Source organism: Homo sapiens, chromosome 21 (genome assembly GCF_000001405.40).
Source record: "Homo sapiens chromosome 21, GRCh38.p14 Primary Assembly".
Classification (NCBI taxonomy): domain Eukaryota; kingdom Metazoa; phylum Chordata; class Mammalia; order Primates; family Hominidae; genus Homo; species Homo sapiens.
Window position 1 is genome coordinate 6851984 of NC_000021.9, and position 72089 is coordinate 6924072.

At 40.9% G+C, this 72089-nt stretch overlaps 1 long non-coding RNA gene, 1 other non-coding gene and 2 pseudogenes across 4 annotated transcripts, besides 1 other annotated feature; all 4 read left to right on the plus strand.

Annotated features, from left to right (window-relative positions):
• Positions 1–72089: part of a sequence alteration artifact (region identified as an assembly artifact by the Genome Reference Consortium. This region falsely duplicates sequence located at GRCh38 chr21:13654079-13799312) that runs on past both edges of the window.
• On the plus strand, positions 6467–49506 carry LOC110091777 (uncharacterized). Of its 3 annotated transcripts, NR_146656.1 has the most exons (5): positions 6467–6718; positions 7055–7233; positions 8023–8117; positions 31147–31240; positions 32495–37357. It is a non-coding gene; the product is annotated as an uncharacterized LOC110091777 (long non-coding RNA). The 3 variants fall into 3 exon arrangements; NR_146655.1 differs by lacking the exon at positions 8023–8117; NR_146657.1 differs by lacking the exons at positions 8023–8117; positions 31147–31240; positions 32495–37357 and adding an exon at positions 45012–49506 and having other exon boundaries at positions 6467–6660.
• Positions 7188–7273, plus strand: MIR8069-1 (microRNA 8069-1). Its single transcript, NR_107036.1, has one exon. It is a non-coding gene; the product is annotated as a microRNA 8069-1 (primary transcript).
• On the plus strand, positions 45184–49011 carry LOC100289085 (fem-1 homolog A pseudogene; annotated as a pseudogene).
• LOC100289185 (telomeric repeat-binding factor 1-like) lies at positions 59049–60530 on the plus strand (annotated as a pseudogene).

The following is a 72089-nucleotide window of genomic DNA, read 5'->3' on the forward strand; positions in this document are numbered from 1 at the left end:
ATCCTGGATGAGGAGCCCACAGTGGCCATTGCCCCTCAGTCAGAATAAAATCAAGACAAAAGCAATCAGAAGACCCATACACCATGAGGCTGAGCCATTTTTCAAAGATGTCAAAATAGGAAAATACTAAAATGGAAGAAAACCCAGAATCCCATCCCCTGACTTGCTCCAGAGGCCTCCCCAACTCCAGGCCACCAGGAGCAGGGGCCCTGCAGAGGAACTCTCCCTGGGTAGAAATTCGCTGGTTTTTGCCTTCCACCAGATGTTGGCAACTTCAATTTCATCTTTTTTGGCATTAGAGCTAATGTTAAAATGACTCAGGTCAAAAAAGAGTGATGTGCTGCAGCCCTGACAATGCTCCCAGTGAGAATTTGTGCAAAACTCTTCCCTGGATCTACAAAACCAGGTCCAGGCAGGGTGTTGGGGCTGTGACGACTGCATCTCTGCCTCCTCCTCTCTGCAGTGCGGCCTCTTCACAGGCAGAGCATTCATTCCTCTTTAGCTTCTCACCAGCCCAGGATGCAGGGAAGAAGTAGCTTATCAGCACAGTCTTGGAATATTTTTACCTTACCAGCTGGGCTCCTATGAACAATGTGTCCAGCTATAGGTAAACAATGTGTGCAAATAATGTGAGAGTGACAGCACCATGTCAGAACCATGCAAGAAGCTGGCCAGAGGCACAAGCAGCAGATGGGATGCTGATGGGGGTGACCAAAATACAGTATGGGGCAGCTGCATGCCATGATCAATCTGCAGGGGTAGGGAAAAAAATAACTCTCGGCCTGGCTAACATTTGCGTGGGGGAACAGTGACCCAAGTCCCCAGGAGAACGTTGAAGAGAACCACGGTTTATTGTGAAAGGGAAAAGTAACCGCAGAGGCAGAGTTTTCTTTCTGGTTCTAAGCAGATGGGAGGGGTGTAGCCTGCAGAACCAAGGGTGTGGGGATCCTAGAATGTTGTTGGTGGTTGTTCAGCAGAGGGCTTCGCTTCTCGGCCTGCAGAACTTTCCGCCTGTGAGTGTGGGTTACATCTATACATACACAGGAAATCATATACTCTCACTCAGCCGCCCACATCTAAACATGGTAGTATTAGGAAAAATAGGAAAGCAACATCCTACTAGATTACATTGCTTGCAGTGAAACCATTTAAACCCCTGAGCCTCTGTGTCACCAATTAACACTGTGTGTAAGGAGAATGCCTGCCCCGTGGGGGTTTGTAAAGACAAAATGTAAAAATAAAATGTAGGCTGGGTGCGATGGCTCATGCCTGTAATCCCAGCACTTTGGGAGGCCGAGGGGCACGGATCACGAGATCAGGAGATCGAGACCATCTTGGCTAACATGGTGAAACCCTGTCTCTACTAAAAAAATAAATAAATAAATAAATAATAAATTATAAAATAAAATGTAGTGTGCTTGGTAAACTAAAGTTCTAAATAAATATTAGTTGTTACTATTACTATGTCAGAAGTACTAGTCACAAGACTGGAATACTTCACTTGAATAAGAACTCAGTGCAAAGAAGTTGGACAAATCGGTGAGTTTGAAACTGCAACAGGACTAAAAATATGCCAATTAATTTATTAATGTATTCATATTTATTAACTTATTTATATTCAAATGAATTAAATATTTAGTGCATGCTTGGACCTGGGAACACACAGCCATCAGTGCCACACGAACTCTGTCCTCACTGCAGTTGTTTTCAGATGACCTCAGAGGAAAATAAGAGGGAAACCACTGGCAATTTCCTTCCGTTGATACCTTAGCTGACTACATAGCTCATGTTAGGTCGGTCTTAATGAGGAAATCAGAATATTCGGGGCTTCAGTATTAAAACTACAAATCTCTATAGCAAGCATTCAGAGCTCTTTGGATTAGACATCAGTGGCTGCAGTAATGTTACCTGAGAAACCCACACACTTTCTGAACACTGGCATGAGTATCCTTTCCTTTCGGTCCACTATATATGGAAAAACACTTTCACCCATCACCCTAAGTGTCCCAAACTGCAGAAGAGGCAGATAGTAGCCAGCTAGTCCCTGTCAAAGGCCCATTGCCTTTTTCTGGGTCAGCCTGGTCCACCCAGCCTGAGGTGCTCTCTGAGACAGCCTAGCCACCACGCCACATGCCCTTCAGCCTAATCAGAGCATCAGGATGCTGTGCACGGCCATTAGCTGGGGTGACTCAGAATTATCTGCTGTAGAACAGGGCTCTGAGTGAAGGATGTGGTCACTCAGACCACGTAGATGGTTCAAGCTCTTACTCCTCTGTCAGCTCAGAGCCTGCACAGTGGAAAGGAAGTGCATCTATTGATTTCTTGGCCAAAAGAACTAGTTAATACATTTTTAAAAACTTTGACATTTTGTTTTAAAGCAACAGTGGGCCTTGTTTAACTAAAATCTCATTTCTCCAGCCTAATTTTGCTGGAAAGGCCCCAAACCAAGGCAAGCCCCTGGAGGAGAGAGAGCAGCTAGGATGCTGGCACCAGATGGCTTTGTTCCCCAGCCTTCAATATACTCAGTTAGAAAATAACCACATCAGAGGTTTGATAAGATTATCCCCCAGGCCATTTTTCAGGTCTAAATGTTACCATATTTTATACGAGAATACGGTATTTGAATCAACTCTCAGGGGACCCAGCCTTCAGGAGACACTGAAGGAATACAGACATTTTTTCTAGCTTCAAAAGCATGGTTTGCAAACTGGCTTGTTCTTTGCCGGAGAAAACCACACACGTGGCCATTGATGCCCTTGATTGGCAGAGTTGATGGGATTTTCTCTGGCTGTCACCTTGAGGGCATCATCAGCATCCTGAAGTCACTTGCAGGCCTCTGTGCAGATGTCCTTTCGAGGGGCTTCAGGCTGTGGAAGTGACCAGTGAACACAGGACCTGCCTGGACTCCCAGCCTCACAGCACAGCACCACAGCCTGGACTGCCCTCTGCCTGATACTTGCTTGGTTTGGAACTTTACTCCATCAAAGCATCCAAATAAAAATATGTAGACTCCCCACCCTATCCCATCTGCTATAGGGTTCTAATTCCCCCACAGCCATCCCATCACAGTGCTTTCCCCCATGACGGGGGACCCCTGCCCTGGACTCCATCCCTCCCCTACTGGAAAAGCACAGGTGCTGTGGCATGAGTTCAACCGACTGAAATTCCCTGATCTTCACAGTAATAATTCTAAAATAGGGCAACAATACCCCTGTCAGTGTTCTTGGAAGAACCTCTCATTACTTGAGGCCCCAGAAATGCAAACACCCTCCTGTTTTCCAGTGTGCTGTCAACCCTGGCATCAGAGCTGTTCCTGCCATGGACACTGGTAATTGACTTACTGGAGAAAGTCAAGCTTTTAAGTCCCAGGAATAAAGGGTTCCTATTTCCTTAAGCTGTGTTTATTTTTACACCATTGCTGGTAGAGTCAATGTGTACTGAGTGAAGATGAGGCAAAAGTGTCAAAGAGTGATTTCCAATAAGATGAAAAGTGATCTGCAGTTTCCACTTCCTTAACCAGCAGGAAACGTCTCTCCTGTAGCAACGGACAGTGGAGGCAGTGGCGCTCAGTGTGGGGCCTCCTGGCTGAAGGAGGGGACAATATGGTGTCCCATCTCCCGAGATGCTGTATGCACCTCACCTGGCTGGTGATTTACTTGAAAGAAACCCATGTGTGGAGTAGGGAGTGCTGCCTTTGGCATCTACCCATGTCCTGCTCTGGACTCTGCCTCTTAGCAAGGGTGACTTGTGGGCCCAACTCACCTGGTGGCTGTGAGCCACTGCACTCCAGCCTGGGCAACAGAGTGAGGCCTTGTGTGAAAATAAAATAAAATAAAATATAAAAATAAAAATGAGCCAGGAATGGTGGCTCACGGCTGTAATCCCAGCACTTTGGGAAGCCGAGACAGGCGGATCACATGTGGTCAGGAGTTGGCGACTAGCCTGATCAACATGGAGAAACGCTGTCTCTACTAAAAATACAAAAAATTAACCTGGTGTTGTGGCTCATGCCTGTAATCCCAGCTACTCAGGAGGCTGAGGCAGGAGAGTCGCTTGAACCCAGGAGGTGGAGGTTGCAGTGAGCCAAGTTCCCGCCATTACACTCCAGCCTGGGCAACAAAAGCGAAACTCCGTCTCAAAAAATAAAATAAAAGACTTTAAGTCATTCATCAATTTTATGTATCTACTATTTCTTCTCCCATTCCATAAAGCCTACAGTCATACAACAGAAAGGGAAAATCAGGACAGCCACATATAAATAAAGGTGCAAAGTTGAGGCAGGAGTGGACCTTAAGGGCCAAGCAGAGGTCATTGCTGAGCCCTGGTCATTTAGCCCTGGGCTTTCTGGAAGCCAGAGTGAAAAGAGAGACACAATCAGCTGCATAAGAGTTATCAAAAAGCAGGAAGCGCGCTGGTTTTCCTGGTAGTAAAGCAAGGGCTTTCCAAGAATTTACCTCTAAAGTAATTTCTTTTGTTCTTTCTTTTTTCTCGCTCTGACACCCAGTTGGAGTGCAGTGGCACAATCAGGGCTCACTACAACGTCTGCCTCCCAGGCTCAAGCCATCCTCCCACCTCAGCCTCTCAAATAGCTGGGACTACAGGCACGCACCACCATGCCTGGCCAGTTTTTTGGTATTTTTTGTAGAGGTGGGATTTTGCCATGTTGCGTAGGCTGGTCTGGAACTCCTGAGTTCAAGCAATCCACCCACCTTGGCCTCCTAAAGTGCTGGGATTTCAGGCATGAGACACTGCGCCCAGCCTAAAGTAATTTCTTACTTGAGATTTTATTTCAGGCTACTGTGTCATGCACTGGGCAGTACAGCCTGGTGGGTGAGAGCACAGTGGTTTTTTTTGTTTTGTTTTGTTTTGTTTGTCTTCTGGGTTTGGGTTTGAATTTTAATACGTGCAATTTATTCTGTGCTTCACTTTCTTCATCTGTAACATGGAGATAACGGCGTCTACCTATTAAAGTTGTGAAGATTCAATTAGATGAGTTGTATGAATAAGTGTTAGCTGTTATTTTATTTTATTTATTTTTTTGAGACAGAGTCTCGCTCTGCGCCCAGGCTGGAGTGCAGTGACGCAATCTTGGCCCATGGCAACCTCCGCCTCCCGGGTTCAAGCTATTCTCCTGCCTCAGCCTCCCAATTAGCTGGGATTACAGGCGCCTGCCATCATGCCCGGCTAATTTTTGCATTTTTAGTAGATCCGGGTTTTCACCATATTGGCCAGGCTGGTCTCGAACACCTGACCTCTGGTGATCCACCCGCCTCAGCCTCTCAAAGTGCTGGGATTACAGCCGTGGGTCACTGCGCCCAGCCAGCTATCAAGAAATCCGACTGCCTACTACTTAGCCTGCACAGTTTCAGGTGCTGGGGAAATAGTGATGAACAAGACAAACAAGATCCTCATCTTCAAGTAGCTTTTACATTCTAAGTGGAGTGAAAAAACAATAAACATTGAAAATAAATTTCAGAAAGTGCTGTGGAAAAACTTTACAACAGATGCAGGAATAGATTTCATTTGACTAGTTCTCCCAGTTTCCAGAAAAATCAAGGGTAGAATGTTAAAAGGCAACTCAGAGGTGAATCTGTTAGGGCCTACGGTAATGCAATCCTGGTTTGTGGAATTCCGCAGGCTAGTGTGGGTAGGTTACAATTTTGGGGGGAGGGCTTTATTTTGTTTGAAAATTCACTTCTTCCCGCTAAGCTTTTGATTAGGAGCTGAAGTTGAATCAGTTTGAAATTGTATTCTGGATCGAGTGCGGTGCTTCATGCCTGTAATCCCAGTGCTTTGGGAGGCCGAGGTGGGTGGATTGCTTGAGCCCAGGAGTTCGAGACCAGCCTGGACAAAATGGCAGAAACTCCATGTCTACAAAAAATACAAAAATTAGCCGGGCATGATGTTCTGCGCCTGTAGTCCCAGCTACTCAGGAGGCTGAGGTGGGAGGATCGCTTGAGCCCAGGAGGCGGAGTTTGCAGTGAGCTGAGATGTCACTGCATTCCAGCCTGGGAGACAGAGCCAGACTCTGTCTCAAAAGAAAAAAAGAAAAAAAAAAAAGAAAAGAAAAAACGAAATTGTATTCTGAATACATCTTCTAAAACACTACATTTACTTGCACTATATTAAACTGGTTTTATCCTGACCACAATTGCAGGTGAAAGATACCACTGTTGTTCTATTTTTCTGGTAAGTAGAGTGAGCCATGTCTTCCCCAGGGAAAGACGCCTCCTAAAAATTTGTAGGACCACCTTTGGTTTTCTTCCAGATATTTTTTTTGTCATCGCTTTTCCTGCGCCCAATTCCCATCTGTCTAGCCCTTCTGCCTCCGCTCGTCTTTTTCGCGAGCCTCTCCCCAGCCGCAGGTATTCGTCTGGGCTGCAGCCCCTCCCATCTCCTGGGGCGTGACCACCTGTCCAGGCCCCGCCCCCGTCCAACCCGCGGAGACCCGCCCCCTTCCCCGGACACCGGGTTCAGCGCCCGAGCGTGCGAGCGCGTCCCCGCTCGTCGCCCGGCTCGGCGTCGGGAGCGCGCTCTGTGTGGTCGCTGCTGCAGTGTTGTTGTGGCTGTGAGAAGGCGGCGGCGGCGGCGGAGCAGCAGCCGGACCAGACTCCCTAGTAGCTCAGGCGCTGCCCTGCGCCGGCCCTGGCAGGGAGCCTGGTGAGATGGTGGAGGAGGAGGCTGTGCCGTGGCTGGCCTTGCTGTGTCCTGCTGCCTGGTTAGAACCCCATCCCCGTCCCCCGTCTCCTCCGGGGGGTGAGGAGGAGCTGGAAGAGGGGCCGGCCTCTGTCCGGCCCGGCCAGGCGGCCGTCACCCTCTGAGGAGGCAGCGCCCGGGGAGGGGCCTCCCAGGCGGCCGCCGCCGCCAGGGGGAGGCGCTGGGAGTGGGAGTGGGAGCGGGACCTCAGCTGCCAAGCTCGGCCCGGACCCTAGGTGCGGGGGAGGCGGGGTCCCGGGCTCGGGCTGCCTGCCCGGACCTGGCGGGGATGGGCCCGTGCGGCTCCGGGTGTGGGACGTACCCTCAGAGCGCCCGGGGTTATTCCCACTGACTCCAGGGAGGTGAGTGTGCGCCCTTCGCTCCCTGCCGTGTCTGTGAGGGTCCATCGTTGCCGGAGACTGGAGGTCGGGGGCCATGGGAGCCCCGGGGCGAACGGTGCGGACATGGGCCTTGTGGAAAGGAGGAGTGACCGCCTGAGCGTGCAGCAGGACATCTTCCTGACCTGGTAATAATTAGGTGAGAAGGATGGTTGGGGGCGGTCGGCGTAACTCAGGGAACACTGGTCAGGCTGCTCCCCAAACGATTACGGTGTTATTTCTCCGGTAGAAATTTTGCTTGGTGTATGGCACTTCCGGACCCATAAGATGATGTCAGTTGTATTTTGGGCTGGAAAAATTATGTCAAAATTATGGGGTAGATTTTATGGCCACATTAATAGACTCCCCTGGAGTTTGATAATCTCACTTGTGAGTTTTGGACATGAACTACTATTACATATTGATGTTCGAATGTCGTTTCCAGACCCAGACCTAAATTCTTACTGTTCTAGTATCTTGATATCCACTTTGTTTTCTGACATCTATTTTTCCACAACCCAAACAAACAAAACCCCAAAACCATATACTTTTCCAGTTGAGGTTCAACTTTCTCACAGTAAATCCCTTCCCATCTGGGATTACAGGAGTAATAGCAACACAGTGTGTGTTTATAGATAGCAGCAATAATACATTTATTATATATAATATAATAAATGTATTAATATTATATATTTGTATATATACAAATATATATAATTACATATATTTATTAAATATATAAGTAAAAATTTATTATATATAAATTTTAATTTATATATAAAATTACATATATAGTAATATGTATTGAAATACATATTACTATAAATGTAATATGTATTTCATTTGTGTATATGTCAATATACACAAATGGAAGCAATGACTACGTAATAAGTGCTAAGTCTTTTTTGTTCTTGTTGTTTTGAGATCAAGTGTCACTCTTGTTTCCCAGGCTGGAGTGCAATGGTGCAATCTCGGCTACTGCAACCACTGCTGCCCGAGTTCAATCGATTCTCCCCTCAGCCTCCCAAGTAGCTGGGATTACAGGTGTGTGCCACCACACCCGGCTAATTTTTGTATTTTTAGTAATTTTCCCCAGTGTGTGGCTTGGCTTTTCACTCTCTAAATGGTGTCTTTTGATGAACAGAAATTGTTAATTTTATGAAAGTTTAATTTATCAATTATGGTTAGTTATAGTTATGTACAATTTGGAAAATCATTGCCTATCCCAACATTATAAAAATAATGTCCTACATTCTTTTTTAAGAGGTTACATTATTTTACATTTCTCAGCAGGGTCTCAGATCTAGTTGATGTGATTTTTTCAAATCACAAACTCACTTTTGTATAGGGTTTGAGGAGGGGTCAAAATAAATTTTTCCTCATAGATATCCAGTTGATCCAGCACCTTTTATTGAAAAGGCCATTCCTCACACTAAATTGTAGTAGTGCTTTTGTCAAAAATCAGGTGACTGTATATAGAAAGGTCTGTTTCTGATCTGTTTTCTGTTTTATTATTCTAGGTGTCCATGCTTGTTCTAATACCTTACTATTTGATTTACTTTAGCTTTATACCAAGTTTTGATGTTTAATCATGTAAATCCTCAACCTTTGTTCTTTTTCAAAGTTATCTTGGCTATTAAATTCTTGGTATTTCTAAATATAGTTTTAAAACAGTGTCAGACAATGCTTTTTTATTATTTAAAGATGAGATACTAAGTACCTGAACACAATGACAAATTCTATGATCTTCTGAAACTAACCTCCGGGTGTGAGAATTTGAAGGTTAGTGGATAGAAGATGGCCGAATAGGAACAGCTCCGATCTGCAGCTCCCAGTGAGACCAACACAGAAAACAGGTGATTTCTGCATTTCCAAATGAGGTACCTGGTTCATCATCATTGGCACTGGTTGGACAGTGGGTGCAGCCCACAGAGGGTGAGTTGAAGCAGGGCAGTGTGTCACCTCATCCGGGAAATGCAAGGGGTCAGGAGATTTCCTTTACCTATCCAAGGGAAGCTGTGACAGACTGTACTTGGAAAAATGGTACACTTCTGCCTAAATACTGTGCTTTTCCCATGGTCTTAGCAACCAGCAGACCAGGAGATTCCCTCCCATGTCTGGCTCAGTGGATCCCACGCCCATGGAGCCTTGCTCACTGCTAGCACAGCAATCTGAGATTGACCTGAGAGGCTGCAGCCGGGTGGAGGGAGGGGGGTCTGCTATTGCTGAGGCTTCAGTAGGTAAAGAAAGCAGCCAGAAAGCTCAAACTGGGTGGAGCCCACCACAGCTCAACAATGCCTACTGCCTCTATAGGCTCCACCTCTTTGGACAGGGCATAGCTGAACAAAAGGCAGCAGACAACTTCTTCAGACTTAAACATCCCTGTCTGACAGCTCTGAGAGAGAAGTGGTTCTTCCAGCATGGTGTTGGAACTCTGAGAATGGACAGACTGCCTCCTTAAGGGGGCCCCTGATCCCCGTATAGCCTGACTGGGAGACATCTCCCAGTAGGGGCCGACAGATACCTCATACAGGTGGGTGCCCCTCTGCGATGAAGCTTCCAGAGGAAGGATCAGGCAGCAATACTTGCTCTTCTGCAGCCTCTGCTGGTGATGCCCAGGCAAACAGGGTCTGGAGTGGACCTCCAGCAAACTCCAACAGACATGCAGCTGAGAGGCCTGTTAGAAGGAAAACTAACAAACAGAAAGGAATAGCATCAATATCAACAAAAAGGACATCCACATTAAAACCCCATCTGTAGGTCACCAACATCAAAGACCAAAGGTAGATAAAATCACAAAGATGGGGAGAAACCAGAGCAGAAAAGATGAAAATTCCAAAAACCTAAGCACTTCTTCTTGTCCAAAGGATCGCAGCTCCTCACCAGCAACAGAACAAAACTGGACAGAGAATGACTTTGATGAATTGACAGAAGTAGGCTTCAGAAGGTCGGTAATAACAAACTTCTCTGAGCTAAAGGAGCATGTTCTAACCCACTGGAAGGAAGCTAAAACTCTTGAAAACAGGTTAGATGAATGGCTAACTAGAATAAATAGTGTAAAGAAGACCTTAAATGACCTGATGGAGATGAAAACCACAGCATGAGAACTTCGTGACGCATGCACAAGCATCAATAGCTGATTCAATCAAGTGGAAGAAAGGATATCAGTGATTGAAGATCAAATTAATGAAATAAAGTGAGAAGACAAGATTAGAGAAAAAAGAGTAGAAAGAAATGAACAAAGCCTCCAAAAAATATGGGACTATGTGAATAGACCAAATCTACATTTGATTGGTGTACCTGAAAGTGACAGGGAGAATGGAACCAAGTTAGAAAATATTCTTCAGGATATTATCCAGGAGAATTTCCCCAACCTGGCAAGGCAGGCCAACATGCAAATTCAGGAAATACAGAGAATACAACAAAGATACTCCACGAGAAGAGCAACTCCAAGACACATAATTGTCAGATTCACCAAGGTTGAAATGAAGGAAAAAATGTTAAGGGCAGCCAGAGAGAAAGGTCGGGTTACCCACAAAGAGAAAACCATCAGACTAACAGCGGATGTCTCAGCAGAAACCCTACAGGCCAGAAGAGTGGGGGCCAATATCCAACATTCTTAAAGAAAAGAATTTTCAACCCAGAATTTCATATCCAGCCAAACTACGCATCATAAGTGAAGGATAAATAAAATCCTTTACATACAAGCAAATGCTGAGAGATTTTGTCACCATCAGGCCTGCCTTACAAGAGGTCCTGAAGGAAGCAATAAACATGGAAATGAACAATCAGTACCAGCCACTGCAAAAACATGCCAAATTGCAAAGGCCATCTACACTATGAAGAAATTACATCAACTAAGGGGTAAAGTAACCAGCAAACATAATAATGACAGGATCAAATTCACACATAACACTATTAAATGTAAATGGGCAAAATGCCCCAATTAAAAGACACAGACTTGCAAATTGGATAAACAGTCAAAACCATCAGTGTGCTGTATTCAGGAGGCCCATTTCACATGCAGAGACACACATAGGCTCAAAATAAAGGGATGGAGGAAGATCTACCAAGCAAATGGAAAGCAAAAAAAGCAGGGGTTGCCATCCTAATCTCTGATAAAACAGACTAAACCAACAAAGATCGAAAGAGACAAGGTCATTACATAATGGTAAAGGGATCAATTGAACAAGAAGAGCTAACTATTCTAAATATATATGCACCTAATACAGGAGCACCCAGATTCATAAAGCAAGTCCTTAGAGACCTACAAAGAGACTTAGACTCCGATGCAATAATAATGGGAGACTTCAACACCCCAATCTCAATAGTAGATCAATGAGACAGAAGTTTAGCAAGGATATCCAGGATGTGAACTCAGCTCTGCACCACATGGACCTAAATAGATATCTACAGAATTCTCCACCCCAACTCAATAGAATATATATTCTTCTCAGCACCACATCACACTTATTCTAAAATTGACCACATAATTGGAGGTGAAACATTCCTCAGCAAATGTAAAAGTACAGAAATCACAACAAACTGTCTGTCAGACCACAGTGCCATCAAATTAGAACTCAGGATTAAGAAACTCACTCAAAACTACACAATGACATGGTAACTGAAGAACCTGTTCCTGAGTGACTACTGGATAAAAAATGAAATGAAGGCAGAAATAAATATGTTCTTTGAAACAACATACCAGAATCTCTGGGACACATGTAAAGCAGTATGTAGAGGGAAATTTATCGTACTAAATGCCCACAAGAGAAAGCAGGAAAGATCTAAAATCAACAGCCTAACATCAAAATTAAAAGAACTGGAGAAGCCAGAGTAAACAAATTCAAAAGCTAGCAGAAGGCAAGAAATAACTAAGATCAGAGCAGAACTGAAGGAGATGGAGATACAAAAAACCGTTCCAAAAATCAATGAATCCAGGAGGTGGTTTTTTGAAAAGATCAACAATAGATAGACTGCTAGCAAGACTAATAAAGAAGAAAAGAGAGAAGAATCAAATATGCTCAATAAAAATGATAAAGGGGATATCACCACCAATCTCACAGAAATATGAACTACCATCAGAGAATACTATAAACACCTCTATGCAAATAAACTAGAAAATCTAGAAGAAATGGATAAATTCCTGGACATACACACCCTCCCAAGACAGAACTAGGAAGAAGTTGAATCTCTGAATACACCAATAACAGGTTCTGAAATTGAGGCAATAATTAATAGCATACCAACCAAAAAAAGTCCAAGACCAGATGGATTCACAGCTGAATTCTACCAGAGGTACAAAGAGGAGCTGGTACCATGCCTTCTGAAACTATTCCAATCAATAGAAAAAGAGGGAATCCTCCCTAACTCATTTTATGAGGCCAACATCATCCTGATACCAAAGCCTGGCAGAGACACAACAAAAAAAGAGAAATTTAGACCAATATCCCTGATGAACATCAGTGCCAAAATCCTCAATAAAATACTGGCAAACCAAATCCAGCAGCACATCAAAAAGCTTATCCACCATGATCAAGTGGGCTTCATCCCTGGGATGCAAGGCTGGTTCAACGTACACAAATTAATAAATGTAATCCATCACTTAAACAGAACCAATGACAAAAACCACATGATTATCTCAATAGATGCAGAAAAGGCCTTCGACAAAATTCAACAGCCCTTCATGCTAAAAACTCTCAATAAACTAGGTATTGATGGAATGTATCTCAAAATAATAAGAGATATTTAAAACCCACAGCCAACACCATATCGAATGGGCAAAAGCTGGAAGCATTCCCTTTGAAAACCACCACAAGACAAGGATGCCCTCTCTCACCACTCATGTTCAACATAGTGTTGGAAGTCCTGGCCAGGGCAATCAGGCAAGAGAAAGAAATAAAGGGTATTCAATTAGGAAATTAGGAAGTCCAATTGTCCCTATTTGCAGATGACATGATTGTATATTTAGAAAACCCCACCGTCTCAGCCGAAAATCTCCTTAAGCTGATAAGCAACTTCAGCAAAGTCTCAGGATACAAAATCAATGTGCAAAAATCATAAGCATTCCTATAATGTTGCCGGAAGTCAGGGACCCCAAACAGAGGGACCGGCTGGAGCCGCAGCAGAGGAACATAAATTGTGAAGATTTCATGGACATTTATCTGTTCCCAAAATTAATACGTTTATAATTTCTAACACCTGTCTATACTGCAATCTCTGAACATAAATTGTGACGATTTCAGGGACATTTATCAGTTCCCAAATAGTACTCTTTGAATTTCTTATGCCAGTCTTTACTTTAATCTCTTAATTCTGTTATCTTCCTAAGCTGAAAATGTACATCACCTCAGGACCACTATTGTACAAATTGATTGTAGAATATGTGTGTTTGAACAATATGAAATCTGATTGTAAAACATGGGCGTTTGAACAATATGAAATCAGTGCACCTTGAAAACGAACAGAATAACAGCGATTTTAGGGAAGAAGGGAAGACAACCAAAGGTCTGACTGCCTGCGGGGTCAGGCAGAATAGAGCCATATTTTTCTTCTTGCAGAGAGCCTATAAACAGATGTGCAAGTAGGAGAGATATCGCTGAATTCTTTTCCCAGCAAAGAATATTAATAATTGATACCCTGGGGAAGGAATGGATTCCTGGGGGGAGGTCTATAAACAGCTGCTCTGGGAGTGTCTGTCTTATGCGGTTGAGATAAGGACTGAAATACGCCCTGGTCTCCTGCAGTACCCTCAGGCTTATTAGGGTGGGGAAAAGATCCCGCCCTGGTAAGTTTGAGGTCAGACCAGTTCTCTGCTCTCAAACCCTGTTTTCTGTTGTTTAAGATGTTTATCAAGACAATATGTGCACAGCTGAACATAGACCCTCATCAGTAACTCTAATTTTGCCCTTTGCCTTGTGATCTTTATTGCCCTTTAAAGCATGTGATCTTCGTGATATACTCCCTGTTCATACATGCTCTCCCCTTTTAAAGTCCTTAATAAAAACCGGCTGGTTTTGTGGCTCAGGGGGACATCACGGACCTATTGTTATGTGATGTCACCCCCAGAGGCCCAGCTGTAAAATTCCTGTCTTTGTACTCTTTTTCTTTATTTCTCAGGCCAGCCGACACTTAGGGAAAATAGAACCTACATTGAAATATTGGGGGCTGGTTCCCCCGATACTATAAACCAGTAACAGACAAACAGAGAGCCAAATCATGAGTGAACTCCCATTCACAATTGTTACAAAGAGAATAAAATACCTAGGAATCCAACTTACAAGGGATGTGAAGGACCTCTTCAAGGAGAACTACAAACCACTGCTCAATGAAATAAAAGAGGACAAAAACAAATGGAAGAACATTCCATGGTCATGGATAGGAAGAATCAATATCATGAAAATGGCCATACTGCCCAAGGTAATTTACAGATTCAATGCCATCCCCATCAAGCTACCAATGACTTTTTTCACAGCATTGGAAAAACTATTTTAAAGTTCATATGGAACCAAAAAAGAGCCCACCTAGCCAAGACAATCCTAAGCAAACAGAGCAAAGCTGGAGGCCTCACGCTACCTGACTTCAAACAATACTGCAAGGCTACCGTAACCAAAACAGCATGGTACTGTTACCAAAACAGGTTATATAGACCAATGGAACAGAAAAGAGGCCTCAGAAGTAACACCACACATCTACAACCATCTGATCATGGCAAACCTGACAAAAACAAGCAACAGGGAAAAAATTCCCTATTTAATAAATGGTGTTAGGAAAACTGGCTAGCCATATATAGAAAGCTGAAACTGGGTCCCTTTCTTACACCTTATACAAAAATTAACTCAAGATGGATTAAAAACTTAAACGTTAGACCTAAAAACTATAAAAACCCTAGAAGAAAACCTAGACAATACCATTCAGGACATAGGCAAGGGCAAAGACTTCATGACTAAAACACCAAAAGCAATGGCAACAAAAGCCAAAATAGACAAATGGGATCTAATTAAACTAAAGAGCTTCTGCACAGCAAAAGAAATATCATCAGAGTGAACAGGCAACCTACATATTGGGTGAAAATTTTGCAATCTACCTATCTGACGAAGGGCTAATATCCGGAATCTACAAAGAACTCAAACAAATTTACAAGAAAAAAAACAACCCCATCAAAAAGTGGGCAAAGGATATGAACAGACAGTTCTCAAAAGAGACATTTATGCAGCCAACAGACACATGAAAAAATGCTCATCATTACTGGTCATCAGAGAAATGCAAATCAAAACAACAATGAGATACCATCTCATGCCAGTTAGAATGGCAACCATTAAAAAGTTAGGAAACAACAGATGCTGGAGAGGATGTGGAGAAATAGGAAAGCTTTTACACTGTTGGTGGGAGTGTAAATGAGTTTAACCATTGGGGAAGACAGTGTGGTGATTGGTGATTCCTCAAGGATCCAGAACTAGAAATAACATTTGATCCAGCAATCCCATTACCGGGTATATACCCAAAGGATTATAAATCATGCTACTGTAAAGACACATACACACGTATGTTTATTGCGGCACTCTTCACAATAGCAAAGACTTGGAACCAACCCAAATGTCCATCAGTGATAGCCTGGGTTAAGAAAATGTGGCACATATACACCATGGAATACTATGTAGTCATAAAAAAGGATGAGTTCATGTTCTTTGTAGAGACATGGATGAAGCTGGAAACCATCATTCTCAGCAAACTATCACAAGGACAGAAAACCAAACACTGCATGTTCTCACTCATAGGTGGGAATTGAACAATGAGAACACATGGACATAGGAAGGGGAACATCACACACCGGGGCCTATTGGGGGGTGGGCAGCTGGGAGAGGGATAGCATTAGGAGAAATACCTAATGTAAATGATGAGTTGATGGGTGCAGCAAACCAACGTGGCACATGTATACCTATTTAACAAACCTGCACTTTGTGCAAATGTACCGTAGAACTTAAAGTCTAATAATAAAAAAAACAAATTTAGTGGACAAAGTGAGTAGCTATCTTTTCTGCTTTCATCTCACTAAATCTAGTTTAATAATCAGATTGCAATAACATAATAAATTTTATAGTAAGATTGTATATAATTACCTATATATTGGAAGACAAGGGAAAATTTATAACTGTGAGTGCTGATGAAGCTAACATATTACCTGCATTTTGAAGTGTGAATGAACATTCAACAGGAATGCACTTATTTCATGGAATAAGATGTAAGATGTAAGAGATATGAAAGAAAAATATGAGTAATGTAATAAGTAATGCTTTAAAAAAAAGTAGGGAAGCCATTAATGTACTGTGACTGTTACATTATGTTCAAAATGAGAACTAAAGCCATATTCAACAGATGCCTCCCACACTTTTATCATACTCTTCTTATATCTGTACTTTTTTTTTTTTTTTTGAGACAGAGTCTCTCTCTGTCACCAAGGCTGGAGTGCGATGGCGTGATCTCAGCTCACTGCAACCTCCGCCTCCTGGGGTCAAGTGATTCTCCTTCCTCAGCCTCTCGAGTAGCTGGGATTACATGCATGTGCCACCATGCCCAGCTAATTTTTTGTATTTTTAGTAGAGATGGGGTTTCACCATGCTGGCCAGGCTGGTCTCAAATTCCTGACCTCATGAACCGCCCGTCTCAGCCTCCTAAAGTGCTGGGATTACAGGCATGAGCCACCATGCCCGGTCTTAGATCTGTACTTTCTAACAGAGCAACACAACCAGCATTTCTAACAAATGCTGCAAATCTTAAAGACGATGGTGTTCAGCATAATCTAAGAATACAGAGCATAAAAACCTATTTTGGAAAAAATATTAAAAGCATAATGGTAAAATTCAACACTTATTTTTAGAACCTACTGTGTGCCAGGCACTTTAAAAAATGTTTTTAATACAAGGATGAGCAAAATTGGTGAAATCTCTGCCCCTGTGGAGTGTCCAGTCTAATGAAAAAAACAGCAAGTTAAGAAGCAAATGCATAATATAGTGTTAGGTTGTGATAAGGGCTATGTGGAAAAAATAAAGTGTGGTTGAATATAGAATGACACAATGTGTGTGTGTAGAGAGTATTGTTGGAGAGAAGGCTCAGAAGTGAAAGAAATGATGAAAGAACCACACCAATATCTGATGCAAGAGGGAATAGCCAATCAGAAGCCTTAAGGCTGCAAGAGCTGGGAGGTTTAATAAACAGCAAGAAAAATAGTGCCAAAGTGATATAGAGTGGCAGAGGGAAAAGTAGTAAGTAACAGATACAAAAGATAAGCAGGGCCTAGATTCCCTGTGGCCTGGGAGATAATGGTGAAGACTTATGGATTTGTTTCATGTGGTGAAAATCTGTTGTAGAATTTGAGCAGGAAATGATGTGATCTGATCTACGTTTTTGAAAGAATCATTCTGGCTCCTGTTTGGAAAATAGCTGGGATTGGGTTGGAAAAAAAAAAAGTAATGGAAATAGAGGGAACAATCAGAAATGACTGCTGTAATTTAGAAGAGAGATAACGGAAACATGGCCTCGGGTAGTATCTACAAAAAAGGTGAGAACTCGATTTAGGATGTGTTGTGAAGGTAAAGTTGACAGGCTTTGCCAATAGAATGGATTTGGAGTGTGTAAAACATAGGGAATCCAGGCTGATTTTTAAATTGAGGGCCAGAGCCACTGGATAGTTAGAGATGATATTTCCACTAAGACTGGAAGTGAGGGGGAGCATCATATTTGGGGCAGGGAGGAATCAAAGTTTCTGTTTTGAGTGGTTAAATTCAGAATGCTTCTCAGATATCCCAGAGGAGGTGTTAATTTGGCAGTCAAGTATCTGAATCTGGACACAGAGGGGAGGTCAAGGCTGGATGTGTTAGTTTAGAAATAACCAGCATTTGGGTAAGATTAAAACCTATGATATAGGATAAAATTATCTAGAGAGAGCATTTACTCAGAGAACTCTCAATATTCAGGAACACAAGCCTATCCAGACTGGCTCAGGATAAATAAAGTTTTATGTAGAAGACAAATAGTTGCCCATGTAGAACCAAAGAAAAGGCGCAAATAAATACAAGCCCATCATCTCTCTTGGTTACATAGAATACATGAGGCAGTAAAGGATAAGGATTAAACTTTCAAGATGTGAATGTCTTGAATTCAGATGTCAAACAGAAATGAATTTGAATCTGTTTCCCACCAGCCAAATGAGTGTTTGATGAAGATGACCATGATGATGATAATGACTTACATTTCTTAATGTTTCCCGTATGTATGTAGGACTTTTAAACTTGTTCCAGTACAGGTAGGGAAAGAAAATTCACATTAGTTTATTCACACACATATAGAGAGAGTTGGGGTATCTGCGTGCTGCCCAGGCTGGGCATTTGAGCCCATTCCTGGGCTCAAATAATCCTCCTGCCTAGGTCTCCCAAAGTGCTGGGATTACAGGCATGATCCACTGTGCCCTGCCCTAAATATATTTTATATATAGCAGGTAATAAAACAAGAACATGAGGATTACAATTTTTAATCACAGAGGGAAAGATTTTGTGAGAATAACATAATTTCATATTCAAACAGCAAGTCTTTAGCTAATTCTTTGATTAAAGTATTGACAAAACCATTTTGAAAAATGTTTCTGAGGCACTTTTACCTGTGAAGTTTTGAAAGATCTACACTTTTTTTTTTTTTAATGTTTTTTTTTTTTATTATACTCTTAAGTTTTAGGGAACATGTGCACATTGTGCAGGTTAGTTACATATGTATACATGTGCCATGCTGGTGCGCTGCACCCACTAACATGTCATCTAGCATTAGGTATATCTCCCAATGCTATCCCTCCCCCCTCCCCCGACCCCACCACAGTCCCCAGAGTGTGATATTCCCCTTCCTGTGTCCATGTGATCTCATTGTTCAATTCCCACCTATGAGTGAGAATATGCGGTGTTTGGTTTTTTGTTCTTGCGATAGTTTACTGAGAATGATGGTTTCCAATTTCATCCATGTCCCTACAAAGGACATGAACTCATCATCATTTTTTATGGCTGCATAGTATTCCATGGTGTATATGTGCCACATTTTCTTAATCCAGTCTATCATTGTTGGACATTTGGGTTGGTTCCAAGTCTTTGCTATTGTGAATAGTGCCACAATAAACATACGTGTGCATGTGTCTTTATAGCAGCATGATTTATAGTCCTTTGGGTATATACCCAGTAATGGGATGGCTGGGTCAAATGGTATTTCTAGTTCTAGATCCCTGAGGAAAAAAAAAAAAAAAAAAAAAAAAAAAAAAGAGAATAGGCACAGAAGTGAATTTGCCTTGTAAACTTGACTTCTGAGCTGCATAAATATTTTACGTAATTACAAAACAAAAAATAAAAAAGCAATTTTTACAAATCTTGTGTGTTCAGTTAGGAGCACACCTTCACAGAGAGGAACTCTTCCCAATGGCTTTAAGGCACAATTGTTGTTGTTTTTAAAAATATCTTAAATAAATTTTTATTTTTATAGATTTAGAGGGTACAAGTGCAGGATTGTTACATGGATAAATTGTGTGGTAGTGAAATCTGGGGCTTTTAGAAGACACAGTAATTTGACTCTCCATCCCTAGTGCACAAAAAAGAATTAAACAATTTCCAGTATTCAGGATCCAAATGAAGTTCATACAGTGATTGTTTGAAATAACTTTTAAGTCTCTTATAATCCATATTTCCACATTTCTTTCTTTCTTTTTTTAATTTATACATTTTTCTGCTTATTGAAGAAAACTAGTTATCCTGTAGTTTTTCCTACAGTCTGAATTTTGCTGTTGCATCACCATAATATAGAAATAAAAATGATGTATGATATTTATGAGCTAATTGGAAATGTGAACATAGACTGGTTATTTAATGATATTAAGAAATTATTGTTTATTTTGTCAGGTGAGACTATACTGTGGTCTTATTAAAATGAGATATATACTGAAGAAAAAAAAAAAAAAAAGAAAGATCTACACTTGGTAAATTTAGCATCTTTTAATTTTTCTTCCCCTACAGTAATTACAAAATTCTGGAGGGGGAAAAATGTAATATTCTCCAGGAGTGAGAATGGAAGACAATACTTTGAGCTATACTAGACATAATCATTTTTGTACATGCACTTTCAGAAGAGGTCCCATGCTGTGGACTGAACTTGAAACGAAATACAGTAATTGTCTCTGGCATTAAATACCCATAGGCATATTTTTACAAGAACATACATTAGTATATGCCTGCTAGATACATAACAATGTGTGAGTATATTTTAAGAGAATCTTAATGTGACTAACAAATAGCAATCAAATTGTTCACAATTTCAGGCTCAAAATTGAAAAGAAGAGGAATTTTTTTTACTAAAAAATTATATACACAGAAAGAGTGATTCAAAGTTGAGCATTAATGCAAATTAGGATGAAATACGAGAAGTAATCCTTGCCAACCATCTGCCTAGCTTCTCCCCACTTCTACCCTTCCCTAGCAGGGGTGAGCTATTTTACCTCCTGGGGAGATGGGAAATGACAGAGAGTGAGAGGCTAATCAGAAGTTTCAAGCACCCCCTTCTCTAAAAGCAGGAGGCTGTTGGTGAGTACTGGAATTTTGTTTTTCTAATTTGGTCTTGAGGTTTCTCTCTGGAAAATGGCTGTGAATTCTAACCCTGCACTGAAAGGGCTCCAGTATTTGGGTCATGGATGTCTACAGTGACTTCTTTATCCTAGTGGATGGCCTAATGCCTAAGTGTTGCCTAGTGCCTAAGCGTCCAACCCATGACCAGGTGTCCCACTCACAGGAAACATGCTTATACCAGCAGGCACCCTCGTGGCTCTTGTCTGACCTATGTCCAGTTTATTTCTACCAAGATATCCATTGTCTAGGAGAGCTTTCCCTTGGAAAGAAACTAGGTTCAGGTGTGTCAGTCAGGTGAGATGCAGAGGAGGCGATGCAACAAAAACCACACAATAATAGGAGGAGTTTATTACTTACAGATTAGAGAAAAGGGCAGCACTCCTTGCAGAGCTGATGGGAAAGCAGAGCCATTCCAGATATACATGCTCTACCAGAACCACAAAGTGCAGAGCAAAAGAGAGAGTGAGGGACCTGTGTGCTAAAGCTTTTATTGGAGTCCAGGGTATTATTAGGTGGGTTTCCATGGGAGTTCTAATTTGCGAGTTTAAAGCAAGCTGTTCCAAGTCCTATGTGGCCACGCTGTTACTGAGAGGTTGTCGCTGCAGCATATCTGTACAGTCTATGGGGGATGGAGGAGTCAGTGGGGTAAGCCAATAGGTGGTACCTAACTGTCCCTTAGGGAAGGTGGTCAACAGCAGACAATTGTATAAGGGAGATATCTGGATTGACCATATTAAGGAACTGGGATGAAATAGAGAACTGGAAATTGTGCCAAGGGTGACTAAACCATGTTTCTTGTATGAGAAAGTCCAACTTATATTCAAAATGAATGCCAAGGCAATATAAAATTACAGGAATTCACTACCATGCACCCCCATGCTCCTGAATTTTCAAGTCCAGACTCCCTATATGTAGCTGATAATATGGGTGCCAAGTAATCTGGAAATTCCTGGAATTTCTGCTGCTAATTGGAAATCCCAGCCCATTTCTTTCAAGGTAATCTGTCTTTGGGTCCAAAGTCAGCATTTTATGACACTTAGGTGCTCTCATCAAAGGTGTGTGTATGAAATGGCTTAAGGAAAAAATAGACACAGAACAGCTTGCCTTTGCCCTGTAGAGCTCTCAGGTAGGTTCAACCCATCCTGGGAATTGGAGTGATTTCAGATACTCTGAATGCCTTTGGTTCCCAAACTGCCATGGGCTTGCTGGTGGAACAAAAACAGACCTTGATACCCTTACTATGAATTATATATATGATTGGCTAACTGAAAGCAAAACCATAATGGAACATGACTGCAGACACGTATATATTCTCCAGGGGTTCCATGTTTTGTTGGGGAAAACATATCTCACCAGGTGAATGGCCTCAATGGCTGAAGGCAGCATGAACCCTAAACTCTTAGATACTTGGATAATTCATTGGGAACAACAACAGACAGAGTTGAAGCTAGTCTTTAAGAATATTCCCTACAAGCCAGCACAGGCAAAAATCTTTCAGGTATAAAATTCTCTTCTTTCTTACTGTAGTGTATCTTTGGCAACATGGGTATACAGACTATGGAAAGCTTAAGAATGTAAGTTACATTTTAGTAGCTCTGTTGGTGGAATATATATGTGTCCAAAGAGCTTTCTTAATTGGATGTGGGCTTACCCTGTTCTACTTTAGTCCAGATTCCTTGTTATTAAGCTTTTTATTGCTGCAGCATATTCTCTAAATATAATTTACTCCTGATAATAATTAATCAACATTACAGAAGAAAGCTATAAATATAAGGTGATAATATAAAATATATATTTATATGTCATATATTACATAGTAAATAAAATACATGTTAAATCAAAATAAAATAGTATTATAGGCTAAAATATATATGTACACATAAACATTTAGTGTAAATGTGCATATAAAAGGAGAAAAAAGGAAATACATTAAGATGATAATACTGTAGGTAGGTAGGGAGATTTTGGTAGTTTACTTTTTCACATATTCCAAAATATTTAATTACTATTTTATAACTTACATAAATTGTAGAATAACTTATCTTGTTTAGTAACAGCATAGAGAGGGGTAAAACTGGCAGAAATGGATATGTTTGATCAATGTTGATCCTTCAAACTACAGTGATCCACTTCTGAGAACAGGGACTCATATTTAATGAGGGAGTAAGCCAGGTTCTTACAGAGCGTGAGATTCAGCTTCTCCTGTCATGAGATGGGGTCAGGCTCTGGGCCAGGAGAGCAATGGCCAGCTTTGGAAGCTATATCTCAGGTCACATTCAAAAGCACACATTTCCAACTCTTTTCCCAACGCTGCTTTTGTCACATTAGAATGAAATTTGCCCTCTGTGTTGAAATATTCTATAAAAAACACAATCTTGCTTAAGTTAAAATTTAAAGTTAGCTTGTCTGACAGCTGGGATGTAAAGAGACAGTGAAAGGATTCTGACTTTTGGCATTGTCAGCAGTTTCCCTTGAGAGTGGAGCCCTGTCTTTCTGCAACCTGCAGCTCTCGCTTTCCTGCTGTGACTGAGCCAGTGGGATCGTCGGCCAGGAGAGGGCGCCTCACTCAGTGAGACATAAATCCAACGCACCCTATGAGGGCACTAGGAAGGTGAAACGCAATCCTCACCTACACTTGCTCTGCTCTCTGCCGTTTCAGCATTCCACCTTAGGGCGTCAGGCTTAACTTTGCAGGTGTTAAATCTCCGTGTGTCCATGAAACACTTCAAGTACTATTTCAGCAGCTTGGAGAAATGCCAAACACAAGTCAGGAAGTTATCTCCGTCAGAGGCTTGCCGCCTCACCCCTGCATGGCTCTCAGAGAAAGCTTCCTTTCTGTAAGACACATTCCAATCATCACACTGTGGCTAAAAGGCTAAATATAGGAGAGACATTTGCCAAGATATAGCAAAGCCGATGTTGGTTTGCCTAGGCAATTTGATAAATGATGATTGTGTGCAGGTGGTGCCTAAATAGACCATAGACTACATATTAAGATAACTTATGAGGTCTGCTGGAGAGAATGGGAAAGTGGGTGTGTGTGGATGTTTGGCACAGCCTGGGGCTATGGCTATAAGAACCTGAGTCTAGGATTTGCCATAGAATATTCTGTGAGCAAAAAAGACACCTACTTCTCAGTTATAATCCTCATAAGAATTTTTATAATATTTTTTAAGCTGTGCAATCCACAGCTGTGTAACTGAGAAAAATCACTTAACCTGTCTGAACCTAGGTTTCCTCAAATATATTCAGTCTGCACTCCCAGGACCTCACTTTAAGAGAAACCTGAATCTCTTGAGCACGAGCATGTGGATGGGTGTTATTCCCTTCCTGCACACCTTCTGTGCTTCAAAGAGAGAACTTATGTAACCTTTTTCCTCATGTATCCCTGCTTTGAAACCTGTAAATTTCTATCTTTCTCTGCCCCTTTCTGACTTCTTTTATTATTATTTTCAACCTCATCGATTTCTTCAAATTACTTTCCATCCACTAAATATTTCTAATGAGCCCTGTACATTTTTCTGTACCACTGTGGAAAAAAAGTAAAATAATTTCTGTCTTAACAAAGGATTGCCGCACCCATCTGGCATTAAAAGGAAGAAGAAAAAGCGGGACACATTAAAAACAATAAGCGTTGATTTCTCTGGCTGTACCTACAGACCTGTTACTGTGAGGCCTTTAATCCATCTTCACCGCCGCTTTCTTCCCTTGCTTTGTCTTTTAAAGTTTCAGGGGACTGTCACAAACAGGGTCTTACTCAGGGCCTCCTGCTGCTGCTCTGTGGCCTTGTTGAGCCCGTGGGGCTGGTTCCTGTGGCTCCTCCTGGCCAGTTGTCCACCGCAGGTGCCATGGATCCAAGAATTACCTCTGCTGGGCACCTCCCTCCCACACAATGGCACCCTGCTTCCAGGACATGCTGAGTCCTATCTCAAGGCATTCTTGGTCTTCCCTCAATGTTGCAGAGTAATATTATTTTATCTAGAACATTCCTGTGTTGAAGCTCAGTAAATGTCAGCACAAGTAGGCAAAAGTGTATTGCTTTGGGTGGTAAACTTTCTCCATGCTCTCCCCGGACCCCTTCTTATCCACTTTACCAGCCATGTGAATGCATCCTATAGCTTCTCTGTGCTTTGTTCCAAATGGCCTGCCCCTGTGACCTTCTTCAGAGGCTGACCATGGGCCAGTCCCTCCCTCCCAGAGAGAGCCTGGAATGCCTGGTAGTGTAGTTCTAGGGAAGCCTATAGCCAATGACTGTGCAAGATTCTGAAAGCCTGACTCCCTTTCCTCAAAATGGGGCAAATTCTGACATAATTTATGGTCTAGAGCTCCCCAAAGATCTGGCTAAGGCCAGGGAGTTGGCTAAAATTGTGCCTTTCTCTGTTCTTCATTTCCTTTTCTCTTGTGTTCTTCTCCTGGCCCTTAATAAATACCCTGTTCATGATCTGTGTCTCAGAGTTGGCTTCTGGAGGTCCAGCCTTAGGTATTTGGTTAGGAGTGCAAGGATGATTTTTGGAGGCAGATTCTGAGGATGGGATTCTAGAGTTAAGTCACCAGCTAAGTGGCAATAAATACCCCATCACAGGGGGTATGTGGAGCCCAGAGGGGCCCTGACACACTAGAGCATTGCAGTTGCTAAAACTTTTACCTGGAGCGAATTAAGATGATGTCATGGGTTGAATTATGTAACCTCAAAAGATGTTGAATTTCACCCCCAGTACCTGGGAATGTGATATTACTGGGAAATAAGATATTTGCAGATAATCCAACTAGAATGAGATCATTAGGGTGGGCCCTAATTCAATATCACTGTTGACCTCACAAAAAAAGTGAAATTTGAACATGGAGACATACATGCTTAGAGGAAAGATGGTGTGAAGACACAGGGCATCCACAAGAACAATTTGAGGCCAACAGGGAGGTCATGGAACAGATTCTTCCCTACGGTTCTCAGAACCAACCTTGCCGACACCTTGATTTTGGACTTCTAGTCTCCAGAACTGTGAGATAATAAATTCCTCATGTTCTATGCCACCCAATTTATTGTATTTTGTTATAGAAGCCCTAGGAAACTAATACAGAAGGGATTCTGACAGAACAGGTATGCTAGATTGTGCAATTTTCTTTGGCTTTTGATGGTACAAGGTAAATGGTCATTACAAAGGCTGTGGATGGGTTCCATGATAAATAGACTCCAGTTGGTCAGCATAAGGCAAAGTGAGAAAGTCAAAAAGTCCCTTGGCAGCTCTTAAACAAACCCCCTTTTTCTATAGCCAAGGGAGACCATGCTGAAGACCAGGCCAGGACCAACTATAAGAACAGTGGACCTTTGGTGGCTCAGGCCTGTAATCCCGGCACTTTGGGAGGCCGAGGCAGATGGATCACCTGAGGTCGGGAGTTCAAGACCAGCCTGAGCAACATGGAGAAACCCCATCTCTACTAAAAATACAAAATTAGCCAGGCATGGTGGCATATGCCTGTAATCCTAGTTACTCAGGAGGCTGAGGCAGGAGAATCACTTGAACCCAGGAGGCAGAGGTTGCAGAGAGCTGAGATCACGCCATTGCACTCCAGCCTGGGCAACAAGAGCAAGACTCCATCTCAAAACAAAACAAAACAAAAACAAAACAGTGGACCTTCAGGGACACCCAGTTTACATCCTCAGCAATCCCATGCAACAGCCAGGAACTTGGTAAGGAAGAAATGGCTTCTTAAGACTTGGAATCAGAAAATGTGAATAGATGTCATTGATAAATGTGAAACTGCAGCTGTCCCTGAATCCTCTGGGCCTGCAGAATGGGCCCACATCTTCTTTCTAGAGGGCAGAGCTCTCTTGCTTGAAGATTGGAAGCAAGTGTACAAATGTAAGCAGAGAAGCCTAACAAGAGATTAATTTTATGGCTTATATCTTTATTAGAACTTAAATCCAATATGTTTATTAGACCTTACAGTTCTGTCTGAGAGAAAAGAGGGATATGTTAAAGTCCTCACTCCACAAGATTTGTAACCATAGGCATAAAACCTTTAAAGGATATACTTTATGGCAGTGCATTCCAAATTTACACGTAAAACAGATTTCTGCTATTGCATTTCAAATTCAGACATAAAACAGATTTCCAACTTCTTTCACCTGTTGGGCTGGTCCCATGTCATATACTCAATGTGCAGTACTCACTTCTTTGAGCCTCAGTAACATGTGAGTAGAAATGGGATCATTGTAATAAATCTACTTGCATCAACATATGTTCCTTGTCTCATAACAGCCATTTATCCCCAACCTTAATTAAATATTTCTGAGGGGTAACTAAAGAATACTGGATTGCTGTTGGTTTCAGATGAAATCTGTGCAGAGTCTGTGCCATGAAGGGCTCTGCCTATATTTTGGTTACAAAAGTTATCTTATTTTGGCAGGGTGCAATGGCTCATACTTATAATCCCAGCACTTTGGGAGGCAGAGGTAGGAGAACTGCTTGAGCCCAAGAGTTTGAGACCAGCCTAGGAAACATAGAGAGATCCCATTTCTACAAAAAAAAATTAATTAAAAAAATTTTATAAATTTGTAAAGCTCTTTGTGCATATATTGCCTGATGTCATATTCTCCTCAAGCAGCCCCTGAGATGAGGAGTCATGTGGGAGTAATTTGTTAACAAGGTGATCTCAAAGGAAGACAGGGAAGGAGAAGGGAAAGAAGGATATGGAAAAGAGAGAACCCAAGAAAGTGTGTGATTTTGTCAAAGTCCAGCTTCAGCCTCATCCAACTTGAGGCCAGGGAGTCAGATTGTCAGACACTTGGACCAGTCAGTCATTGCCTAAGAACTGCACAGAGGGTTAAAGCTCCCCTCTCCCAGCTCCATGCAGAGATCCTTAAAGACAGTCCCAGTTGCGGCCGGGTCTGGTGGCTCATGCCTGTTATCCCAGCACTTTGGAAGGCTGAGGCAGGCGGATCAAGAGGTCAGGAGTTCGAGACCAGCCTGGCCAATATAGTGAAACCTCATCTCCACTAAAAATACAAAAATTAGCCAGGTTTGGTGGCAGGTGCCTGTAATCCCAGCTACTCAGGAGGCTGAAGCAGGAGGATTGCTTGAACCCAGGAGGCAGAGGTTGCAGTAAGCTGAGATCATGCCACTGCATTCCAGCCTGGGTTACAGAGGAAGACTCAGTCTCAAAAAAAAAAAAAAGTCTCAGTTGCAGGCCTTCGGAAGCAAAGCACAAAGCAGTTGGAAGAGGCTTACAGAAAGAGCAAAAGAATGTGGGGTATCTGTGTGTGCTGTCAACAGTGCTATTACTGTGAATGAATATCTGTGTCCCCCCAAAATTCATATATTGAAGCCTAACCCCCAAGTTGATGATATTTGGAGTTGGGGCCTTGGGGAGGTGATTAGGTCATGAGTGTGGAGCCCTCATAGGTGTGATTCCTGCCCTTATAAGAAAAGATGATCTCTCTCTCCGCCATCTAAGGATACAAGAAGACAGCATCTGCAAACCAGGAAGGGGGTCTTCACCAGTCACAGTCTGCTGACACCCTGACCCTGGACTATCCTAGGCTCCAGAACTCCAGAAATCAATCTCTGTTGTTTAAATCGCTCAGTCTATGATATCTTGTTATAGCAGCCCAAACTGACTAACACAATTATACATGTCAAAATCCTTTCTAATCTGTGGATCTGGGCTTTGCAACTTTGCATGTCTCACAGCCAGCAGAGGATTCTATTATTAATGGTAATCCATGTCAAATTTAATACTATAAGAATTTTTCATAAAATCAATTTGTTTTTAACCTTTTGGCTATCAAACTAGTTGTAATTTGAAATCCAAGACAATTAAATCTTTGTAAAATGTGGGTCTTTTTGTAAGATGACTTTAACCACAGAGAAAATGTAAAATTTTAGGAAGGGTAAGACATGTAGTTAGCACTGAGATTACTATGTGAGGCCTAATGTTATCTATGTGTAAGGCAATCATCAGTGTTACATTTCATTAGAAAGATGGCTTTTAAAAAACAACTAGCGCCAAGGTGGGCAGATCACCTGAGGTCAGGAGTTCAAGACCGGCTTGCCCAACATGGTGAAACCCCATCTCTATTAAAAATACAAAAAAATTAGCTGGGTGTGGTGGCAGATGCCTGTAATCCCAGCTACTTGGGAGGCTGAGGCAGGAGACTCGCTTGAACCCAGAAGGCAGAGGTTGCAGTGAGCCGAGATTGCTCGACTGTACTCCAGCCTGGGTGACAAGAGTGAAACTCTGTTAAAAAACAAAAAAAAGAAAAAAGAAAACTAGCCAGCTTCACAATGGAGGCAGTTCCATAATTTGTTGGGATTTTGGAATGGCAGTGAGCTACATATCTTTTCTTTCATGTTCTAACATATAGAAAACAAACTAAGTCTTTGTATATTAGCTAACTCAGCAGAACAGTCTGTGGGAGATTATATTGATCTTGAATACACAGTGCACATGTATTGGATATTGATGCATAATTTGGGTCTAATTTCTTCTCGTATCTAAATACTCGTAAACATTTAGAATGGTTTAAATGTACAGGCTCAGAATGACTTTAATAGGACCTTTAAAATTTATATTTATATATTTAAATAACTGCTGATGGCACTGTTGTTTATAATATTAGGTTTCTTGCTGACCTCTCAGAATTTTCCTTAGAGCCTGAGACAGGCCGACTGGTTGGTTCCCTATCTTAAGATTGTCTGAAGGAAAAGGATAAAAGCCCCTCAACTCAAACTCTAGCTTGTCTAACTCTCAGCCAATCAGCAATAAAAGACCAAGGAAGCTATTAATTGCAAATTTCTATTTCAGGGGGCTAGAGGCTTTCCCAGAGTCCCATATGTGGAGTCAGACTTAAACTCCAACCTAAAGTTATCTTTTCCTCATTTCAACACTAAAGTTCATGCCCAGGGGTGGAGATTTAAAATTCTAATGCTACATGCAATGTATGAAGAAACATGTTGAGCCATTGTGCAGGTGCTAGCAAAACTCTCCCTATACATTCCCTGAGGGAATCCTTCCCTATGGAAAGACCCTATACCTAACCGAACCACACAGTATCTTTGGGGAACAGCCCACTCCTTTTTGCTCTCTCATGGCTGGCTCCCTGAGAGGTAATAAACTCTCTTCATTGCTGCCTCTGGTGATCTCTCTTGATTTCTATCCTGAGAAATCACAAGATCTCAGGGCACTGGTAAGAAGCTTGTCACAGATTCTTTGAATTTCCTCAATGGTTCTGAAACAGGAGTGTTCCCTTGACCCCTTTGCAGGACTTGTGACATGAGTGACTTGTTTACTTGTTTACCATGCTGAATCCCTTATGGAAGGAAGCACATGAGTGGATGGGTGTGGGAACCAGAGCAAATGAATGTGGAACTGGCCTGTGGCTCCTCTCCGGCGGGAGCAAGCTTTGTGTGGGTTCTGCAGCAGTGTCAAAGTGTGTTACAATAGTCTTTTAGCTCTGCGGTCTGGGAGGGGCTGTCTGCGACCCCCAGAGCCCCAGAGGGCATGTGTTACAATCAGTGCTCCTTTAACATTTGCTGTCTGTGGATGGCTAAGTGTTAACCAGCTCAGTGGAAGGTCAGGGTGACAGCCTTTTACACTTTGCTGTCTTGGTACCTGAGTTCTGATCCAGCGTCCAGGAAGAATCAGGTCACATGAACAAATTGAAGGTGGTGAATGTGGAGGACTTTATTGAGTGGTAAAAGTGGGCCTCAGTGGGAAAGGGAGCTGGAAAGGGGATGGAGTGGGAAGATAATCTTCCCCTGGAGCCCGGGTGTCTCCAGCTGAACTCCTCTCTGACCATAGTTTCTGACCTCCAGCTGCTTCTTCTCATCTCAATATCCAGACACTTCTCTCTTCTGTGTGTGTGTCCACTGAGTCTGGGGCTTGGGGTTCTTATGGGCACAGGATAGGGGGTGGTGTGGGGTGGGCCAAAAGGCAACAATCAGGTGGGAAAACAGGGATAGTTCTCACTTTGGGCTGAGGGTCCAAGCTTGTGGGTGGAGCCCTTGCCAAAGATCCTGCCCTTTTCTACCAGTATTTGCCTGCCTTCTGTCCATTTCAGTTCAAGACAGTTTGTGCAATTTGGAAACAGCCAGATCTAAACAGTGTAAAATCTGGATAGTCAGGCAGAATAAGGCTGGAAAAAATATATAATTATATAGAATAAAGCTGAAAAAATTCGCTGAGTAATACTCTGTGTGTGCACCTACATGCACATGTAACAAAGTGATAATTTCTATTTCCTTAGATGTTTCAAAATGTATCTTGAACATATGACAAATATTTAATGTTTTCTGGGTGACTACATTGAAGCCCACCACTCACTTGGGACAGAAAAGTCATTTTTTGGTGTGTGATTATACTTGCTATCTTATGGTCACAACTTTTAATACTACATAGAAGCATTAATATTTTTATTTTTCCTTTAGATCCTTCACTGAATTCAACCCAGTCTACTCAACAGTTCACCAAGAGTCTTGCTATCTCCAATTTCAGGATATGCTTTCCATCACCAATACCCAGGTTAATGGACACTCCTCAACCCTTTGTCAGTCCCTGCCCAGTGTTGCCTTTGAGACTGAACTCTGGACAGCCTTTCCATGTTCTCTTTTCTGTAAAAAGGAGACTTTTTATTTCTGGCAGCACTTGCCTAGGAGATAGCAAAGTTAAATGTTGTGTTTCATCACAATCAGTCTCAACTAACTAAAACTAATTAAACACTAGGGATTTTGAGTAACCCACCTACCCTCACTAGACCCTTTCTTTATCTAACTGAAGATGTTCATGATCAAGAAGCAAGAGGCTGTCTCACAGATCTCAGCCTTGTATGAAAGGTAGTTCTCAGTGCTTAATTAGCACCAGCAGCATGGCCCTACACTTCATAGCATTTAAAACCTTCAGTTTTGCCCTTAAGTCCACCTATGCAGTTGTCCCCTAATAAGCTCAGCTCAGCTCCAGGCCACCCCTGGCTCTGTGGCCCATGTTTTTTGTATTATTCTTTGTCATCTCTAATTAGCCTCTTCTGCCTCACCACTACTTAATTATTTATCCTTCTCAGAACTTCTGGCGTGTATTGTACTATATTTTACTTTTAAAATATGTTGCCAGTGTTCTCAGTTTGTCATTTATATGACATGTTCCATGACAAAGTACATCCCTAATACAAAGCCTTAAGCAATCTCATTAAGGACAGATTGCTGATATCTAATTTCTTTTCCCATTCCTAGAGGCAGTGGTCTTCAAAGTGTGGCCTCCAGACAGCAATATCAATATCATCTGGGAATTTGCTAGAAATGTAAATTCCCAAGTCCCAGCTCAAACTCAATGAATCAGAAACTCTGGGTGTGGGGCCCAGCAGTCCTTCAGGTGTTTCTAACCACATATTCAAATTTGACAATCATTTACTCAGGGTCTCACCCTTGGTAGTATCTTAATAAATGCCTGTTAGGTTGACTCTGATAAGTCTTTCTCTCAAGCCATCTTAAAAAGCATGGAATCCAAAAATTCCAGGAAGAAATGAGAAAAAATGTTACAAAGAATGAAGTAGGGATTTTAGGTTTATGAGCAATTAGAGGGAACCGAGTCTTCACAAAGAAACACAATATCCTGATTTCCTGTCTCATGCTTGATTTTCCTACATTGTCTCACCTCAGCTGCGTGATTCCATGTATCTCACTAACCCTTCTGTTTGCCTTCTGTAAGGTTACATGTAGATTCTGAGAAAATTCTTTTTCAACTTTCTATCTCTTATTCCCATTTCACTCTATGTCTTCACAGAAAATTATCACTGCAAAGCTGAGCGGTTTCTGGAGAATCTTGGCTCATTCACTGAATTCTTTGGGAAGGGCTGCTTCCCTTTGCACATCTTCACTAAACTTGGACCTTTTTGATGACTCTCATTTTTTATCACCACCATAGTCCTTAGATGTCCAGTGGAGCAGGGAAACTGATGGTTTTCTGCACAGGTTGCTCGGGGCAAAGATGGAAGTTGGAAGTAAGGAAAAGCATGGAGTTGGAATTGGATGCTGAATGCTGAAGCAAAAGAGTACTCAACGTCTCTATGGTTTTGCTTTGTGCTGGGCCTTCCTAAACCTTGTGAACACCTGATAAATGTTCATTTGATTATGTCAAGCTCTTTGGAGCAGTAGCTTTCAACCCTGATTAGGATGTCAGAATCCTTTGGAAGAATTTTTTAAAAATCTATGGGCATGGAACCCATCCATCAGTATTTTTAAAAATTTCCCAGGTGGTTTCCATGAGTAGCTAAGGTTGAGAACCGTGGTTTTGGATTTCCCACTTGATGATTTTAAACCATAACATCACTTTGCCTATTTTTCTAAATATTCCTCTTTCTACAGTCAGCTTTCAAAAGTCAGACTACAACTGAATCAAAGAATTATACAAGAAAGGGGAAACTGAGCCATCCTTCAGCAACTCCAGGAACAAATCAAGGTACATATAATGATGGGGTAGTAAATGCTAATACCGTCTATCTTCTTCCCTTGTATCTATCCCTGTTTTTGTTCCCCTCTTTCCACTCTGGCTTCCTATTCTCCCTTTGTGGCAAAATATCCACTATTCTTGAAGACAGCGAACCAGCAAACCTGCTAATATTAAAGCTTCAGTGACCCAATAGGTAGCTACACTTTGAGGAACATTTTCATTTCCAAAGAAATTATCTGAAGAGAAAAATGTCTAATTCAATGGGCTGAAATGCAAATTGTTATGTTTCAGGCTAGAAAGATATCTAACCCAAGGAACTTCCTTATCATGCTCTGGGAGACAGTAGGCTGCCTCATGGAAGGCCGTTATAGATGTCCAACTAAACATTGCAAAAAATAGAAGCATTGGCTTGGGACTGAGAAATGATATTCATTTGGTGCAAAAGTAATTGCGATTTTTGCCCTTGAAAATGATGGTTAAAACTGCAATGACTTTTGCATCAACCTATGGATTAGTAATTGATACACAAAGACATGACACATGAGAATACCAAGTGCACTGCTTGGCACATAGTAGACATTCAACAAATGCTTCTTGCTGACAACTTTTGCTTTCCTCCTCAATCACCCACTTTTTAGAATCCTTGAAAAAATCTTACAAATTTTTCAAATATTCAGGAAACTTAAATAACATCAGATTTAGAGAAGAATTATTGACTGTAGCCAATTTTTGGACCTATACATTTTTTAAACTATGTGATGGGAATCTCTTCATTTTTTAGAGCAAAATGGATGCATATCAATTACAAACCTTGCTAAATCATCCTTTCTATCTCTGAGGCAATAAAATTCATTATCCTGGTTAGTTTGAGGATATACTTAACCCATAAACACCAACAGCAAGTATAGATTCAGACATTTGTATCTATAATTTAGACAGTTTAAAATGCAATATTAAGTAATTCAAAAATTGTTCAAAGCTCAGTACCTTTTCACACATTAATACTTTGATTATCAACTTCCTTTTAAAGAGTGAGTAGAAAAGGTTAGTAAGTAGAAAAGAGTAAAAGAGGCCTTTCTTTCACAACTTGCCAAGACGTGCATTACTTATTTAAAATAAAAAAAAAATGCTGTTTGAAAAACAAGAAGGATGGCAAGAATGAAGCTCCTTCATGCAAGATACCTCTGACTACCCTCTAAAGACAGTTACTATGGCATGGTCATAGAATTACTGCAGGAAAAAATTTGTCCACTGAGGCTGCTTCCTCCAGAGGTAAGGTTTAACTTATGGTAACTTGCTATGGATCAACAGCTCAAGATGAAGTGTGTGGCTGGCAATTTAAGTGTAAAATTAGATTTCCAGTATAATCAGTCATCTGATAGCCCATCTAAATGTATTCTGCATTTGCACATTTAATTAATTATGTCTTAATTGAAAACATTTTGCTCATAATGATTGGTTCTAATTTTATTCCAAATTAAATTAGTAGGGGAGAAATTTAGTTTGGGAATTTATTGATTTATATATATATTAAAGAAAAAGTAAAAATAATGGATTTTCTCTTTTCTTCTTAAAAGGAAATATCTTTCTGCTCATTTAGAGGTGCAAAGGAAAACATTTAGAACTTTCCAGATGAATAAATTGCATTTCATCTGAATGAACATCTAACTTTGGAGATGGAGAGAACATTCTTTTGTATTGTTGTAGATATGCCTAGTATAATATTGGCATAATTAATTTTTCAGCTACAATGCAGATTCCTGGGTCAGTGCAAAAGACCTTGTTTATTTAGAAGTGATTATCTGAGAAAGTGGCTCATTAGTCTTAGATTCTTGGAATGCACAGTCTGGTCTAGAGATTAAAATAGCTATTTAAATTCCCTTTATGAAAATTGTGCCTGACAGGGCACTTCCATGTGCAGTGAGGTTTGTATTTGCACATCTAGAGCATCCAGGAAATCAGCAAAGGTGGGTTTTGTGTCTTTAGATATGCTACAGTTGATAAACCCTAAGATTCAGATATTAACTATTGGATAAGCTCTTGCATTTCCCATAACTTTAGCTTTGAAGCCATTCATTACCTTAATACTAAGGAAAGAATGTCAGAAAATCCAAAGAGAGAGAATTCTCAGTTATGATTTTTGGACATATAATTGGAAAGAAGTCAGATTTGGCTTTTACAATTAGTGCCATATAATGTCACACAAAGTATTTCCTGCAGTGTGCTCAAAGAGGTCAATTTGTGATTTATTTGCAAGTCATAGTTCTGAAATTACTGACTTGTGTGTGTAACAATTTAGCTTTAACTTGGGCACTTAATTTAGCATTAAATATAGCTCCTCTTCAATATTGACCCTTGCCCTGAACAAGATGTCATTTCATAAACCCAGTTAAACATGGTGCCTACTGTGGTTTACATACCAAGACAGATTAAATGTATTGTCCAGTTTCACAGATCAGCAATGCTTCTCTTCCTGTATCACTAGCTCATGATAATAACATAAGGGACCAGTCTGTGCCAGTGGATGGGCCAGAATTAAAAGAAGATAAATATTGATGTCCTGCCTGAAAGAAAACTGGGCACCCAAGGTGTCAGAGAGTTGTCTGATATACTGTGACATGAATGTCCCATATATATAAATTGCAGCCTTTTTAAAATAAGGTAGAATTGTTTGTGGAAGATTAAAAACTCTCTTTCTAAATTGTTGAATTAAAATATTTAGTTAAATAAATCACTGCTATTTTCATCAATGTTGGAGTTGTTTCTTCAAGTTTGTGTGTTTTCTCAATTAGAAAAAAAGTCTAATTTGTTTAAATAGTGAGAAGTCAACATTGAACTGTTGTCTACTCAATAGCCACAATTCCTTATTTCTTGTTCACAATGAATAAGAAATTTGTATTGTTGCAACAAGTTCACAGACAATGGATTCCTCTCTCAATCTGAGAGGATGAGCCATGGTTGATCTAGGCCATGAATATTGTGGTAGATTGTATTGTGTGTTCCTAATTCTTTGTTCTCTGGCCAGGTGCAGTGTCTCACGCCTGTAATCCTAGCACTTCAGGAAACTGAGGCAGGCAGATTGCCAGAGCTCAGGAGTTCGATACCGGCCTGGGCAACATGGCAAAACCCCTCTCTACTAAAAATACAAAAAATTAGCTGGGTATGCTGGTGTGCACCTGTAATCCCAGCTACTTGGGAGCCTGAGGTGTGAGAATCACTTGAACCCAGAAGGCGAAGAATGCAGTGAGCCAAGATTGTGCCACTGCACTCCAGCCTGGATGACAGAGCGAGACTCTGTCTGAGAAAAAAATAATTAAAACAGATGATTCTTGTTCCCTCCCCATCCTTACCTTTTTTTTAATGAGGAAAGAATATTTCCCAGTATCACTGACTTTGGGCTTGGCTATGTGACTGCTCTACCCAATAGAATTTGGTAGGTTAATAGTAATAGAAGTAACTAAGCAGAACTTTAAAGAAGTTTCTCCTCTTCAACTCTTGCTTATAAAGCATTATAAAAATCAATATATATAAAGCATTATAAAAATCAAATGCTCTAAGTAGTCTGTGTCCTTCAACATGGGTCCAGGAATGAGAGACACCTGGAGCACACCTGACTCTCATCTGTAGTCTAAGGTAGAACTGCGGCAACCAATTCGCAAAATTCATGAGCAAGGAGTAAATGCTTGCTGTTATCGGTCAGTAACTTCTTGTCATGTTTCTTAAGCATTATTGGAGCAAAAGCAAACTAATACAAACGTTAGTGTAATTCCTTTGCTTGTGATTGATTTAGAGATGAATATTTGTCCTGTTTCCAGGTAATACAATGTATTTAGGAAGAATGCCAAAGGAGGGAGCTTATTAGTAGGATTTTGACCTCTAATGAAAATGATGGCCAAATATATGAAATTTTTTCTTTCTTTGGTTTTTATTGTTTAAAGACATAATTATTTAAGTTGTGTTAGTTGTGTGTGATCTTATAACTGTGAGGAATTACATAGAATGAAAATGGAATGTGCTGTGGTGGCAGAACAGAAAGAAGTTGGGTGATTGACATTGTTGAGCTCTGCAGGAAATCTGTTAGTCTCCATTTCCGGAGGTCTTGCTATGTAGAAAAATTGGATGACTTTATTGCTTAAGTCACTATAAGAATGTTTTCTGTTACCTGCAACCCAATGCACCCAACTAATAAAGTATGTTTCTAGAAATACACTTGCCTGCACTCATTTTTAAGACACACAGACCACATACACATGGAGAGATATTTTTAAAGGTCTTGTACTACATAAATTGTACTATTTTTTAATTTAAAAATATGGGCCAGGTGCAGTGGCTCACACCTGTAATCCTAGCACTTTGGGAGGCCAAGGCAGGTGGATCACAAGGTCAGGAGATCAAGACCACCATGGCCAACATGGTGAAACCCCATCTCTACTAAAATACAAAAAACTAGCTGGGCATGGTGGTATGTGCCTGTAGTCCCAGGTACTTGGGAGGCTGAGGCAGGGGAATCACTTGAACCCTGGAGGCAGAGGTTGAAGTGAGCTGAGATCGTGCCGCTGCACTCCAGCCTGTTGACAGAGCGAGACTCTGTCTCAAAAAATAAAAATTAAAAAAAAGATAATGTGATTTTTTTATATTATAGCACATGTACAAGACTGAAATCTGTCTCATTTTTTAAAGTAACTGCCTAGTACTTTATGCATGAACATCCTTTGCCTTCAAATTGAATTTGAGGATCAACCTCAGCTATTTTCATAAAATAAATTTAAAAATATATAAAAAGATGAAAAATATGAGGGAAACATTAAGTGAAATGGAATTTGAATTCATAAGTTGTGATATCCATCTAAATGAGTCACCAAGAGTTAAAAGATGAAAAATGAAAACAAATACTCACGGAAATAATAGAAGAAAACTTTAAAAGGTAGAGAATAAACACATGCTGTAATGTCACTACCCACTCAGTGTTAAGTTAAATGGATTTGTTGAGAAGACTCCAAAAGCAGTTATAAATGTCGAGTATGTGTGTGCACATGTGTGTGTATATGTGTGCAACCCTATATAAAATATTTTAAAATCACTTTTATTGAAATATTGCATATGTACATCTAAGAACGAATTTTAAGCTTGATGAATTTTTACATTGTTGACACAGCCATTTAACTATCAGCTAAGAGAGGAAATAAAACATAACCAGCAACTCTCACCTCATTTTATATTCACTATCAATCCTTACTCTTTTTTTAATTTGAGACAGAGTCTCATTCTGTTGCTCAGGCTGGAGTGCAGTTGCATGATCTCAGCTCACTGCAACCTCTACACCCTGGGTTCAAGCAATTCTCATGCCTCAGCCTCCCAAGTAGCTAGGTTACAGGCACTCACCACCATGCCCAGCTAATTTTTGTAATTTTAGTAGAGACAGGGTTTTGCCATGTTGGCCAGGCTGGCCTTGAACTCCTGGCCTCAAGCAGTTTGCCCACCTCAGCCTCCTAAAGTGCTGGGATTACAGGAATGAGTTACTGTGCCTGGCCCATTCCTCTTTTTTAATACCCCAAAGGCAACTGATATCCTAATTTCTCACACAAGGGATTGGTTTTGCCTGGGTGTTGAACTTTATATAAAGGGACTATCAGTACATTATTTGCCATATTGATCTACGTTATTTTATGTAACAATAATGCATATTTATTCATTGTTCCATAGTATTCCATGTAGAAATAGATCACAATTTATTTGCTATTTCTTCTCTTAATAGATATATTTGGGTTGGCTTCTGTTATTGTTATGAATACGATGCTTTAAATATTCTTTTTCTAGTAAAAATATGTGCAGATTTATAGCTGAACAGAAAAAGCTTTGTCTTTTAACCTGGATATCTGGATTTTTTACTCTTGGTGAAAATAACTGCAATGACATTTATCATGTATGATTTAAAGTCAGGAAATGCCTCCTGGTAACCTACAGGGTCAGTTTTTCACTGATGGGTTACAACTGGCCTAATTGGTTTGACAAACCTAGCTTGATTACATGGACAAGGAGACATAAAAGGCTTGTGGAGAATTTCTCCTCGAAGCCCTCCTGAAAGCATGATTCCTAGCACAGAATCTTGGTGGTTGACACTGGAGACAGAATGCACACTCTGTGTCTGTGAATACTTGGAGCCCTGGGTAGCTTTCAACATGGGATGTCTTTCAGACTCCCAGTCCATGCCCGCACTCTCTTTCACTTGCTGCACCATATCCTTTGCCTTTAAATAAAAGCCCCATGTAAATATGTTCTATGGAATGTGGTGGTTCCTTTCAAACATCCAAACAGGAAGCTTTTCAGTATGTATACATTTCTATTGATAATACACCTAAGAATGAATTTGCTATTTGCCAGTTCATAAAAGTATATATATTTATATATTGAGCTTTAGACAAAATTTTCAAGTAAAATACAAAAAGAAATTTCTTGAACCATTAGAGAATAAGTTACTGACCTGATTTCCAGTTACCACCAAATATTTTGGGGTTTATTCCTTACAAACAGGTTTCTCCTACATGTTCACAACACAACTGTCAGCATTGGTTGTATTCCCACTAATACCCTGTTACTGTCTAATCCTCAGACCCCATTCAAGACCCTGGCACTCTACATTAAGCTACCCCTGTGTGTAGTTACCTTCTTCACTCTACTCTGACTCCAACACCTCATGCTTGGCCACCGTCATTCTTGGATGCCATCCCTGGGCTCTGATCTACTCCCTAGATTATCATCCATTTCACATAGACACTCTTCTCATCCTTCCTGGGTTAAACCCACATGGGTGCTCACCCCACTCTGCTCAGTGAGGCTCTGACACTCCAACCTTGCTGTATCACTGCGGTGATGCCCTTTTCATCTTGCTTGGGTTCTGCCACCACTTCTGTGTGGACTCCTTCTCCTGTTCTTTGGCTTTGATACCTGGCACCTTGGAGCCCTCCTATACAGATGCCCCTTTCAGTCTATTTACACCAGAAAATCCCACAGTGACTTGACTCTTCTACATGCAAATCCTTTTTATCCCATTCTGTGCCACTGCCTTACATGGGTGTTCTCTTCCCACTAGCCTGAGGGGTTTAGACACCAGGTGATGGATAATACTTCTGTCTGGATGCTCCCTCACCTTGTTTTGATTCTGACACCCCACGTGGGTCACCTACATGCATTGAAGCCCTTACTCAGTTGTGGCTTCAATCCAAATGAGGCAGCCTTCCTCTGTAGAAGGAGGAATTAACCATTTTTCCCTATTCTAAAAATTAATCATTTCCCCAAAGAGCACGGGTTTCTTTCATGGAGAAATAGTGTTTGGATACAAAGGTCTAGAGGCTAGGTGTTCTACTAGGGTGTCATTTCTTCTAGATTCTTTCACTTCACAAAGCTAAGAAATACATATGCATATACCAAGCAAAACACACCATAAGGGTAAAATGATGACTTTTTTGAGGTTGGAGGTCACTATCTCTCCATCCTGTCTTCCTTAGAGTATTTCCTTGAAATCTTAATAGGTCCAAATAACAGGTTTATGCTTTTGATTTTGCAGTGGAAGAATGGGGACTTTCTGACCCTTGGAAGTGTAAACAAATGCCTCCAAAACTTACTTGGGAGTTTTTCACAAGAGGACTATCTTAGGATGTAGCCCTTTGTCTCTTGAGGAGATGAGAAGTTATTCTTACTTCTGCTTTGCTAAATAAATTATGTGAAAGTCTGCCTAGACATTTTAGTCACTTTTGTAGTACCTACGTGCATAGAAATCTGACCATGTTCATGTAGTAATAAACTGTGTTCTCTTTTCTATGTTGGTTCAGAGAGGTCTTTGTTAGTGTTATTTTATTTCCAACAAACACACGGCCTATATTTCTGTATTGTTACTTTCTAGAGATGGATGACTTTGGATGGTCAAATATTGATAGAAAGGCACTAGTGAAACATAATTCAGAAAAAACACATTTACAGATTTGGTGACAAGAAATGAAGAAATTTTTCATGTTAAGCTCCAATTATCTCTGAAAGGTAGAAGGAAAGTCATTAGTTGAGAGTATACATGGCATTGGAGTTGGAAGTTTTGAGAAAAGTGGAGGCTTACAAAATTAAAATAGTTGTTTCCAATAAGATGAAATAGAACTGATTAAAGAACAAAGGAGACATGATTGCTGAGGAGTCTCTCAGATTAGTTCACGTTGATCACTGTAGTCTATTGTTTCACAATAACTCATTCCAAATCAAGCTGCATATTGGATTCACCTGGGATCTTTTAAGATATACCGATTTCTGGGTGCCACCTGCAGAGATTCTGTTGTAATCACTCAGGAGTCTGACATCAGCATCCAGATTTCAAAAGTTCCCCGAGTGATTCTAAAGCATCCTGAAGATCAAGAACCATTGACCCAGATAGAATGTTCATTGCCTTTATTGTTTTCCACAAAAACCTACCCATGTAAAGCATTTGTGAGGATATAAAAGTTTACTGAAAATTAGAAATTGAGAGTTGAATTGGCAAACAAATTTAGTCAAATTAAATTCTGAGTTTTAATGCTTTCCTATGGCCAACCCAAGAGTGTGGAACTTTCCTTGGGCCTTCACCCCATTGTCTCCAAACTCAAATCATTTCACTAACTCTTCTCCACCTTCCCAGTCTCTGCTTTCTGAATGCCACTTCCTAGTCTACCTGACTCTGGGAACTATCGGTTGGAGCAAAAGTAATTGCACTTTTTGCCATTAAAATTGATGTCGAAAACCACAAATTACTTTTGCACCAGCCTAATAAAACTTGTTACTCCATAACTCAGAGTGATTCAGCTCTCACTAACAACCTGGTGTTCTCCATTTTCCTTTAGCCTGGACTATAGCTATTCATCACTTTTGAGAATTTTTAAGAGGCAACGTTCTTGCATGTGATCTGGTTTATAGAACCAGGATAAAAGGTCAGTGTTGACTCCAAAGTTTCCCAGGCCCGGGATCTCCTCAGAAATATGTGGCAGAGACAGACCTGCAGGATAAAGACAAGATATGCAGTCTTTTCTCATTCACTCCATTGATAGCTAGTAACAGCCGACCATATCTCAGTTGAATGAAGTTAAAAAGATAGATAGACAAATAGATACAGTAGAGTGTAGTCCATATAATGGTTTAGTATACATAGGAAGTACACAAATACAGTAACATCTGGACAAACTAGAGGATGGGAGAAGAAGGGAATTGAGAGAGTATTGCAAGAAGTGAAGAACCCAGGGTTTGAGCTAGCCTCCTGAATCCACATGTATAGAGTTGTAGAATTGGAGTACTACAAAGGATGTCAGAAATCATCTAATCTAGTCACCCTTTGTTACAGACTAGAAAGTAGAAATCTCATAGCCTAGGAGTTGAACTGAATTGAAGAAAGTCCCATAACAAGTCAGGGGCAGCGCCAGGATTAAATTGGAATCGGGGTTCATTGATGACTGGCCCAGCGATACTCCCTCAACAGGTAACGAATTTCTAAGGTTCTATGAGCACAGCTACAGGAGGGATTAGGCCAGCAATAGGGTCGCTGGTGGCAGTAGAGGCCTAAACCTGCATGGCTTACACCTCTGTCTGCAAAGTGACTGACTCATTCCAGGCCTATCTGTGCACTCTGCAGTACCTCTGCTCAGAAGGTGCCAATGGGGGAAATGCTAGATAGATAATTTGGCTTGAGCATAGAGTGTGAGGGAAGGACACATACTGAAAATAGGAAGGAGAATGAGAAACCTGAATCAAGAACCAGCCTAACAAATATTAGGCCTTTGAATTATAAAGCAGGCATATTGTATGGCTTTAGAAAATTACAAGATCATAAAGATGAGCAAATAAGACTAGAAAATTATGACTTTGGGACCTTGTGTCTGAAGTAAATGGAGAGGCACTTTGGGGAGTGGCAGGCAATGAAAACACATCTACCACCTGAGATGACTCACAGAAATTCAAAACAGCCTCTTTTTTTTAAGTCCAATTCAAATATAGTCAAGTGAGGGAGGGTACATCATTTATTCTCAACTCACTGTGTTTAGTTTCTTAAAAGATGGCCGAATTGTAAAAAAAGCTTTTGAATGGGGCAGTTCTAGTGTCAGTTGTTCTCTCTTTTCCTTTTTTACTTACCCACTACTATAAACTACCATAGATACATTCTTTACATTCAGTTAGTTAGTTTTACGTTTCCCAATTTCCACATTTGTAATTATAGCCTAGGAAGCTTCTTTGCTTGGAGAAAGATGTTCTTATATTAAAACATAAAACTCTTCCCAAGCATCCACTAGTTCATCCAGTAAGCAATTTCATCATTACATACCAGAGGTCAGTATTGCACTATTAATTTACATGAGTGATTAATTTTTACTTTCCCAGTAATAAAGATGAGAAACAAAATACCAAAGATTATTACTATATTAGAGCTTTGGTGTTAGTTCCTTAAGCAAGTATCATCTGTGCAGGCATGCACAGATCATGAATGGCTTAACAAAAATACGAAAGAAAAAGAAAAAAGCCATCACAATGAAGGTGGCCTTTGTTCTTTAGGAAGACATTCATAACTCATTCCAGGCATATTAATTATGCAACTTTTACACAAAAGTTACTTTATATTGAGAAATGTTCACAACTAGCAGTATTAACAGACATGCTGGCAGTGAATTAAAAAGATAACAATAGTTTTTAAAGCCTCATTCAAATCTGCATATCTACAATAGTGTATCAATTTGGGATGGCCAAAGTTATAGATAATTTGGATAAATAAAATAGGGGCTCAGCAGTAAAATAATGACTGTATCTCCAGAAGCTTTAAGATTAATGAAAAGAAGAAAAGACTAAAGGCAGATCAAGCTGTCATGCTGACTACAGACATAGTAAAGGCTTTCCACAGAAAGAGAAAATAGATTAGTCTTGTTTTACTCTGGTCAACAAAGGGTAGAATTATAGAAATGGAGATTGCAGCTGCATATAGATAGAATTGTTAAGACTCATAGCTATTCCAACATCTTTGCCTAGGGGGCCATAGGGAGTGCCAACATCGAGTATCAGAACAAACTAGATGAATGCCAAAATCTCTTATACTCTAAGGTTATATGAGAAAGTGATTTTGATGCCAAAGAGTAAATATTCCACAAATTCCAAACCTCCTTCCAGGCATATATATTCGAGTAGCACCTTCTTTAAGAAGTCTCCCTTAATCTGAGAACACAGTTTGCTTGTGTTTCTAATACTTTGACCATACATTGTCTTTTGTCATCTTTTGACCATATTGTACATTTATGTATTATTTAGCTTTGTGTTGTTATGTCTTATCTAAAACCAAGATTCTTCTTTTAGGAATACATGTTATTTTATCCTCTATGACACCTAGCACAATACAATGAAGTTAGTAGATACTCAGATAATATCTGTAGTCTGAACCTATTTCCTTATCTAAACAGTAAGGAATAAGAACACCCACTTTACCTGCCTCACTGAGCTGTTTTGAAGATCAGATGAAATAATGTGCCTGAAAGCACTTTGAAAAGTATAGAATGTTATACAAATGTAAGGCATTCTAATTTCAGAGGGAGGTTTTTCTCAGTTACAACCTCCATGTCAGCTCGAATAAAGGAACATTTTTTAAAACTTAATCTGAAAAGAAACTTGTCCCTTCTAGGCACAAATTATAAAACTCCCCAAAAAATGTTTGTATATATTTTTGTTTGTTTGTTCCTAAATAGTATAATGAGCTATGGTCTTTCAGGGAAAATGTTGCTCTGATACTAGTTCACAATGTAGAAAATTGCCCTTATGTACTTTCAGGAAAGAATTGCAAACAAATGAGCTATTTTCTTTTCTCAAGTAAAGCGACTTCCCAAGCATGGGTGGCAGCTGTTCAAGTCCATCTGGTCAAGAATTCACTAAGATCATAATGTGAAAGTTGCTCAAGTGCAGATTTGCACGACAGCCTGCAAATGTTCCTTTGGAGACGAAATGGTTTCTCAGGTCAATGATCTGCATATTTAAAAGTCTCTAGGACACCCTAAGATGGCGGCGAGGGAGACGGTGAAGGTTGGCTCCCGCCTGTCTGGGCTCTGATCCTCTGTCTCCCCCTCCCCCTGCGGCCGGCTCATGGCCTGGCGGAGGCCCGAACCAAAGACCTCCGCACCGCCGTGTACAACGCCGCCCGTGACGGCAAGGGGGCAGCTGCTCCAGAAGCTGCTCAGCAGCCGGAGCCGGGAGGAACTGGACGAGCTGACTGGCTAGGTGGCCGGCGGGGGGACGCCGCTGCTCATCGCCGCCTGCTACGGCCACCTGGACGTGGTGGAGTACCTGGTGGACCCGTGCGGCGCGAGCGTGGAGGCCGGTGGCTCGGTGCACTTCGATGGCGAGACCATGGAGGGTGCGCCGCCGCTGTGGGCGCGGACCACCTGGACGTGGTACGGAGCCTGCTGCGCCGCGGGGCCTCGGTGAACTGCACCACGCGCACCAACTCCACGCCCCTCCGCGCCGCCTGCTTCGAGGGCCTCCTGGAGGTGGTGCGCTACCTGGTCGGCGAGCACCAGGCCAACCTGGAGGTGGCCAACCGGCACGGCCACATGTGCCTCATGATCTCGTGCTACAAGGGCCACCGTGAGATCGCCCGCTACCTGCTGGAGCAGGGCGCCCAGGTGAACTGGCGCAGCGCCAAGGGCAACACGGCCCTGCACAACTGTGCCGAGACCAGCAGCCTGGAGATCCTGCAGCTGCTGCTGGGGTGCAAGGCCAGCATGGAACGTGATAGCTACGGCATGACCCCGTTGCTCCCGGCCAGCGTGACGGGCCACACCAACATCGTGGAGTACCTCATCCAGGAGCAGCCCGGCCAGGAGCAGCTCATAGGGGTAGAGGCTCAGCTTAGGCTGCCCCAAGAAGGCTCCTCCACCAGCCAGGGGTGTGCGCAGCCTCAGGGGGCTCCGTGCTGCATCTTCTCCCCTGAGGTACTGAACGGGGAATCTTACCAAAGCTGCTGTCCCACCAGCCGGGAAGCTGCCATGGAAGCCTTGGAATTGCTGGGATCTACCTATGTGGATAAGAAACGAGATCTGCTTGGGGCCCTTAAACACTGGAGGCGGGCCATGGAGCTGCGTCACCAGGGGGGTGAGTACCTGCCCAAACTGGAGCCCCCACAGCTGGTCCTGGCCTATGACTATTCCAGGGAGGTCAACACCACCGAGGAGCTGGAGGCGCTGATCACCGACGCCGATGAGATGCGTATGCAGGCCTTGTTGATCCGGGAGCGCATCCTCAGTCCCTCGCACCCCGACACTTCCTATTGTATCCGTTACAGGGGCGCAGTGTACGCCGACTCGGGGAATATCGAGTGCTACATCCGCTTGTGGAAGTACGCCCTGGACATGCAACAGAGCAACCTGGAGCCTCTGACCCCCATGAGCGCCAGCAGCTTCCTCTCCTTCGCCGAACTCTTCTCCTACGTGCTGCAGGACCCGGCTGCCAAAGGCAGCCTGGGCACCCAGATCGGCTTTGCAGACCTCATGGGGGTCCTCACCAAAGGGGTCCGGGAAGTGGAATGGGCCCTGCAGCTGCTCAGGGAGCCTAGAGACTCGGCCCAGTTCAACAAGGCGCTGGCCATCATCCTCCACCTGCTCTACCTGCTGGAGAAAGTGGAGTGCACCCCCAGCCAGGAGCAACTGAAGCACCAGACCATCTATCGCCTGCTCAAGTGCGCACCCAGGGGCAAGAACGGCTTCACGCCTCTGCACATGGCTGTGGACAAGGACACCACAAACGTGGGCCGCTACCCCGTGGGCAGATTCCCCTCGTTGCACGTGGTCAAAGTGCTGTTCGACTGCGGGGCCGACCGGGACAGCAGGGATTTTGACAACAACACCCCGCTACACATAGCAGCCCAGAACAACTGCCCGGCCATCGTGAATGCCCTGACTGAAGCAGGGGCCCACATGGACGCCACCAACGCCTTCAAGAAGACGGCCTACGAGCTGCTGGAAGAGAAGCTGCTGGCCAGGGGTACCATGCAGCCCTTCAACTACGTGACGCTGCAGTGCCTTGCAGCCCAGGCCCTGGATAAGAACAAGATCCCTTACAAGGGCTTCATCCCGGAAGATCTGGAGGCATTCATCGAACTGCACTGACCTGCCCAGAACATCTGCACCCTCACCTCTCCCCTCTCCTGCTGAGACGGGGGAAATCAGGCTGGGGTATAGCAGATGCTCGTTCTTGCCTCCTTCAGGCACCAATCAGGAGAAGGGTTCTGCCTCCCATCCCCTTTACCTGAAGACAGGGTCTGAGGTGTTAGCGAGCCTTTGGTGCTAGAAGCCTTCAGGGTCACATGCCAAGAGGACAGTCTTTCTCCGGGAAGCCCACTGACTCAGAAATTCTGAGTTAGGAAAAGACACAAGACCTTCCCCACATCCTGTCTGCCTGGGTTACGGAGGCCTTTGCCTTGTTACCTAGAGGTGGAGGGACTGAAGCCATTGCGTTCCTTCCTTGCTAGAAACACAGGAAGAAGTTGAGGACGGTCTGCCTTCCCTTGTCCTTTTACATGGCCAGGTAACTCCAGCTGCTGAATACAGTGTTAGGACTGGGGGCTCCCGAGATGAGAGTTTGAAAGTCAGGGAATGAAACCACCTCTCATTTCTTCCAGCATGATCACGACCTGCTCCTGTGCCACCATAGTCCCTGGCAGACAGGCAGGGCTCTGCTCAGGGCAGCCTGCCACTTGCATAGCTTTTGGTTAGTTTGGTGTTCTGTTTATTTAATAAGTGGGCAGGTTGCAAGCATTGCACAGGAATTCTGAGATTTTACTGCCTTTTTTTTTTTTTTAAAGAAAGTTGTTTGTTGGACTCCGTAAGTGAATTTCAAGCAGTGAGGATTCTGTAGTGCCTGAGATGGCTGAGGCCACAGGGAGTGAGCTGTATGTGTGAGGAAGTTGGTGAGCGAGATAAAAGTCCATGGTTTCGACCCCTAAAACATGTGTGACTGTACATTTTTATACATCTCCACTCTACGGCCTTTTACAGGCTTTCCAATTTTACAGGCCTTTCCAATTTTCCATTCTCATTAGAAAGAGAACTGTGCTTCCAAACAGAAATCAGGAGTGACCACAAAGCCTGACAACACTTTGCCACCCAGCAAGAACTGGCACAATTGGTTTGGGTCTGCATTGCCATAGTGTCCGAGTTAAAACTACAGGCCACTCCACCTTGCAAACCTCACGTGGCCTCTGATTTCATTGTGGGTGCATCCACAGGTGGCGCTAGCTCTTTTTTCAGCTGCTCCGAGGATTGGGACCTAAGTCATCATGAAAAAGGCCCAGGTACAGTCTTAATGTGATAAATCCACTAGCTAAGACGTTGAGTGCCAAGACTAGCCTTCCAGCCAAGGTTTGGACAAAGTCTCAAGTTCCCATGACTCAGGGTAAGGTGCTGGGGCTGCCAGAGGACCTGCCCCAGCAAGATTTTTCTCAAGAGTGAGACTCCATCAGCCCGGGCAGACGTGAGCAGGTTCTTGGCTGGTGTAGACAGCAGCAAACAGCAGAAGGGAAGCCATTCTCACTACATCCTCCCTGCAGTAGCCACAGCCAGGCCCTTAGGAGGAGCAGCAACCGGGGGTGTCCAGAAACATCCCGTCCCTGGATGGAAACTAGGTCTCGTTTGGATTTTTTTTTCTTTTTTTTGCCATGTTATGAAATTATTTATTAATTTACAAGACAGGTTTTATCTCAGCCAAGGAGGGAAATGGCGTCCCTGTCCCTCCCAAAGCACAGAGCAGAGAAATGAGGCTGTTTACATCGCGAGTCTCCGTGCTGGTGTTTAAGTCATTAAAAAGATATTCAAAAAAAAAGTCTCTAAATACAGGTTTATGGAATAATTCATAACAGCTTTAAGGAACTATCATGGTATACTGGGAAAGTCACTCATATTGCAGGATAGATTTCTTCTGTTGGCTGGTGAGCATTTGTTTATAGTCGGCCTTGAATCTACCACAATTTTAGAAGTAGTTCTTTTATTTCTTTAAAAGCAACATTTTGGGACAAAATATTGTGAACAAATAAGGAATACGACTATATTTGTGAAACCCCTTGTTAATTTCCAAGTGATATTTTAAATCTTGAATAAGACATGTATGCTCATAAATAAAGAGGAAAAAGAAATAATTAAATCAATGTTCATAAGAGCTTCTCAGAAAATAAGAAAGAGATAAGTGATAGAACTATAATCTACAATCTACCCTAACAGTATATTTGCATCACTTCTTAAACTTTGTTTAGTATTTTAACACGCTGTTTCTTATTATATGGGAAGAATGCTGTGAGGTAGCATGTTAATGTTTTGCAGATTAATAAACTGATGTTAAAAGAGATTAAGTGACTGATTTTGTACTTTCATTATCTCAAAAGTGCAACTAAAACTGCACTTAGGATTGCCACTCCTGTCGGGGGCCATGGCTTTGGTCCTATTTTCTGCAAGTCTCTGGATGACGTCTGTCCACCCACTGTCTCTGAGTGCTCTCCTCACCTCGGCCTTCCTCCCTTATTTTAGTCCAACACCTGTCACCACTCTTCAGAATCCTCATGAAACTTCAGGAAGATCGACTGGGTAGGGCTTGTTTCAGAATTATCATCCAGCATTCTAGGGCTGATTTAGAATTCAGAGAAAGAAGCAAAAGCACTTATCAAAGTGTCTGTTCTAGAGGTAAGCTCAGAGGCACCATGGCAATTCCCACATTTCCCCAGGATGTCTTCAGAAATACCTGATACTGTCATCTCAGGCCCAGATATCATCCACCAGCTGAAGGCCGTGGGCAACATTCACATCTCAGAGTAAAGAGTGTTTTAGAAGTCCATGGGCAATCACCAGTCATGCAAGGAGTTCCAGGGGCCAGCCAGTTGTTCCTTTCATGAGTTAGGAGGCAGTAAGGACATCACGGTGATCATTTCCACTGAAAACACAAATTTAAGTCCACTCTGCTACTCAGCAGTTAATGCTGACTTCTGAAAATTATGAAGCATTTATCACTATGGTCTCCTTCTAGGTTTATCAGTGCAGTCAGCTCAGAAAACTTTCATTCCTTTGGTATATCCAGCTCCAGCTAATCAGGTAGGGAACAATGAAAACAGGCTGACATTTGATTCAGAGGTTCTGGAAAGAAAGTGGACCTGGCAACAAAGTGACTGCACTTACAACCCCCCAACCTAATGTCATCAGGATCCAGGGTAGACCACCTGGGGCTACTGGGGAGAGAAGACAGTTTCAGAGGCTGTCTATTATAAGCAGCTCTGATTAACATCTTAGGACCACAAGACAAATTATCATTGGTATTTGAAGGCAAAAGTTCATGGATGATCTGGGCCTGGGTGAGTACCTGGGTCTAACTCACAAGTCTCAGAAAGGCCCTCTGGGTCCATTCCCGATATATTAACAAAATGCCTGAAACACAGTGGGGTTTGAGCAAATGATAGAATGAATGTTTATGGAAGGACGGTTGTCTGACCTCTTCTACTATACACTTTTGAGAAAGGTTCTCAGAATGTATGGTTAAAGTATTGTATAGGTTGAGCATTCCTAATCCAAAAATCTGAAATTCACATTTTTTGAATGCTGACACAATGTTCAAAGGTCATACTCAAAAGGAAATGCTCATTAAAGCTTTGTAGATTTCTGATTTTTGAATTTGGGGTGTCAACCAGTAAGTTTAATGCAAATGTTGAAAAATTTTTTAAAAATCCAAAACGCATCTTGTCCCGAGAATTTTGGATAAGGAATACTCAAACTGCATTTCAATTGTTTGTTTGTTTGCTCTGTCTTCAAAAATGAGCCAGGTGCAGTGGCTCATGCCTGTACTCCCAGCACTTTGGGAGGCTGAGGTGGGCGGATCACTCGAGGAGTTGGAGACCCGCCTGGCCAATATGGCAAAACCCTGTCTCTACTAAAAGTTAAAAAAAACACTTAGTCTGGCATGGTGGCAGGCTAATTTTGTAATCCCAGCTACTCAGGAGGCTGAGGCAGGAGAATCGCTTGAGCCCAGGAGACAGAGGTTGCCGTGAGCCAAGATTATGTCACTACACTCCAGCCTGGGTGAGAGAGTGAAACTCTGTCTCAAAAAAAAAAAAAAAGAATGAGTTTCTTCAAGAGAGAAATTGTACCTTGTTCATGTCCATCACTCCCATGCATAATATGGTTCCATAAGAACTCAGTCCTTATGAAACTCCACTCAGTAAGGACTCAGTTTTTTCAGAATGAGCAGACCAAGTAAGAGCAATTACTTATTGTCATGTAGCTCAGATGAGAAAGGGCTGGGATTTGAGAAAATGCTCTATTACTGAATAGGATCTGGATGGCTGGATTCCATCACAGATGTAAAGCAAGACTACAGTAGTGTGTCCAACAAGATCGAGTGATAGCAGGTTGTAGTGCAGGTAAGTAGATATCCACGAAGGGTTGCAAATGAAGTTTTGACCTGTCCAAACAGATGGATGCAGTACAAGACAATTTATCCTTACAAGAAAGATAGCAAATTGGAATTAGGAATATTTGTCATTTCAGAGGGTCCAAGACAATGGTCCAGGATCCAGGACTGGGGAATCCCTTCCTGAGGACGATGACAGGTAAAAAAAAGGATCAAGCTGAAGCTCAAAAATCAGACTTGGGTGCCGGGAGAGGAGACTAAGGAACAGACTGAGATCCACTTACCAGAGCCAGGGTATTGTCTCTGCATAAGCTCAGAGACAAAGAAAAATGATGAAACCACAGCTGGCAGACACGTAGTCATGTAAATCTCCTTAGCATCATTGCAGGATTCGTGCTGAAAGTCGAGGCAATGGTGAAGCTGCAGGAGGGCTGTAGGTGGTCATAGCTCAGGAAGGAAGGGTCTTTCAGAGACTAGAAACTAGGTCTGAGCTAAAACATTTGCAATCTTGGATTTCTTTGGGGATGTTCATTCTACTAACAAACCAACACCAATTTAATTTCCTGATGTTTATTTTGGGAGGTTTACAAGAATTAATTTCCTTGGAACTGATTTTTTTAAACATCCATTATAGAAAATTCTTTTTCTCACTTGTGAACACCTCTGAAAAAGAAGTATTATTTATAAAAGTTGGTACCTGTTGAACTATTAGAGTTGTGGGGAAAAGCCTTTACAGGGTTCACAAGAAAAAGCCTTCTCCAACTATGACTTACAGATGTACTCTTAAAATAATGACTTGACATATTTATATGTATATCATTAGTTTAATATCTTACCTAATTGTCCAACAAACTAATTCAATGTTGTTTGCAATGCATTAAATGAACAAAAGATAAACTTGGTAATAGAGAATCCAGAAAGCCTAGTGGCCCATGAAATCACTGGATTTGCAAAGTTATTTTCTCTTCAGCGCTGTGCACTATCTCAGAACAAAATCTGTTGGCAAAGCACTTTATTGGCAACCAATGCGTTAGAATATAGAGACATTAGGAACGCCACATGGGGTCCAACCAATGCTCCATCCAGGCCAGCCTAGTGCAAAAGCAACATGAGTGGATTTTGGAGAGCGAGGTTGCCTGATGTGGTATCAGTTTGTAGTGTTGGAATTATTTAAAATATCTTCCCAAAATCATTTTGTGAACTAACATGGAACTCTATCATTTCAGACAAATCCCTTGATTTTTTCCCACAGCTCTCCCTCTTTGTGTTAGAGTTCCATACATGTAATGCCCAATATGTGAAGAGAAAATTAACATTCCCCTTTTTCTACTTGCAGACTTCCAAACATTTACTGAAACCTTAAACTCTTACTGATTCTTTAAACTGTCCCCATTCCAGTTTTCTCTACAGCAAGTAGCTCTCAATGTGTAGTCCTCAGATGGGCAGCATCCACTGGAAAACTGCTAGGAATGCACATTCTCAGGCCTCACCCAAGATCTGCTGAATCAGAAGCTCTGGGGTGGAACCCAACAACCTGCATTTTAACAAGCCTTCCAGATGACTCTGAAGCATGCTCCATACTGACAACTAATGCAATGCATTATGGTAAATTTGCCCACCCACCCTCTGGCAAAAATAACATCTAATTGCATTTCCTTTTTAGTTTGATGAGTACTTATCTCGGTATCTTTTAATTCACCTGATGTTTCTGTTGGTAACAAAACCAACAAAAACGTTGTAAATTTGGTACACTGAAATGCAAAATAAGAGTGAAGGAGAGGACACTGGTAGTGAAATCAACAACTATAAAGCAGTTTGGGGAAATTCAGTTTAGGGACAGGCATTATATCTCAAAAATCCAGTGAGCATCACATTATAAAAGCACGGCTCCAAAGGTGACGATTTCATGTGAGGACCCTTCAGTCACAAACAGAGGATTAGCTCACGTTCATTATTTCCAAATTTCCCTCACCAAAGCACACATTATTAAGGCATTTTTGAGACATTTTTATCAAAATGAAAATGTGTTTGACAATGGAGCAAACTGAGATATATGAAATATTTACTTGTTTGAATATCTGAAGATACTAGAAATGTGTCCTTAATTTACTCTGTCTTATATGAAATGTAAACCAATGCTATCCATTAACTTCTAAACATGTTCCAACTGATGCATGTTGCAACTGTTCCAGCCCTGTTGCATAGGACAAGACTCAGTTTTTTCAGAATGAGCAGACGAAGTAAGACCAATTACTTATTGTCATTGAAGTTTGTGGTTTTTGTTCAAATTTTATAAGGGTACAATATAATGTGTTTAATCATCATGGTGGCCACTTTTTATACATAGCTTTTTAAAAACTTAAATGCAAACTTCACAACCTTTGCCTCATACTGAATGAGGCCTCATAACAAGCCCTCCAGATGAGTCAGTACCAGTAGAAGTCTGATTTCACATTCCATGAGTGTTTGCTGAAGGAGAATACATGTGCCTGTGTTCTGCTGGGCATTTCTGAAGGATATTGACAAGCACAGCATATAAATCCTAGGCTAGCTGTGTCACAGATTGGCACAATGGCAGAAAGAATATCTCTGTGAATTTACATCCCGGCAGAGGCAAATCAATCAGTCAACTATGGAGTTGATTGATTTCCATTGTTAAATTCAATTGGAAAAAAAAGTTGAAATTTTCTCATATTCTTTGTCATCTAATATCTGTGTTTTTCTCTGTTCAGTTACTCTTCTCTGGATTTCAAATAGAATTTCTAATAATAAACGTGTACCAATTCTATCATCAAGCTGTTTATGTTCTTTACATTTCTGTTCTTGATAATTATATGCTAGTCTTTGAATATGAAGATAATGCTTCTGACCCAATATTCATAATGCATGTGCCTCGAGTTGTTATTTTTTGCAAGAGAAATAAGTTTATTTTGATCTGATACATTTTCTTTCCCAGTCTTCATGTGACCAGCAGCACCAACTGCAAGACTGTCTGTCACCTGAGTGTGACTTGCAACCAAGCACATGTGGGAATTCAGTGAAGGCCCCTGCCTTGACCTCATTATCAACAGGAACCAGCCAAAGACAGTGGTCACTCTTTATCCATGTAAATAGACACCGTAATTTATTTTCAAAAAAATCCAAAGGAAAAAATTTAAGGCCATTATAATACCAGAAATCTGCACTGTGAGTACTTGGAAGATGACAGTTGATAAAGCTGGGAGGTTTACAATGACTAGATTGTCAGAAGGGGTTAAATGTATGTTCTAATAATAAGAGAACAAGAAAAAAGAATGCCCTGGTGATGTGTAAATTTAAAATACAGTGGTACATTTTAGGAAAACCAAAAATCAATCCATGAACTTTGAAATGAAGGGAGATAGTTCTGAGAGAACTAGAGGAACTGGACTTGAGATCCAAGATTACAATTTACTCAATTTTTTATAGATACTTTAAGTATGGAAAATTTAATTTTATTCTTATAGATAGTAAGGTATAATACAGAATATAAAGTCCATTAAATTAAGGTGATTATAGATCCTGGTTTTCTTGACACTCCTATATCATGCTGATGGTTCCTGTGTGAATATTAACATTACCCCCTTCAATTCACAAGTGTCTTGCACTGTGTGTGTGTGTGTGCGCGCACACGTGCGTGTGTAGCTTTTGGTTTTATTCTTGTTTGTTTGTTTTGCAAAAATGAAATAATAGCAAACATGTGATCCTGAAACTTTCTTCACTGAATACGTATCTTAGAATCTTTATTTTTCTTATTATTCAAAATAATTCATTTTTTAACCTACTACTTACTCATCATTGAATATAGTTATTTAATCCTCTTTTAAAACCATTTGAATTGTTTTAAATTTTGTCCTACTGCAAATAATTTCATCATATTCTTTTAACCTATAACTGCACATATGTTTTAGTATTTCTGTAGGTTAAATTTTTGGAAATGGTATCAGATCAAAAAAGTTAACATTAAAGTCATAATCAATATTCCCAAATGTAGACACATTTTTGAATCTTCAATTTAATCACTTTCATAAAATTTCAACTTTCCTTAATAATACTTCCAATTTAAACTAAGGAGCTTTAATTGTTTAGGACCACAAAGATTTCTATCAGAGGGAGGACAAAACGTGAAATATTTTGTTTTGTAACTTATTTGTTGCAAAAAAACATCACTGCTGTTTGGAAATTGAGAAACTGTCCAAACAAGTACACTATGGACAACAAATGTCGTGAACTGCCTGTCCACACTGAGGTTTGAGAGCCACAGGAGACTTGAGACTTCTTCTAAGACAGTTTAAAGAAGTCTCATTTATTTGTCTTTTTATACAATGTAGCAAATCAATATATTAAATAATATAAGAACACTAAGCTTTCTTACATATAAAACTAGAGTAACCTATCAAACAAAGCTGTTCCACGTAACTGAGAACTCATTAACCCTGAGGTACTAGGAATATATGAAGTCAGTGCAATAGCAGGCGATAGCCTGTCACGTGCAACTAGGGCTGCTGGTGGGGAAAAGTACAACATCCCAGATTCGTCAGTGATGTGGCTGGATTGTTGGGTGTGAGAAATGCACCAGCCCTGACTCAGAGATGCCCTCTCTTGCTCATCTTCCTGTCATTCTGGTGCTGAACACCTGTGCCCACCCATAGTGACCTGTGACCGAGGGCATGGGCACCAACACCTTCCCTATCTCCCTGTCTTTTTTCTTTCCCTCTTTTCCCTTTATTCATTCCACTATCCTTCTTCCTCCCCCTCACAACCCCAACTCTTTTCATATCATCAACAAATGGCAAGTACAGGCCCTGAGGAAGACACAGATGACTAAGATGGAGCTTCTGCCCTTGAAAAGCCCCTGATCTAGTCTGGGAGACTGACATATAATCAGAGGATCAGATAGCCTGATGAATACCATGATCATGTGCCTGACACCTTAGAGTAAAGAAAATGTGGCATCTCATGTTGCTAGGAGGAATCAGGACAGCTTTGCAGAGCACCAGGTGTTTGTGATGCATCTGCAAGTTCATTGTCTTTGAGTGTAGGAAACCACCATTGGAGCATATAGGCTGGACCTAGGAACCCTGGGCTCTGCACCAAACACAGGCTCCTGAATGGAAGATAGGTGACATTGTCACTGTCCTCAGTCCCTGCCCTGGCTTGCCTAGAATGCAATAAATTAAGTTGTTATAGGTGGTGTGTACTTGTACCTAAAGATGTCACTGCTAGCTGAGAGGAAATAAGCCCCTGAAGATTGTTAGGGCAGTGAAATTATTCTTTAAGATACTGTTATGGGAAATATATGACATAATGCATTTAGCAAAGCCCATAGAACCGTACAACACAGGGACTAAATCCTAATATAAACTGTGGATGTTAGTTAATCATAATGCATGAATATTGGTTCATCAGTTGTAACAAATGTGCCACACCAACACAAAATGTTAACAATAGGAAAAACCAGAGGCTGGTGGGGGAAGAGAGTATACAGGAACCCCATATATTTTGCTCACATTTTCTGAAAACCTAAAACTGGTCTAAAAATCAAAGTCTATTAATTTTTTTAAACACCTTGAAACAGTATGTCTATCTTCTATTAGTTCCCTGCCTTTGTGAAAATAAGAGCAGACTTTTGGTTTTTCTTCTTTAGGACAAGAATTATATTTTTATAATAACTCCTCCATTTCTTTTGATATATCTAATTATTTCTTTAATAACTGGATCAAACACTTTAATATTAATGAAGGTAGAGCCAATAGGATATCCTGGTAGATTGGAAGAGACAGTGAGAGAAACAGAGGCATAAAGGATGATGCTGAAGTTTTTGGCTTGAGCAAGAAGAAGCAGGGCTGGTACTAGGGTGAGCCAAGTGAGATGCTGAGGGCATACAATTTAAGGAGGCCCTTGCATAGCCATGCAAAAGCAAGGTCAGCACTTCCTTGATGCTCTGAATGCCTTAAAGTTTGTGCCTAAGTGGTTGGCTTACTTCACTCTTGTCCTAGTCCTGACTGGATCAATGATATCACCATCCACTGAGTTGGGGCAGGCTGAGCAGAAGCAAATTTGGGGAGGCTGGATTGAATATAGAAGCTTGGTTCTGGACATGTTGACTTTGAGATGGCCATTGAACATTCAAGTGGAGACATCAGGTAGTCAGCTGGATCTCTGAGTCTATATCTCAGGAAAGAGGCTGAGACTAAAGTTATGTATTTAGAAGTTATCACAAGACTAGATGAACTCATGAAGAAAGTGAGTGTGAATGGATAGTTAGATGGATAAGGGAAGAGTTTCAAGGCCTGAGCCATGAAATACTTCTATTTGTCAGAAAGAAAAAGAGGAGCCAGCAAGGAACCTTGAAAAAGAGCAGGCAATAAGAGAAGGAACACTGGCAGTGTACATTCCTGGAAGACAAGACAATGCTTCAAGGAGTAGAGAGTAATAAGTTGTGTTTCATGCTGCTAGAGTTGAGTTAGACAAAGCTTGAAACTAGAACTTTGGTGTTAGTAGCATTGAGGTCATCGACGATGTTGACTAAAACAGTTTTGGTGGAGAGATGACAACAGAAGCCTGAACAGAGTGCACTGAAGAGAGAAGAAGAGAGGAGAGAAATTTGATTCTGCATATACATAAAACTCTTTCAAGGTCTTTTAGAAAGAGGAAGGAAGATAGAAAGAGAGAGACAGACAGACAGAGTGAGAGAGATGAGAGAGAAGCCAGAGGGGGAAGAGAGGTCCAGAATTTAATACTTTCCCAGTTTTTCCAACTTGCATCTCAACCCCTTATCTCTGGGTTTTAGCAGTGGATACTTTGAGATTCTAATATTTATCTCCTCAGAACGTGAGATGCAGAAGAGGAGATAGGAAATTGAGATAATAACTACTTTCTTCTGATGGGTGGGAAAAATTCTATATGAGAGTTTTTCTACCAAGACACATGTGAAAGGAAGTGGCAACATGTGGCAATTCATCTAAGATCAACAACTTTTTTTCTCTGTTTGAATTTGTTGATTTGGAAGTTATTTGTCTGGCTCTGCAACAGAATCATTATTTGCTCTACCAATTTTTCTAAAGTCTCACATGCTGATGCCAGTTAAAAAAGAATACATTTTAGTCTGTCAACTTTTGCTTACAAAAGAGGATCTAAAAGTGTGTTCCAAGGTAATTTGAACAGACTCTTTCAAGATAGTGCATATTTTAGTAGATCCACAGAACAGTAAATATAACTTGATAATCACCCCCAACATTTCTTGCATTGGAAAATTGAATTGGCAGGTTTGCATAATAAAGGGCTAAAATTATGAACCACACAAGATTTGCCTGAAACTTGATTGTTCAGGCTCAAAATTCTCTACTGAATACTCTTGTGCTTGCTTTTGTATTTATCCATTTTCATGAAACTGCTTAGGGCAGACATTTCTTTTTTAAATCTTTTTTCATAAAAATAAATTGTAATAAATATGCCGGCGGATGGTAGAGATGCCGACCCTACCGAGGAGCAGATGGCAGAAACAGAGAGAAACGACGAGGAGCAGTTCGAATGCCAGGAACGGCTCAAGTGCCAGGTGCAGGTGGGGGCCCCCGAGGAGGAGGAGGAGGACGCGGGCCTGGTGGCCAAGGCCGAGGCCGTGGCTGCAGGCTGGATGCTCGATTTCCTCCGCTTCTCTCTTTGCCGAGCTTTCCGCGACGGCCGCTCGGAGGACTTCTGCAGGATCCGCAACAGGGCAGAGGCTATTATTCATGGACTATCCAGTCTAACAGCTTACCAGTTGAGAACGATATACATATGTCAGTTTTTGACAAGAATTGCAGCAGGAAAAACCCTTGATGCACAGTTTGAAAATGATGAATGAATTACACCCTTGGAATCAGCCCTGATGATTTGGGGTTCAACTGAAAAGGAACATGACAAACTTCAAGAAGAAATACAGAATTTAATTAAAATTCAGGCTATAGCCGTTTGTATGGAAAATGGCAACTTTAAAGAAGCAGAAGTCTTTGAAAGAATATTTGGTGATCCAAATTCTTATATGCCTCTCAAAAGCAAATTGCTTATGATAATCTCTCAGAAAGATACATTTCATTCCTTTTTTCAACACTTCAGCTACAATCACATGATGGAGAAAATTAAGAGTTATGTGAATTATGTGCTAAGTGAAAAATCATCAACCTTTCTAATGAAGGCAGCAGCAAAAGTAGTAGAAAGTAAAAGAACAAGAACAATAACTTCTCAAGATAAAGCTAATGAAAATTATGTTGAAACGGAAACTGAAGCTAATTTGGATACAAGAAAAAGGTCTCACAAGAATCTTTTCTTATCTAAGTTACAACATGGGACCCAGCAACAAGACCTTAATAAGAAAGAAAGAAGAGTAGGAACTCTTCAAAGTACAAAAAAGAAAAAAGAAAGCAGAAGAGCCACTGAAAGCAGAATACCTGTTTCAAAGAGTCAACCGGTAACTCCTGAAAAACATCGAGCTAGAAAAAGACAGGCATGGCTTCAGGAAGAAGACAAGAATTTGAGATCTGGCATGAGGAAATATGGAGAGGGAATTATAAATTCAACAACCGGACAAGTGTCATGTTAAAAGACAGATGGAGGACCATGAAGAAACTAAAACTGATTTGCTCAGACAGCGAAGACTGATTGTGTTTGTAAAAGCTTGATGAAAGGACAGTTAAGTATTTTGATCACTGCATTTTGTTTGAAACTTGTGTCATTGATGTATTTTAAAACTTTTGTTTAAGCATTACAGTATTTTTCTGTGACCATCAATTAATATGAGGGTTTGTGCTATAAGAGTTAGAGCATATGCTATCATTGTATTCTTTAAGAACTTTATTTTGATAAAATGTAAATTTGTTGAACCCTGCCACATTTAGTATCCCCACCCCCAAAACCTGTTCCAATGAAAAAATTAAAACCTGTTACGAAAAAAAAATTCAGTTAACCTATTTTGTGTCTGTAGGCTGACCTCAACACTGTAACATAACCCATTAAAATGAATTTTTTTTTTAAGACAGAGTTTCTCTCTGTCACCCAAGCTGGAATGCAATGGCACAATTTCAGCTCACTGCAACCTCTGCCTCCCGGGTTCAAGCAATTCTCCTGCCTCAGCCTCCTGAGTAGCTGGGATTATAGGCACACACCACCATGTCCAGCTAATTTTTGTATTTTTAGTAGAGGCGGGGTTTCACCATGCTGGTCAGGATGGTCTCGAACTCCTGACTTCATGATCCACCCACCTCGGCCTCCCAAAGTGCTGAGATTACAGAAGTGAGCCACTGTGTCCTGCCTAAAATGAATTTTCTAGACGACTGAATAACAGTAGTCCTTTGATAGGAGATAATGACTTGGTTTATGGCCTTAATACACTACTTAATTACTTAAGATGTTTATTAATAGAATGATAAATGTACAGAGTAACCTACAAGCATGACATACTTTTGCTTTCAGTAGTTTCATGTAAAGAAAAAAACTTGAAAATAGTAATACCTGAGGACCCATGGGAATAACAGACACTGGGGAGGTAGGGTGGGGAGCGGGAACAAGAGCTGAAAAACTACCTACTGGGGACTCTGCTCACTACCTGGGTGACAGGATCATCCATACCCTAAACCTCAACATCACAGTACACCCAGCTAACAAACCTGCCCATGTGTTCCCTGAATCTAAAAAAAAAATTGAAATAATTGTTTTAAAAAAGAAAAAGACAATAGTATTACCCATGGGACAAAATTTGTACTATTAGCAAGAATCATTTGTGTCTCATTTAGAAACAATTTGACTTTTGTTCCAGTGTTTAAACTTTGACAAAAATGGTTTTGAATAGATCTTTATAACCTGATGCCATAAATACAAGATTCTCTGAAACCTTCATTTAATATATCAATATTGGGCCTAAAAGAGTATTCTATAAAGCTTAAATTGGTATTAACTATGATCATCTTGATGTCTATGATAGATAATAAACAAGGTCATACATACCTTACTAAATAATTTTGGTTTTTCACCAACATTTTATCTAAAAGATTTAGACTAACAGAATTATTTAGCATTTCGAGTCATGTGCTTTATTTAGCAAGTGAGTAAAAATATTGGAATATTGAAGTATTTGCATAAAAAATCAAATGGTAGTGTTTTGTGATCTCTATTGTATTTTCTATTAAGGTTTCATATATTACTTTCCCATTGTTTCTGAATTTGTTATCCTATATATAAACAGAAACATGGATGAGTACCATAAAAAATAAATAAATAAATATGCCAAACTCACTCCAATAGCATCCATCATATCATATGTATTATATAAATACATATTTTACCATTATAATTGACAAACCAGCAATTATGAGCTTGATTCTTTGTGGATGCATTAGGAGAGTGTTTCTTCATAGGATATAATATTTTGTAATTTCTTATTCTTTACTGCTTGCTGCGCTGTAAAACGTTTATAAAATGAGTTCCTTTTGGGGTGTGAAATGAGCAATCATCAGAGGAAAAGCATTAAGGACAAGAAAGTGGAGTGAGGATCATGAAGCATGTGCATTTCTTTCTCAAGGTCATGGGTAAATTTCAGCTCCATGGAAAATCTTGAGAAAGAATCCAGCAAGAATGAGATCATGAAATGTTAGCTTTCCCCAAGTAGAAATTCCATAATTGAACTATAAAATTGCTGCTTACAAATTTTTTCTTCTAAATTCTACTTGAAATTAGGGAATTGAAAGGGCCAGGAGGGACCTTGGAATTCATCTAGTCTGAATTCATTATACATAGGAAAAGTTAAGCTGAGCCATTCTGCAAGTCACACTAATGTGACATAGAAAATACTAGAACCTAAGGTTCTGAATTACTGTTTCAGGTGTTCATCTGCTACAACAAACACCTAGTAGGTATAAGAGATCATTTAAACCCACCCCAAAGGATACAAAGTTGAGGAAATCACTCTTTGCCTTTGCAGAAATCACAATCTATTATCAAAGCATATGATAGAAATTTCAATATCTAAAACACAAGATCCAAAGTGTTGAGTGCCATGAGAATGATATAAGAGTTTAAGAAGGGAGAGATACAACAAAGTTTGGGCAAGCCAGTATGTTTCTTGAAGGAATAGCACTTAATTTGTGATGTGAAGATAAAATCTCAGTAAAGAAAAATGGGGAAGAAGATGGTAAGCCTGGCAGAAGGAATATTATTAGCAAGTGCAGGAAAATATACTCTAATCAAAAAGAGCAAGTAGCCTAATGTGACTGGATTTCAATTTACCTTTACATTTTTCTATCATGTTATTTCATGCCCATAAATTATGGCAATAGTCTAAATGAACTTGAATATCAGACCAAATTGCCTTGTCTTATGTAGTAACCCACTCAAGTTTCTAAGCAGAAAATAACCTGACCCCCATTCTCTGAGATTTTAGAAAAAATTGTGTATCCTTCACTAAAGTTTGGAATGCATTTTGGAAGGAAAGAGGAAAACTGAACGAATATGTCCTGACCACGTGTATTACTCATTTGCTCTGAAAGCCATACCCTGCCCCTTTTTCTGCTCAGCTCTGAATGTTAGTCTCAGACTTAGGTTTAGCTAAGTGAAGGCAGAGGAGCAGGCATCCAAAGGGTGGAAGGGAAGGAGAAGCCAGACTATTTCTTCTCACTCTCTGTACTTGAGGTAGCATCTCTTCTCTGGTTTCGGTTCCTGTTGTGCAGTCTTTGCCATGCTTCCAGCCTGGCAGCCTTGGCATTTCCTAAGCAGTTCCTTCTCCATGATTCCAGGTCCTACTGAGGCCCCAACTCAGAGAATCCCGTAGTGCCATTGCCTCCCTTTGTGCTCCATTTCTGATATCATAGAGACTTTCTGTTGTTGCTAACCTCTGGGTGCTTCACATTTCCTTATTAACTTTTTCCACTCTTCCAATATAGGATATTAAAAAGCATATTACTGAAACGTTAAAAAGCATAACTGCCTTTAGATATAATTAAACAAAGGGCCTCAAACAAAGTCACCATGGACCTGCCTCTTTCTCCCTATTCCTGGACTCTTCTGTGCTCTTTTTGCATTGTCTTTGCTGTCAGGCTAGTTCTTTCTGCACAATTGGAAAGATGACTGTTGCTTGGCCCAAGTCTACATCCTTATGGCTCATAATCCAAATGAAAAAGAGATTATCTATTTTCCAGAAACCCTGTATTAAATCTCAAATTTGAATTTGATTGATTTGCTAGAGGGTAGGGTGATGAAGTTCTCTGGTCCTGGTCATTGGAGAAGGGTAAATGTTATTTCAGCCTCATTCAAGTTTTACGGAGCGAGGCATAGCATTTACTCAAAAGAAGGGATACTGGGCAAACAACAGTCATCTAATACAGACAGATGCTGAAAATTATCTATTTGCTCCTCCATATCCACTCTTCATCCTTTTCTAACCTGATTTTGTGCAAAGGAAGCTCACCTCCTTGGCCACTCTCTTCCTTTGTCCTCTGACTTTATGTCAAGTGCAGCCAATGGAGCACATTGCCATGGGATTGGAAAGCAAGAGGAAAGAGACTTAGTGGGGTTTATTCCACCCCCACCTGGCCAGGCAGTGATGTGGCAGTGGCGGTGGCAGCATCCCTCACTGAAGCAGCTCTTGCTGGGTAGTATCTCCCATGTGCAGGTTCCCCAGTGCTCTGATAAGAGCTCCTACCTCCCCCATCCCTACAGGACTGATGGTAGGAATGGCCTTCACCACCTCTAGTCCCTGGGTGCGTCATTGCTTCTAGTGGGTTCCTTAGCTTTGTCCATACCCTGAATGAACTCTTGATTAAACCCTCTTCAGTTATCCTTTTTTTAGCATGCCAACTGATCCAGCCAGGACCTGGTACTTATGGGTTAAATGATTATTGCCACTTTCTAGCTGACAAAGCCAAGCTTAAACATTTTCAGAAACTTACTAGAGACCACACAATGAGGAGGAGGTGGGTTTGGGACTGAAATTTTTGTTTATTTGCCTTCAAAATCTGGATCTTAAAAGAACAATTTCTCCCCCTTTGACAGACATAAACCCAAGGGCATCTGTGCCATTGTCATGTGCCTTGTCTGTCTACCTTCTACATACATCCGATTATGATGGGCCAGACAGACAGGGATTTTGGCTTCCTTAGCAAAATTGGCTCTTAAGTTAAAAGGAAAAACAAAATAAGATGGAGAATCCCCTCTCCTACATTCACAACTTAATGGCTGATTCCAGTTTGCTTTTTGTTAATATGCACATTCCATTTCTTATAGTCTGTGAGTAAATGGGCCTTTCATAAGCCCATCCAAAGGGTAGCTTACAATTTTCATTCTGTCCCCTCTCCTTGCACTTTTCTTAAAGTGAATGAATTACTAGTTAATGCCTGAGAGAGTAAAATCCCTGATCCAATTTTTTCACAATGTATAGTTTTATGTGGAAGAAAATAGGAGTCTGGAAGATACTCAGCCTCAATGAACTTTACTCCTCTGAGGAAGGTTAGCAAGAGGGATAGGAGTCAGGAGAGGCACCCTCATTAGTCACCAGCTCTGATTGTAAACAGTGGGATCATTGCTTTTAATTCTTTACCATAGAACTTTCTCTGGCACCAGATTCATGTAAGTATAATTCAGAAATGTAAGTGGATAACAGCTTATTGTCCAAGGTTCCCAAGGACCAAAAAAGAAGGTGCCAAAAATACTTAAAAGTAGCCAAGTAACTCTGACCTGGAGTGCTGAAGTTCATTCCCTTTCTACATCATTTGCATAATATCTCCATATCCAAATGGTATCCCAGAATACATGAAGGAATTAGGAAGTCTAAAAAGTTAAATGGAAAATAATAGCATGGGTAAAGTGCAATTAATGCCATAAGCAGGAAAGGCAAATACACTGATTTAGCTGAGATTTAACACAACTTTGGAATTCAACTTGGCAAAGCAAGAGGGGACATTGGAAAAGCCGTACCTTGCTAAGAGAGAAAGTAGCTTTCTATTCTGAAGCAGCTATATATGTGCAGTCATAGAAGGCCCAATCCACGAGAGAAATGAGCAGTCTGGTTTATGGGAAGAATCCAATGCAAGAAGGCATTTACATGTAGCTAAATCACTGATCTTGAGAGGTCAAGGAAGATAGAAACCTTATTTAATGACAAGGTAACAAAAACAGAAATAACACTTTTTAAATTATTTTTAAAATCTTACTTGTGATGCATATTAATGTCCCAGAGTTGTGTGGGCTTTTCTCCAGAAGTACAGATTCACAAAGGGTTATTTATTTATTTATTTATTTATTTATTTATTTATTTATTATACTTTAAGTTCTGGGATACATGTGCAGAATGTGTAGGTTTGTTACATACGTATACAGATGCCATGGTGGTTTGCTGCACCCATCAACACATCATCTATGTTAGGTATTTCTCCTAATGCCATCACTCTCCTAGCCCCTCACCCCATAATAGGCCCCATTGTGTGATGTTCCCCTCCTTCTGTCCATGTGATCTCATTGTTCAGTTCCCACTTGTGAGTGAGAACATGCGATACTTGGTTTTCTGTTCCTGTGTTAGTTTTCTTAGAATGATGGTTTCCAGCTTCATCCATGACTATTTTGAGAAAAGTTTAGAGTAAAACAAAGGATAGACCAAGGGCCTCTGTGGTCAGAGTTTGTGCTCTGAAAGGGGGTCCCTCTCTCCATGGTGCTAGGCAGTCACAGTGATACACAGACAAAACAGAAATGATCTCCCTGTTTTCTTCAACAAAGTTCCAATTACTCCCAGCATCTTCACAATGGGTGAGAATGAACCTCTGTTGAGTGCAACATGCTCCGTGGTTTGTGTTTCTTTACTTTTTTGTTTTGCTGCAAGGTTGCAGGCTCCTTTGTAGTCTACAAACACCTTGAGAGCAGGAATGGCCTTTATTCATCATTGTTCTTATTTCTTAGCTCAAGGCCTGGACACATAGCAGGCATTTAATAAAGTGAGTTCTGTTAACCTCATCTTTAAATGTTGATGTTGTTTTCTTTTCAGGAGAAAAACTTATTTAGGTCACAGACATACACACATACCACATGCATTCACACTCCAGAAAAGTAAATCCAACACATACACACACACAAAGAACAACTGATGTAAAAAATAATAATGGTAAATTGAAGGCAATAAAACATTTATTTTTATACTAAAATTAAAAAAATAAGATATGAAGAAAGCTGAGCATAAGATTGACATATACAGAAGCTACAATAAAACAGACCCACAAAGCATTATTTCATGTCTTCATGTATTGATTTTTTTTCTCTAACATGGGGAATGAGGTAGGTTTTCCATTGCCTCCCACTTTCTGTTGGCTGCTGATGGCTACATTTCCTTTTCTGAGAATCTCACATATTGACCATAGATATTGTTGTCACTAAATAAACCACAGGCACCATTAATCAAATAGGAATTAGTGAAAGGGAAAGAGGTATAGTGGGTTGAATAATTTTTCCCTAAATTTATACGCATCTGTGTCTTAGTTCATTTGAGCTGCTATAACAAAAATACCATAGACTAGGTAATTTATAAACAAAAGAAAATTTATTGCTCATAGTTCTGGAGGCTGGGAAATGCAAGATCAAGATGACTTCCTATTCAGTGTTTGGTGGGGGTTTACTCACTGCTTCATAGATGGTGCCTTCTCGCTGTGTCCTCACATGGCAGAAAGGTTGACCAAGGTCCCTGAAGCCTCTTTTATAGGGTATTAATCCAATTCATGAGGAATCAGTGTTCATGGCTTAATCACCCCCCCCAAAAAAAAAGCCACATCTCTTAACACTCTCATATTGGGGATTAAGTTTCAACACATGGGCTGGGCATGGTGGCTCATGCCTGTAATCCCAGCACTTTGGGAGGCTGAGGCGGGTGAATCACCTGAGGTCAGGAGTTCGAGACCAGCCTGGCCAACATGGTGAAACCCTGTCTCTACTAAAAGTACTGGGCGTGGTGGCACGCACCTGTAATCCCAGCTACTAGGGAGGCTGAGGCAGGAGAACCACTTGAACCCAGGAGGCAGAGGTTGCAGTGAGCTGAGATGGTGCCACTGTACTACAGCCCAGGTAACAGAGCAAGACTCTGTCTCAAAAAAAAAAAAAAAGTTTGAACATACGAATTTTGGGGGTATACAAACATTCAGAGCATTCCAACCTGGAACATCAGAATGTGACCTTATTTGAAAAGAGAATCTTTGTAGATATATTTGGGATATAAAAAGGATTCTGGGATAAAACCACCCTGGATTTACAGTGCATACAAAAATCTAGTGTAATGACTGGTGTCTGTATGAGAAGAGGGAAAAATACAGAGACACAGGGTATAAGGCCATTTGTAACCTCTGGCAGAGATTGGAGTTATCCTGCCACAGACCAAGAAATGCAAAGGCCCAGAAGAAGATGAAAGAGGCAAGGAAGGATTGCAACCTTCCAAGGAAGGGTGTCCCTGCTAACACCTTGATTTTGGACTTCTGACCTTCACAACAGTGAGAGAATACATTCTTGTTGTTTAAGCCACCCAGTTTGTGGTACTTTGTTACAGTGGCCTCAGGAAACTAATACAGGAGGTTTTTTGTTTAGCATATTACAGGATATTGACTTGAGTAGGAACTCAGATTTCACAGACAGATAGTTGGATGAGGTCTATGTATTAACACCACATTGAATATAAACTCTATGAGTGAGAAGCATTGTTTCCAGGAAGAGCAAATACCACATTCCAACCATATTGATGGTTGTTGAGTCAGGGCCCTCTTATTCTATGAGATTCCTGTCGAAACTTCCTTATCAGCAACTGTCTGGCTGAGAGCAAGAATAATCTTTTGCCTCTTTTATACACAGATTTTATGTAGTTAATTAAATAAATGTTAATTTAAATTAATAAAAATCATACTAAAGCAATTTCTAAAAATATATTTATCAGCCACTTTTTTTTGTAGGTCTTCAATAGAATAATGAAATCCATGTAAAATCCTCGGGTTTTCAGAGTTTCATCTTGATATCTTAGCATTCTGTCAAACTATAGGCTGAGGGAGAAACATTCTGCAGCTTCCCTTAGAAGACCCACTTTGGATCCACCTTTCCGCAGAGGCATTTTTCAGGATTTCTGTGTCTAGATTTCTCCCTGGGAAAACCAGGGATAAAACCATCAGTCACATCACTTGCAGCCCAGGGAATGTTCAGCTGGCACACGTGACTAGATCAGTGGTAGAAGGCATGCAGGACTTAGGATTTCACATTTCTTTACGTTTGACCTTTACATTTCTAACAAGAAAGGCATTGTTTATTAATGTCTTCATTTTACACAGGAAAAAAAATGAAGATCAGGATAGTTAAGGCAGTAATTTTCCTATGTTTTTCACTCTTTTGAGGAACGGGCTGGCCCTGGGAGATGGGATGCAGTGAGAAGGAAGAAAAGGCAGCCTAGCTTTTATCTCATCAAAGTCAAAAGTCTTATGGACACACCTTTGCAATACCTCTCCTGGAAGTGACTTAAGTGTTATGTATTTCCACATGCCCTTATTTTAGTAATTTTTCCATGGGAAAACAAACCCATGACTCAGTAAAATTTGACAAAGTAAATCACCTAAAATTTCACAACAAAACTCCCCCTAAATGGCGGTGGGAAGCCATAGTTAGAAACAAATTTTGGCCTACTATTTTTCAACTAATTTTTAAAATAGTGGTAAAATACACATAACATAAAATTTACCATCTTAACCATTCTTAAGTGTGCAGTTCAATAGCGTTAAGTGAATTACATTGTTGTGTAATCAATGTCCAGAGCTTTTCCATCTGTCACAACTGAAACTCTATCCCCATTAAACAACTCCTCATTTTCCCCTCTCCTCAGCTCCTGGCAACCATAATTCTACTTTCCATTTCTATGCATTTTATTACTTTAGACACTTCATGTAAGTGGACCCATAGTATTTGTCTTTTTGTGGCTTGCTTATTTTACTTAGCATGTCTGCAAGATGCCTCCACGTTGTAGTATTGTGTCAGAGTTTCATTCCCTTTTAAGGCTGAATAATATTCATATATATATATATATATATATATATAAATTTTGTTTCCATTCATCTGTAGATGAACACTTGAGTAGTTTCTAATCTTGACTATTGTAAGTAATGCTGCTATGAACATAGGTGTACACTCTACCTACTACTTTTAATCACAATTTAAACCCTTCCATTTTGAGAAAAGTTGTAAAATAACAGAATATGTTTTGTTTAGAAAATTAATCATTTTTATTCTCAGATATGAGAACAACACAAAGTATTTTTCTTTGAAGTTCATAAAATGCCATTGCATAATTTATTTTTACATAAAAATACTTTCTGGGTTGAGCATGGTGACTCACACCTATAATCCCAACACTTTGGGAGGCTGAGGTGGGAAGATCACTTGAGGCCAAGAGTTCAAGACCAACCTGTGCAAGAGAGTGAGACCTTATCTCTACAAAAACTTTAAAAAATTAACCAAGCATGGTGGTGGATGCCTGTAGACCCAGCTACTCAGGAGGCAGAGGTGGGAGGATAGTTTGAGGCCAGGAGTTCAAGGCTGCAATGAGCTATAATCATGCCACTGCACTCCAGCCTGGGCAACAGAGTGAGAACCTGTCTCAGGAAGAAGAAAAAGAGAAGGAAGGAAGGAAGGAAAAAAAGAAAGAAAAAAGAGAAAGAGAAAAGAAAGAAAGGAAGAAAGGAAGGAAGGAAGGAAGAAAGAAAAAGAAAGAAAGAAAGAAAGAAAGAAAGAAAGAAAGAAAGAAAAGAAAAAAGAAAGAGAGAGAAGAAAGAAAGAAAGAAAGAAAGAAAGAAAGAAAGAGAAAGAAGAAAGAAAGAGATGAAATTTCAGAGTACGTTGCTACTTTGAATTGAGTTGTGCATTGGGAAGCATCAGTCTCCCAGGGAGGGACAGAGAGCTGATAAGGTAGCATGCATTCTCCCAAATCTGTCCCACCCAGGGAATAATGTGCTAGATTTTTCTGACATGCTTCTGGAGGGTGAAAATGCTAAAAGTCCCTCGCAGAATCATTTCCCATTACTAAATTCACCTAGTTTATTACATCTCATGAATGAAATTTTTCAATTAAGTCTTTCCCTTGTTTTTGTTGTGTTGTAACTACTTTAGGATGACTGTTCTACTTAGAGATGGTATCTTAGTCCATTTAGGCTGTTACAGAAATTTTTGTTACAAAAATACCATAAACTGGGTAGGTTATAAACAACATAAATTTATTTCTTTCAGTACTAGAGGCTTGGAAAGCTGAGATTAAGTCACTATCAGAATCAGTATCTGGTGAGACCATTTCCTGGTTCACAGACAATGGCTGTCTTCTCTCTGTGTCTTCTCCTGCAATTGATTTCTCTTGCAGTGGATCTCTTGCACGTCTTTGATAAGAGCACTAATCTCATTCACCAATTCATGAATCACTAATCACTTATGAAAGGCTCCATCTCCTAATGCCATCATATTGGGAATTAGAATTTCAACGTAGGAATTTTGGGGGAATATTAGTCTATTGTTCATGGTTTGATGACCTAATTCTCATGGTGGTTTTAACCCATGCTCCCTTTTAATAAACATAAAATGTTGTAAAATTATATACTTTTTCTCATAGACAACTCCCCCCCTTCCTCATACTTTATCATCTTTAAAATCGCTGATATACTTAGAAGATGGTTTATTTTCTAGGCATTTCTGCAGACTGATTAGGTAGAGCTTTTATTTTTCTTTGGCCAAAGATTATATTTCTTTTCTTTTCTTTTTTTTCTTTTTTTTTTTTGAGATGGAGTTTCGCTTTTGTTGCCCAGGCTGGAGTGCAATGGCCCGATTTCAGCTCACTGCAATCCACCTCCCGGGTTCAAGCAATTCTTCTGCCTCAGCCTCCTGAGTAGCTGGGATTACAGGCATGCGCCACCATGACCGGCTAATTTTGTGTTTTTAGTAGAGACGGGGTTTCTCCATGTTGGTCAGGCTGACCTCAGGTGATCCGCCTGCCTCGGCCTCCCAAAGTGCTGGGATTACAGGCGTGAGCCACCGCACCTGGCCTTATATTTACTTTCAAGTATATGCATTCTACTTTGATCCTCCTAATTCTGATCCTCTCTCCATTACCTCCTCCCCAAAAACCTTCTAAGGATCATATCATTTTAATTAGGAAGTTATTTGGCTACATTCAAAATATGATTTTTCTTTATAAATATTGGACTAATAACTCCAATTTGTGCACACGACATCTGAAGAATGTTACAAATATGTGTGAACTCTGTAAGGCTCCCAGTCCAACTTTTTTTTTGAGATGGAGTTTTGCTCTTGTCACCCAAGCTGGAGTGGAATGGTGTGATCTTGGCTCACTGCAACCTCCGCCTCCCAGGTTCAAGTGATTCTCCTACCTCAGTCTCCTGAGTAGCTGGGATTACAGGCACTTGCCACCATGCCCAGCTAATTTTTGTATTTTTAGTAGAGACGGTGTTTCACCATGTTGGCC